At 52.1% G+C, this 57,126-nt stretch overlaps 3 protein-coding genes across 17 annotated transcripts in view; 2 read left to right on the plus strand and 1 right to left on the minus strand.

Annotated features, from left to right (window-relative positions):
• Positions 1–275: 275 nt before the first annotated feature.
• On the plus strand, positions 276–13,126 carry PI16 (peptidase inhibitor 16). 3 transcript variants are annotated; one of them, XM_084966288.1, is made up of 7 exons: positions 276–2,393; positions 3,629–5,867; positions 7,775–7,884; positions 8,160–8,248; positions 9,105–9,776; positions 9,974–10,113; positions 12,436–13,126. In XM_084966288.1, the coding sequence occupies exons 2-6, from the start codon at positions 5,781–5,783 to the stop codon at positions 10,093–10,095; spliced, it is 1,080 nt and encodes a 359-aa protein (XP_084822414.1). In that variant the 5' UTR covers positions 276–2,393; positions 3,629–5,780; the 3' UTR covers positions 10,096–10,113; positions 12,436–13,126.
• A 3,658-nt stretch (positions 13,127–16,784) lies between these two features.
• Positions 16,785–34,952, minus strand: MTCH1 (mitochondrial carrier 1). Of its 2 annotated transcripts, none has more exon segments than NM_001244167.2 (12): positions 16,785–17,642; positions 19,071–19,146; positions 19,419–19,486; positions 19,662–19,709; positions 21,870–21,963; positions 24,366–24,425; positions 25,857–25,908; positions 26,200–26,257; positions 26,606–26,683; positions 27,021–27,127; positions 30,074–30,158; positions 34,590–34,952. In NM_001244167.2, coding segments are annotated over 12 exon segments (1,119 nt in total). In that variant the 5' UTR covers positions 34,911–34,952; the 3' UTR covers positions 16,785–17,570.
• Positions 34,953–48,352: 13,400 nt separating this feature from the next.
• Positions 48,353–57,126, plus strand: part of FGD2 (FYVE, RhoGEF and PH domain containing 2) — a 26,262-nt gene continuing 17,488 nt past the window's right edge. For 5 of the 12 annotated variants that reach the window (XR_014809973.1, XM_003128369.7, XM_084967898.1 and 2 more), the window contains exons 1-4: positions 48,353–48,595; positions 52,335–52,566; positions 54,854–54,934; positions 55,902–56,050. Coding sequence is in view for 2 of the 12 variants with exons in the window: in XM_003128369.7 (XP_003128417.2) it covers positions 48,528–48,595; positions 52,335–52,566; positions 54,854–54,934; positions 55,902–56,050 (530 nt within the window). In the remaining 10 variants the exon portion in view is untranslated. The remainder of the gene's footprint in view (positions 48,596–52,334; positions 52,567–54,853; positions 54,935–55,901; positions 56,051–57,126) is intronic. The other 7 variants (XM_084967893.1, XM_084967900.1, XM_084967897.1 and 4 more) reach the window with 3 other exon arrangements.

A 57,126-nucleotide genomic window follows, 5' to 3' on the forward strand; every position in this document is an offset into this window, starting at 1 on the left:
CCGGAGGACCTGTCCGCAGCTCGGGGGGGACTGCAGAACTCACACAGCCCTTGGCCAGAGCCCCTGTTACCGAGAGAGGAAGGTTTGGCCGAGGACTCTGAGGGGGGATAATGCTGGGAGTGGACTCCACTCTGGTTGGGACCCAAGCACCCAGCCCTCCCCGAGACATTGTGTAGCCGGGCCAGGCCTCCAGACACAGCCCCTCCCGCCTGCCCCGGCCAGGGTGGTGCTTCTGTGGGAAGGACTTTAAATCCAGCTGCCAGACTCCTGAACGGGAGAGCCAGAGAGGACTGGCCACCATGCTCGGCTCCCGCAGCCTCCAGGCGCTTCTGCTGCCGCCACTGCTTCTGCTGGCGGCTGCCACTGGCCCTGCCGGAGCCCTCAGTGACAATGAGAAACATGTGATGGTGGAGCTGCACAACTTCTACCGAGCCCAGGTCACCCCGCCGGCCGCCAACATGCTGCAAATGGTGAGTGTGCCCAGGGTGGGGGTGGTGAGGGGCAGTTACGACCTCACTGCCACTCGCCCCCGAGTGGAAGCTACCTCAGGGTCATCTCTCCTGCAGCAACAGGGTCCCTGGTGTTGTGTAGTTCACAGGCCTCCCTAAACAGCCTCATTAGACAGATGAGGAAACTGAGGCTCCGAGGGACTTGCTGGTCCCTCAGGGGTGTGCCTGTCACACAGCTCGTGGAGCCAGGCCTGGAAGCCTTGTTTTCTGGCACTTCTGAAAATGCCTGTGCCCCTGTGAGAGAGAACACAGGAAGTTCCTATTATCTTGATGGAAACCATCTTGCAAATGCCTTCCAAGGAAAGAGAAGGAAAAACAGGGCAGAAGAATGGGTCCCAGCACCCATGGCAGGAGGGACAGACAGAGGAGGTAGGGTGAGAACAGGAACCAGAAGCAGAGAGAGCTCCGGATCCCACAGGCCAAATTCTGTCTGGGCCACCACAAGCCCCCTGCTTTGGGGTGAGTCCCTTCACCTAGGAAGGACCCTCAGTTTTCTCATCTATGAAATGGCATCAAAATTAGGGCTACATACATATCAACATGGACCCCGGAGTTCCTGCCATGATGCAGTGGGCTAAGAATTCAACTACAGTGGCCCAGGTCAACTGTGGAAGCTCAGGTTCGATCCCTGGTCTGGTGCAGTGGGTTAACAGATCCAGTGTTGCCTGCAGCTATGGCACAGATTCAATCCTTGTCCCAGGAATGACCATATGCCATGGGGTGAGGCCATAAAAAAGAAAACCACACATACACACACAAAAAAAAACATGGACTGAATCTCACAGATATAATGTTGAGTAGGGGAAAAACGAAATCCCTATCTATCTATCAAAGGGTATATTTACATGAGGTTTGAAAACATGCAAAATACTATTGCATATACTGGCGGAAGGCACATGGAGATGGACCTGCCTACAGACGACAGAAGCCAGACCCGGGCTAGTGGTTACCTGTCAGAGGTGGGAGTTATTTGATGGAAGGGTTGGGGCAGGAAGTTTATGCTCAGTATTAAAAGAGATAAAGTGAGAAATTCACCCCCTGCCTGCTTTCCCTGGGGGCTAGACTGGCCCATCCCCTCCAATCACCCTGAGGTGATGGGCAGTGTCCAGGGACCCTCCAGCTGTTGCCCAAGAGCAGGATCGTACCCAGGGGACACAGCAGCTGGTCTGGGGGATCCAAGACCAGTGCTCTAACAGCCCTGTCCAATCTGGTGAAGTGGCCCTGGGTGGACCCTTTACCTTCAAAGCCCTCCATTTCCTGATCACATGGCGCTGGGTGATCCCTGCCCTGAGGGTCAGACAGGATGGTGTGTGAGAAAGACGTGGGAAGGGCTCCAGAGACGCACACAGCACTGCCCACGCCCAGCCCTTTCAGCCTTGGCAACCAGGAACTGTACACACCAAACTAGAATCCTCCGATGCTGGTACCAGCTCTGCCAACAGTTCCCCGATTGAGGCCTGGACCACGCTGCTGGGCCTGTTTCCCCATCTCTAGGTCCCTGATGCCCTCTGATCTTGCTGGCTGAGGCTGGGGGCTGCAAGGTCTAGCAACTACTTTTCGGACAGAGGTGGACCTCAGGAGTGGGGCAACATTCTATGAAGCAGTTCCGATGTTGATGGGATATGCTGTTGCCTGGGAGAAAGTGATCTAAGGAGAGGAGATAAGGCTGGACTGGGACATCAGGATAAATTTGGGACAAGGCTTAGGCTCAACTTTAGCAATGGTAAAAAGTAGAGTCTCTCAAATCTTGACTTGGCCATTTATTAGCTGTGTGACCTCAGCCAAGTTACTTAACCTCTCTGTGGCCCAGCCATAAACTGGGAATGATAACACTAAAACAACTCTCTTGTAGGGTGGATGTAAGCATGAAATGAGTGACTGTGTGTAAAGAACTTAGAACAGTGCCTGGGGAGTTCCCGTTGTGGCTCCGAGAAAACAAACGACTAGCATGCATGCGGACACAGGTTCAATCCCTGTCCTTGCTCAGTGGGTCAAGGATCCAGTGTTGCTGTGAGCTGTGCCATAGGCTGCAGATGTGGCTTGGATCCTGAGTTGCTGTGGCTGTGGTGCAGGCTGGCAGCTGTAGCCACAATTGGACCCCTAGCCTGGGAACTTCCATATGCCAAGAGTGCGGTTCTAAAAAGGGAAAACAAACAAACAAACAACAACAGAACAGTGCCTGGCACACAGTAAGTGATCAAAGAATGTTTGATAACAGAAGAGGGAATGGATCCAGGGTGAGGTAGATTGGGGGAGGGAGCCATTATCATGAACTATTCTCTCTCCCTCGGCCTCCACGTCTAATCATTACCACTTTTACTCCCAGAAGATTCACTTTTTGACTCCCACCTCCTTCTTTGCTCCACCATCTTTTTGACACAAACATGATTCAGTCTTTCATTTCTTTTCCCACGGACTTCTAGAACAGACACTACCCCTAGCCTCTGGGCTCCGCTACTGAAGTGAAGGATCCAACACACGAGCCTGGTCCTGTTGAAAATCCTTCCCTGGCTCCCACTGGCTCAGGATAAAGCTCCAGCTCCTGAGAAGCCCCTCTCTGTGTGTCTAGCCCTGCCTGCCTCTCCAGCCTCCTATCCTGCACACTCTCCTTCAATAACCTGAGCAGCTTGTATTTCCCCCACCAAAATGTTGTTCCCTACCTCCATGTCTTGTTTGTGTTTTGCCTTCTGTTCAGGATGCCTTTCCCCTTTCCGTGTGGCCAATGCCTCACTTTTTTTTTTTTTTTTTTTTTTTTTTTTTGCCACGGTGTGCAGTGGCTTAATGTGGGATCTCAGATCCAGACCAGGGATTAAACTCAAGCCACAGCGGTGAAAGCACTGAATCCTAACCACTGGACCACCAGGGAACTCCCAATGCCTCATCTTTTGTTGTTGTTGTCTTTTTAGGGCCACACCCGTGGCATATGTAGGTTCCCAGGCTAGGGGTCCAATCGGACCTATAGCCGCTGGCCTACACCACAGCCACAGCCACTCGGGATTCGAGCTGCATCTGTGACCTACACCACAGCTCACAGCAACACCAGATCCTTAACCCACTGAGTGAGGCCAAGGATCGACCCTGTGTCCTCATGGATGCTAATCAGACTCACTTCCACTGAGCCACAACGGGAACTCCCCAATGCCTCATCTTTCGCACTTAGCTTAGTGCCTCCTTCTCCACCCTCAGGTTGGCCTCTTTGTGGCCGCTAAACTACCCCACACATGTCCGTCAGTTATGATGGCTCAATTAACAGTTTATGACAATGGGGACTTGCTGATGCCCCTGGGCTGGCCTAGGGCCCAGGACTGTTGCATGAATGAATGAGTGGATGATGAATGGACTTGCTTTCCGATGGTGATCAAGAGGCCAGTATGGGTGGGTGCCGTGACTCCTGAAACTCCACAGGGGTCTCTGGATGACTGAGCAGCTTTAAGATCCACAGAAATGACTCTGGTGGGACTTCAGGCATCCAGTCGGGATGGAAATTACAACCGAGCTCTGTAAGAGAGGCTGCCTGAAGCAGGGCTATGTCTCAGTCATCAACAGGTGACCAATGTCTGTTGGGCACCTGCTCTGGGCCAGACACCCCGAAGGAGCCAACAGTCTGGTCTGGAGCCCCGAAGGTCATCCCAGATACCCTGAGCCTGGTTCCCCAGCACCCCACCCCTTTCCCATGCCCCAACCCCCACTACTATGAGTTTGAGAGAACTCAGGGCCTAGGGATGGGAAGGGATTCACCCGAAGTTAATGCAGTGGGGCTATTCCACCCCTGGCAGCTGCTCCTGAGAACCTCGTGTGGGTGGGGAGTGGGTGTGGCCACACAGCCCCCGCCTCTCAGGGTCACCCAAGCTCTTGGCTCTATGGGCTGTCTGGCTCCCACAGCTGGCTGGGCCCCCAGAGGGTGGAGCGAGAGTTGCTGCCAGGCCATCCATTTCCAGGAGAGGCCAAGGACAAAGTTTAATGGGATCCAGGCCTCCCTCCTCAATCCTTTGGTCAGATGCCTCGTTAATCCCTCTCCCCACCCACATGGGGGCCTCCCAGCCAGGGACACAGAAGCTCAGAGGTCCCCTAACCTGAAATGTCCCCTCCCACATCTCACCTGAGGTCCCCCCTGTACAACACTGCCTTTGGGACCTGACTGCTCTTTGGGTTACCAAGGCTCTGAAAAATGGGCCTCTCACAATGGTTACACAGAGATACTTAATCTTCTTGGGGGAAAAGGTTGCCAGTTGACAAGAGAGCACTTGGGAGGAAAATCCGGAGCTGGTAAAGCCATGGACGCTGGACCATCCCAAGGGGGGAGTGGGCGCTTCAAGGGGAAGGCTGGCCCCTCAAGTCAGATTTCTGGTGGGTGGGTAGAGGGAGTGGAATAAACAATCCAGCCCTGGGACATGTCGCTGGGCATCCTGTGTTCTCAGAGCAGTCCAGGCAGCCCTGGCAGGGGCATCCGCTCCCGCCTTTCACATAGAAGGCTATTAGCATCAACAACCACATGGTCACAAACATCATCTCATTTATTCTTCCCAAAGCCCTAGAAGAGTATGAAAAGGTTAAGCAATCTAAAACCATACAGCTTGTCCAATTCCTGTCCTGGCTCAGCGGGGTAAGAACCCGACTAGCATCCATGAAGATGTGGGTTCCATCCCTGGTCTCGCTCAGTGGGTTAAGCGTCCAGCATTGCCCCAAGCTGCAGTGTAGATGAAGGATTCAGCTTGAATATGGTGTTGCTGTGGCTGTGGTGTAGGCCGGCAGCTACGGCTCTGGTTCAACCCCTAGCCTGGGAACTTCCATACACTGCAGGTGTGGCCCTAAAAAACAATAAAAAATAAAATAAAATAAAACCATAGGGCTGGTGAATGGTGCAAAGCTTGGCTAACCCCAAGGCCTGGGGCTGCACCCTCCCGCCTCCTCACAGAAGCCCACCAGCAGCAGAGCTGTAGTCTAGATCATGGCCAAGTATCACCTCGCAAGGAGGGGTTTGGTCTTCAGCCCTCCAGAGGCCTCTCAGCACACCCTCGACCTTCTTTTCTGATCCCCACAGAACTGGGGGCATCCTCACCTCCCTCTCCCAACCCCCCTCTCCCGCCTCCACTGGGCCCCAGGCGCCCTCACCTTCTTCCCCAACCTGCCCCGCAGAGGTGGGATGAGGAGCTGGCCGCCTTCGCCAAAGCCTACGCACAGCAGTGCGTGTGGGGCCACAACAAGGAGCGCGGGCGGCGTGGCGAGAACCTGTTTGCCATCACGGATAAGGGCCTGGACGTGCCACTGGCCATGGAGGAGTGGTACCACGAGTGGGAGCACTACAACCTCAGCGCCGCCACCTGCGCCGCAGGCCAGATGTGCGGCCACTACACGCAGGTGCGAGGCTGGGTGGGTGGGACCCTGGGGCGATGGGCGGGGCTGCCTCTCCCTTCAAAACACTGCAGTCCCTGAGGTCCCCTTTGATCCTTCAAGAAAGTCTTTCTTCCACAGCAATTTCTGTGTTGTCCGGGTCCCTAACAAAGTCCACTTCTCAGATTGCCTAAATTATTTTCACTTGAGTCTTTGAAAACCACAATCTTTTGAAAACCCAGGCAGTCTCTCTTGTCCTCCTGGTCCCAAAGGGACCTAAAATTAGGTGTGGCAGAGCCAGTTTCCTGGATGGTAAGACACTGTGCCCGGACCCCCGATCGAGCGCTAAGCAGGACCTGTCCTCTGGACTAGGTTACGCAGGGCTGTCTGCCCAGGCAGTAAATGTCCCCCGACTTCTGTCTCCTTTCGCTGTCCCTCTTTTGTCATTTCTCGGGGTGTCTACGGTGCTGTCCCTAATCTGCCAGGAGCTGATAAAGCAAATAGACAATTGCGTTCAATTTTTCTCTTGCCTTTAAAGACTACGTGTACAATAAGAGAGAGAGAAAACTGTCACCGAGGGAGGATTTTCAGGGAGCTTTCTGAGAGCATTTCCCACCTCTTGCAGTCATTCTTTGCTACGTCAGGGTATTTTGGAAGTTTGAGTTTGCAGATAAGGGAAGAAGGGCTTGGGGGGCAGGAGTAACATTAGCGTGACTGACTGTATTCTTTTTTTCTCCTCCCAATGCTTATCTGTCGTTCAAACAATAAGATGACAAATTTTTTTTAAAAAAAGAAAAGGGAAATGAACCAACCATCTTCCCACCCATAGCCACCAATTCCATTCTCCAGTGCTTTTTTCAGTGGTATTTTTAGTCCTAATCTTTAGAGAAGGAAATCCCAACATCACCCACCCAGATCAGGAAGTCATGACGCCCCAACCCTCCCTGCCCCCTTCCCTCTGGCCCCTCTCACAGGCCCTGTACATACAGCCTCCTTCAGGGATTACTGTCAGTGCCCAGCAGGAGCGGGGCTGCCCCACCTCCAGCCCCTGCTCTCTCAGGCTGAGTGCACTCTGGGGTCATTTCTGCCTGGGAGATGCTCAACTGTGGTACCCAGGGGACCCTCGGCAGAAAGACCCCAATCCTGAGTAGTTCTGCAAGTTAACAGCCAGATCTCACAGCAAAACAAAACAAAACAACTGGCCTCAGTTTGAGGGATTCCTGGGCAGACTAGGTCTTGAAAATAGCAAAGAGAGGCTATATCGGCTGGTCTCAGCCAATGGCAGTACGCAAAGGTTGTTTTGACTTTTTAAAAAGTTATATTTAAGGAAGTTCCCATTGTGGCTCAGAGGTAATGAGCCCGACTAGCATCCATGAGGACACAGGTTCAATCCCTGGCCTTGCTCAGTAGGTTAAGGATTCAGTGTTGCTGTGAGCTGTGGTATAGGTCACAGATATGGCTCGGATCAGGCATTGCTGAGGCTGTGGAGTAGGCCAGCAGCCGTAGCTCCGATTGGACCCATAGCCTGGGAACTTTCAGGTGCCATAGGTGCCCTAAAAAGAAAAAAAATTATATTTAAGACAGAACTCCTTCCACCAGCTAGGAGACCCACACTTAGAGATTCCAGAGCGGGTCCCTGTTTATTTGTGAACTGGGGGAAGTCCTGCTTCCCGAATGGCTCCTGCTGTTCCCTTCCTTGGGTGTTGCTTGTTGCCGGTGTCTAAGATCCTCCCATTTGAGATTCGTTCCTTTGGACATATCCCTTATTTTCTCCCCCAAACCCCCTGTTCAGAGTTTTGTCTTGAAGCTGTGTGTCCTCAAGGACTAGGACGGTACAGATAAGGCTCCTCCTCTCTTGTTCCAAGAAGGCTGAGGTATAGAGTCGCTGCTAGGAGCCATCCTGCCCTGGCTAAACTGGGTTTGCCCTCCTTCAGGTGGTCTGGGCCAAGACAGAGAGGATTGGCTGTGGTGCCCATTTATGTGAGAAGCTCCAGGGCATTGAGGAGGCCAACATCCATCTGCTGGTTTGCAATTACGAGCCCCCGTGAGTGCAGAGGGAGCCCTCGAGGAGGGGGTCGGCAGAGCCAAGGGGTGGGCTGAGGTGGACACCATCCAAGGAAGAGGAAGGGGGGCGGTGCCCTGCACCCTCAGGGGAGCTGCGAGGGCATCGATGGCAGTCGGCTCTCGCTGGCCCAGCAAGTCTGAGCGCAAGTAAGACCCAGGGGGCACTTGTGGACTAGGTGGTGTATGAGGGATCAGGATAGGGGTTGGTAGGGACCCCCTCCCCCCAGCATCTCCTCATCCTCCTCACTCCTTCAGGGGGAATATGAAGGGGCAGAGGCCCTACCAGGAGGGGACTCCATGCTCCCAATGTCCTTCGGGCTACCGCTGCGAGAACTCTCTGTGTGGTGAGTCCGGGGGGGCACCTGGGGAGGAAGGTGAGGGAGGGGACTGGATGGTCTAGAGGCAGCTCCAGATCAGTGGATGGCCCAGGGGAGGAACCCTCTGCGGCCCACCCAATCCAGGTTCCCAAGCCCACTTTGTCCTCGTTGTGCAGCCACTCTGGTGCTCTGGCATTCTGAGTGACCAGCAGAAGGTGGGGGGTCTGGAGCCTCCTGGCGGGGTAGGGGGGGAGCAGATGGTTAGGGCCCAAGGTGGGTGGAACCTGTGAGTGAGCATGGTCGGAGGGACGCCAAAGGCCAGGCCCAAAACTCAGTGGGTATGTTAGGAACAGGAATCTAGCTGGCGAAGTCCCCTGATAAAGTGGAAGTGCCAGTGAGAGAGAGTAAGACTTGGACAAAGGAGGTGGGTGGAGGCAAAAATAATGTCATCCCAAGAAATTACATGTATCATCAGTGAGGGACATATTCACTGGAGAGGGTGTGTGCATGTGTGTTTTTGTGTCTTCTAGGACATTTGTTGCCTCACCTTTTTTTTTTTTTTTTTTTTTTTTTTTTTTTTTTTTTGTCTTTTTAGGGCTGCGCCCTCGGCATATAGAAATTCCCAAGCTAGGGTCAAATTGGCCACAGCCAGGAATGAGGGATCTGAGCCAAGTCTGTGACCTACACTACAGCTCACGGCAACGCCGGATCCTTAACCCACTGAGCAAGGCCAGGTATCAAACCTGCGTCCTCATGGATACTAGTCGGGCTGGTTACCGCTGAGCCACCATGGGAACTCCCTCGCTTCACCTTGACTGTGGTGGGGTGAGGGACACAGAGTCCTGCTTGCAGCACTAATGCCAGGCCTTATGTCTCTTGTCAGAACCCATCAGAGGCCCGGAAGAGTCTCAGCATTTGCCTTACTTGGTATATGAGGCCCCATCTTCCCTGACAACAGAAGCCTCAGGCTCTAGGGAAAAGGGCACCACTTCATCCCTAGCAATGGAAACTCCATCCTTGGTAAAAGAGGTCTCAGGATCCCTGGCAACAGAGGCTCTACCTGCTGTAGAAACCAAGGCCCCATCTTCCTTAGTAACAGAAGATTCCCCTTCCATGGCAACGGAGGCTCCACCTTCCCTAACAACCGAGGCCCCTTTCTTTTTGGCAACTCACAACCTGCTCTCCTTGGATGAGAGGTCAGCTACTTTCCCCAAATCGACCCAGGACCCCACCCCCAAGTCGGCAGACCAAGAGGCCAGCAGTACAAGAATGCCCTCGAGGAGCCCAGAGAGTTCTCTGCACCCCAAGACATCCTTTACAGGGACACAGGAGCCACTACACCCCTCCCAAGAGGGTGAGGCTGAGGCCGAGTCACCTCATTCCAGTGAGATCTTGGCCTCAGTTTTTCTAGCCCAGGACCAGGCAGGGGAGCCACAGGCTACCCTGGAGCACAAGGGGCACACCTCCTCCAAGCCCTTGTCCAACTCCCCCGCTGCCTCCGCTACTGCTAAGGCCACGGGCGGGCGTACCCTGGCCCTGCAGTCCTCCTTGCCAGGTAAGGCCCACGGCGTCCATCCTACCTTGCCTCCCGGCTCCAGCATAGACAGTACGGGCACGACGGGGCATGCGCCCTCCGAGTAGGAGCTTCCGCCCCGGCTGCTCAGCCCCCAGGTGCATGCCTGGTAGGATGGGTGGGAGGGAGGTCAGGGCGCACTGCCTCCAGGCTGAGGCAAAGCCTCTCCCTTCCTACAGGTGCAGAGGACCCTGAAAGGCCTGGCATCGAGTCAGGGTTGAACTCAAGCCCTAGGCACATCGGGGGCCTCTTCCTGGGACTGCTGCTACTGCCTGCCCTGGTGTTGGCTGGAATCTTCTGAAGGGGTCACCACTCAAAGGCAAGGCCTCATGCCTACTCTGGATTGTCTTTCTCCACTGAGACCAGTTTCCTGGAAGGTCCTCTCTGTGGCCCAGCAGCCCCCTTCACCCTAGCTTCTGGCCAATTGCCTTGTGCCCTCAGGAGGCCTCAACTGGGCCAACCTGTGGTCCTGGCCCAGGAGTCTCTGCCTTTGGAGAGATCCCCCCCTCGGCCAGCTGCAGATCCCTCTGAGCAGTGTTCCTGCGGCCTCACGTGCCCACACTCCAGTTGTCCTGGGGCCACAGTCCTGCTCTCCAGGGACAGAAGGTCTCGGGGCTTCCCAGGAACCCCTCGGCCCCTTCCACGCCCGTGGCCTCTTCCTCAAGTCATGGGAGTCTGGGGCTGTTCCCAGGAGGTTTCCTGCCTTCCCAGGTTGAAGAGGTCAGCTGTCCTCAACCCTCGGACAGGACCTTTCTTGGCCGAAGTCCCTCTGGAAGGGAAAGGCTGCAGGGCACGTGCCTCACTTACTCACCTTTAGGGCACGAAACCTCGCATGGCAAGTTCCGGTTTCTGCCCGCTGACTGAGCATGCGTTCCAGACCCCTCCGGCTCCTCCCACCTCAGTCCGGCGAGGGCGGGGAGGGGGCCAGGGGGTAGGGGGTGGACTTTAGCGAGGTCCCTGACTGCCTGGCCTCGGGGTGTCTGCGTGGGCAAGGTTAGGGGTTCTCCCTGAGTGTCCCCTCCCCCTACTTGCCTGCGGAGCTGGCTGCGGGTGCTGTGAGGGGCAGATGAAGGACAAGCCCCTTCTTGGTTCTACAGTGGGGCAGACAGGGCCCAAGGAAGGCCCCTGACTCTTGAATAAAAGCCTGTGTAAGAGTCTCCGCTTGCGAGGGGCTGGGTCCTGAGAGGCTCACCTGTTGCCCTACTGACCCTTCCTTCTCCTTCCTACCCACCCCTCCCCCAAACACTCCCTTTGGTTCTTCGGGGGCACTCTCCTTCCCTCCTCTCTGCTACCCAAATCTTCAGGGAGCCAGCAGGAAGGGGAAAGGGCCAAGGGGAGGCCAAGGGCGCAGGGCTCCAGGAGTCACCAGTGGAGCCTAGTTGGGTCCCAGACCCAGAATCAAGGAGTGGACACAACCTCTCTACAGAAATGCTGGTGCCCAGGCCCACCCAGGACACAGGGTCAGAAATGTGCCCCAGGCATGGCTTTGCCAACCTTGGAGGCTTGGAGGGGTCCTGAGGAAGGGCTCTGGAGCACCCCAGACACTCCCCCAGGGGAAGCACAGGATTGTCCCAAAGTGCCAAGGGGCAGGAAAGCACGAGTGTGTGTGTAGGGTTATCAGTGGTAGGTAATGGGCAGCTTGGGACCCAGTGGGGGCTGGTAGGGAGGGGAGAGCAACTGTCTCCAGGCCAAAGCTGGCCTGTGAGCAAATTAAACTGGAGCATCTAAATCAGGCCAGGGCAGTGTGCAATGTGTACACACACACACAAACACACACACACATGATATACTGCATCTCTATTAATGTCTAACTCGCAAGACATAAAATTCACCCATTTAAAGTGTACCACTCAGGGAGGTGCCGTCGTGGCTCAGTGGAAATGAATCTGACTAGTATCCATGAGGACTTGGAGTCGATCCCTGGCCTCGCTCCGTGGGTTACAGATCTGGTGTTGCCGTGAGCTGTGGTGTAGGTTGAAGACTTGGCTCAGATTCTGAGTTGCTTTGGCTGTGGTGTAGGCCAGCAGCTGCAGCTTTGATTCAACCCCTAGCCTGGGAACTTCCATATGCCAAGGGTGCAGCCCTAAAAAGATAAAAAAAGTAAAATAAAGTGTATCACTCAATGGTTTTTATTAACAGTATATTAACAGGGTTGTGCAACCATCACAATTTTAGAACATTTTTATCACCCCCAAAAGAAACCCCATACCCATCAACAGTTACTACCCACTTTCCCTCCCTCCCCTTAGCCTCGACCCTAAGCAACCACTCATCTATTGTCTCTATGGATTTGTTTATTCCGATGTTTTTTATAAGTGGAATCATACAATAGGTGGCCTTTTGTGTCTGTTTTTTTTCACTTAGCGTATGTTCAAGGTCCATCCATGCTGTAACATGACATGTACTTTATCCTTTTTTACTACCAAATTATATTCCTTCATATGGAATATATTTTATTTATCCATTCATCGATTGGTGGACACGGGTTGTTTCCATATTTTGGCTATTATAAATAGTGCTGCTATAAACATTCACATATAGGTTTTTGTGTGGACATACACTTTCACTTGTGTACATGCTTAGGACTGTTATTATACGGTAACTCTGGATTATATGGTAACTCTATGTTTAACTTTTTCAGGAACCGCCAGACTACTTTTCCAGAGTGGCTGCACCATTTTACACCAGCAATGTACAAGAGTTTCAATTTCTCCACATTTCCAACACTTGTTATAACTTTTTTGATTATAGCCATCCTACTGTGTGTGAAGTAGTAACTCATTGTGGTTTTGATTTTCATTTTCCTGATGACTAATGATGTTGAGCATCCTTCCATGTATTTGGTGCCCATCTGTATATCTTCTTTGGAGAAACGTCTACTCAAGTCTTTCACCCTTCTTTTTGTCTGCGCCTGTGGCATGCAGAAGTTCCCGGGCCAGGGACTGAACCTGCACCACAACAGCAGCCCAAGCCCCTGCAGTGACAATGCTGGATCCTTAACCCGCTGCATCACAAGAGAACTCCTTTTGTCCATTTTTAAGTTGGGGTATTTGTCTTTTTATTGAGTTTTAGGAAATTCTTTATGTATTCTAGATACTAGTCCCTTATCAGATATGTGGTTTGCAAACATTTTCTCACATTCTGTGGGTTATCTTTTTAATTTTTCTTGGTATCTTTTGAACCAAAAGTTTTTCATTTTGATGATGTCCAATTTTCCTATTTTTTTCTTTTGTTGCTTGTGTTTGTGTTATATCTAAGAAATCATTACCTAATCCAAGAAAATTTATGCCTACATTTTGAGTTTATTGTGTGAATTAAAATGTGAATGTTTATTTCTGGACTCTTAATCATATTCCATTGATGTATGTATTTATCTTGAAGCTAGTACTACACCACCCGGATTACTCTAGCTTTGTAGTAAGTTTTGAAATTGGGAAGTGCAAGTCCTCCAACTTTGTTCTTTTTCAAGATTGTTTAGCCTATTCTAGGTTCCCTAAATTTTCATAAGAATTTTAGGATCAGCCCGTCAAATTTCTGCAAAGGCAGCTGAAGTTTTGATAGGGATTATGGACTCTGCCATTTTAACTATGTTAAGGCTTCCAATCCATGAACACGGGATGTCTTTCCACTTATTTAGATCTTTTTTACTTTTGTTCAACAATGTCTCCAAGTTTTCAAAACATAAGTTTTGTAATTCTGTTAAATTTGTTCCTAAGAATTTTATTAACTTTTTATGCTATTGTAAATGAAATTGTTTCATTAACTTCATTTTCAGTTTGACTCCAAGTATACAAAACTATGATTGATTTTTGTATATCAGTTTTATATCCCATAACCTTGTTGAATTCATTTATTACTATAAGGGTATTTTAGTGGATTCCTTAGCATTTTCTATATACAAAATCATTTCATCTGCAGATAGTTTTACTTCTGCCTTTCTAACCCAGATGACTTTTATTTCATTTTCTTGCCTAACTTCCCTGGCCAGACCCTCTAGTACAATGGGAAGAGTAGACATCCTTGTCTTGTTTTTTTTTTTTTTTTTTTTTTTAAGGACCACACCTGTGGCATATGGAGGTTCCCAGGCTAGGGGTTGAATCAGAGCTGCAGCCGCCAGCCTACACCCCAGCCACAGCAACACAGGATATGAGCTGCATCTGTGACTTACACCACAGCTCACCACAACACCTGATCCTTAACCCACTGAGCGAGGCCAGGGATTGAACTCACATCCTCATGGACCCTAGTCGGGATCATAAACGCTGAGCCACGAAGGGAACTCCTCTTGTCTTGTTCTTGACCTCAGGGGGAAAACATCATTTTTCTCTACCTGGCATAATACTAATTAAGGGTTTTTTCATAGATTCCATTTGTCAGGTTGAGGAAGCTCTCTTCTCTTTTTAGGTTTTAGAATGTTTTCATCATGAAGGGATATTGAATTTTGTTAAACACTTTTTCTGTGTCTACTGAGATGATCATGTGGTTTTGTTCCTTCTATGCATAGAATGTATTACATTAATTGATTTCAGATGCTGACTCAATTTACCTTCCTGAGGTGGGCAGGGGATCCCTCCCTCCGTGGGCCTGTTTTTTCAAACTAGTTCCAAGTCGTGTGAGGTGTTCAGGGGAGGTAGCCTCTGGGCACAGCCAGATCGTGGAGGCCCAAACCTATCTTCCTCAGTTTGGAGGGATCTGCTGGCCTCCTGCAAAGCAAGAACACCTGTGGCCAGCCCTCAGGAAACCTGTCAAATGAAAAAAATCTAAGACCAGCAGTAGGGATCTCTTTAGAAAAAATTTGGGGAAATAATACAAGCCAGATTGGGGCAGGTCTGCTCTAGCATTCTGTTGCATAAGTCCCGTATCTCGGGGCACTGACACAGCTATCATAGGGCCCTGCACAGGCTGCACTGCAGGGGAGGTCCCAAAGGCCTGTCAGAGGACTTTCCAGCTTTGCCCATTGGAATGAGGTTTTCCAGGAGGGGAAGAAGGTGATTGGCCTCCCTCGCCTCCTGGAAACAAAGGGAGCAGTTAATATTTACAATACATGCGCCCAGATACCAAACTGAAAATCATTAGGGATAAAACCTGTACTTGCTTCAACTAAGAACTGAGACAGAGTATCAAAGGTGATTTTCCTGCCATTTCTGGGTGTGGAAGATAACCTGGGAAATGTAGTCAAGACCCCAAAATTTAGAAATCTCAGGGTGTTACCTGGGAACAGCATTGGCTCTCCTCAGGGTGACTCCCCAGGACCACGCAGGCTGACTCTTTATCCCAGGTGGCCTCTCCAAACACCTGGGAGAAGGTGGCTGTCAGAGCGAGAGGTTGCTCAGAACCACTGCAGCTCATACTTCTGAATCTGGGGAACCAAAGGGAGTAATCAATGCAAAAACAGGATTTGAGGGTGGAGCAACAGGGAGAAGCAGCTACCCCAGGACAGTGGTCAGTGTGGTGGGAAAACAAGCTGGGCTGGAGAAAGGTCATATGCTATGTGGCAGACATGCCTCTGAAGGCCTTTCTCTTTTTCAGAACTGATGCCACCAAGGCCTGGCCCACTTATCTTGCCAGGTACTCACCTTCCCTGCCACTTTTAACCGATTGAAGTGAGAGACCTTAGTGGCCTTCACCAATATATATATTTACAGGACACCTGCACAGACATGCTCCTGTGTTCCTGGGGACAAGGACATGTAAACCACCCTCAAGTCAACTCTTTAACTAGACCACCAGGGAAAACCAGTTCTGCCAAAGCATCCAGGACCTTTCCACGGCTCGATCCAGCCCATGCCTGTGAAGTGTGACCCAAGTCCCAAATCCCAGTCCTCCAAAGCCAGCCCCCTGGAGCAGGAGAAAAACACTTGGGAGAACCCAGCTGGCCACAACTGGTATTTAATCCCTATCAGCCAGGGAGTTCCTGTTGTGGCTCAATGGTAACGAACCTGACTAGTATCCATGAGGACACAGGTTCAATCCCTGGCCTTGCTTGGTGGGTTAAGGATCCAGCATTGCCCTAAGCTTTGGTGTAGGTTGCAGACTTGGCTTGGAGCCCGTGTTGATGTGGCTGTGGCATGGGCTGGCAGCTATAGCTCCGATTCAGCCTCTAGCCTGGGAACCTCCAAACCTACATGTGCTGCAAGTGTGGCCTTTTAAAAAAAAAAGGGGTGGGGTGGGGGGAGTTCCTGTCGTGGCACAGTGCAAAGGAATCCAACTAGTATCCATGAGGATGCGGGTTTGATCCCTGGCTTTACTCAGTGGGTCAGAGATCTGGCATTGCCATGAGCTGTGGTGTAGGTCACAGACTCGGCTCGAATCCCGCATTGCTGTGGGTGTGGCGTAGGCTGGCAGCTGTAGCTTCGATACGTATGCCAAGCTACGCTGGGAACTTCCATATGCTGCAGGTGTGGCCCCAAAAAGTAAAAAATAAATAAGTAAACCCATTAGCTGGAAGCCCACCATCTCCAGGGGCCAGCACGTTCCATGTGCAGGTTTTGGCTCTTTACAGAGCACGGCATTGCACAGAAGCGAATGAAAGGAGTCTTGCCTTTCTCAGAGAAGGCCGAGCCTGGTGCAGCAGCTGGGTCCATGTCTGCCCCTTCTGTTGTAACCATGTGACTACTATACCACCCGAGCTGGTAAGCCCCAACAATGCCAACTGCAAACGAGTCAAGATGACAGCTGGGGATCCAGGTGGAACATTTTCTGAAGCTTGGGAGGAACTAAAAGGGCTTGTCTCCCTGGGAACAGGCCTATGCACTAGCTGTTGCTCTGTGAGCTGGCATCTCAGCCTTGTCTCATTCAGAAAACTGCCCAGTGTCCCCCCTCCCCCACCAACACCACCAGGCTGACCTCCACTAAGTTCAGGCCCTTTTCATGCCCAGGCTTGGCTGGCCCCAGCCCTACTGCTTTACAGCCCTTTCCCACATGACCACAAAGGACTGAAAAAGACCCTGCAGAGAGTTAAGCTCCTAAAAATAAAAGACTCCACAAAACTCCAAATCACCACCAATACATTTATTTGGGGGAGAAAGGGTCAGATCGTACTAGGAACTTGAAACTGGGTAGGACTAGAGACACTGATCTGTCTAATGTCTGGGTGTTTACAACTGAACAGGTAACAACCAGATCCTGCACGTGAGGCATCACCATTAAACCAATGAACACTGGACAAGGGCGATACATTCTGGGTGGTCACATGATTTCCCATTCAGAAGGTGCTGCCTTCTTATCAGAAAAGTAGTGTTGAGAAAAACGAAGGCAGAACCTAGCAAGAGCTTCCTAGCATAGGCCTGGACATGATGGTGGCCTCATGAAGGGGATCGAGCTGTATTTACAAAGCAGGAGAGCGACGCTCCCAGCTGAGCTGCAGGAATGGAGCCTGGGGCTGACTTGAGGGGTGTGGCTGGGGGGTGGGACCTGACCCTGTGAGCCTTCACCCATCCAACCTGGGCCCCCACAAGCCATTCTCCGGCCCCCTGCACGGGGCAGACTCGGCAAATCCACAAAGGGAGAGGACTTTGCCCCAGTTCCCCAGCCTCACCCCATCTTCCCCAGGTGCAATGCTGAACAATCCACTGGGCGAAGCCTTATCCCCACCCAACCCCTGATTCTGGACAGACACATGGCAAATATGGAAACCAAAGCCCAGCTGTGCTAGGTGTTGCTGGGTTGGTCATCTTACAGGTGCCCGGAGATGATCAGGCCTCACGCATAGTAGCCAGGCTGAGACTGGGTGGTTGTTTTGTTTTTGTTTTTTTTTTTTTTTCTTGGTGATTCAGGTTACTCCAGGGCAAAACACGATCCTGATGACACCCGGCGGAAAAGCAGACTGGAGCCACGGAAGAGCTGGCCCTGGGTTGGAAGGAGTCAGGTCAGTGAACGGGGAGGCCGTGCTTCCCATCCATACACCCCAGAGCAAGGCCAGGGTGAGACAAGGAAGGGCCTGACAGCTCAGGGCCCCCAGGGTTGGAGGTGGAGGACCTAGGTTTTGCATTCCTAGAGACCAAGGTCAGAACCTGCTCTGTGCTGAAGCACAGGGAGCAGTTCACTTCATGCCTTGAGGTGTCCACTGTCGATGGGGCTGCTGAGTAGGAAACTCCAGAGGAGACTGGCTGCCTTTCTGGCTTCAGAGCCCACGTGGTCCAGGTCCTCCAACACCACAGATATGCTCAGATGTATGGAGAACCAATTGGAGTCGCTGGGAAGACCCACCTCTGTCTCTGGTCTCCCTGCTTCCCTCTCAGTCATCCTTTTCTCAACCTTGAGGCCAGTCAGCATGCTGGCTCCTCCTCCCCACACCACTGCCCCATTTTACTGAGAGGCCAACCAAGGCCAGGAAAAGACATAAACCTGCTCTGAGCCAACCTCCTGGATCCTTGACCTCTCAGCCCTAGAGCTCCAGCCAGTAGAAGGGTGCTTAGGCACAGAACACAGAAATCTCAAGAATGGTGCCCTGGCCAAGGCTTCCCTGGGCAGCTGGCTTCCCTGGGCAGCTGGGAAGTCCTGCAGGAGGGAAGGGCTGGCAGCTGCATTTTCAGCCTGGGTTACTCGCAGTGTAAGTTCTTGGGAAGTTCCCTTGCAGCACAGTGGTTTTAAGGATCTGGTGTTGTCACTGCAGTGGCCCAGGAACTTACACATGCAGAAGGTCAGGCCAAAAAAGAAAAAAAAAGTTCTTGGGTTTCTCCACCTACCCCCATGGGCTCCTTCATACCGGTTCCAAGAGTCTTTAAGAGTCAGGAAGACCTTGTCTGATGTGTAATTTTTTTTTTTCCATTTTAAAAACTTATTGGGAGTTCTGGTCGTGGCTCAGCCGTTAACAAACATGACTTGTATCTGTGAGGATGTGGGTTTGATCCTGGCCTTGGTCAGTGGGGTGGGTTAAGGATCCGGCGTTGCCATAAGCTGTGGTGTAGGTTGCAGACGTGGCTCGAATCTGGTGTGGCTGTGGCTGTGGCTGTGGCTGGCAGCTATACCTCCTGATTTGACCCCTGGGCTGGAACCCTCCATGTGCCGAGTGCGGCCCTGAAAAAAAAAGACAAAAAATAAAATAAAACAAAATTAAAATTAAAATTTTATTGAAGTTTAGTTGATTTACAAGTCTGCTGTGTAATTTTTAAATAAATCCAGACCCATCTACTTCAAATCCTTTCTAAAATACAGTGAAAATTTAATTGAAATACCTCAAACCAAAAGTCTACGCATTCTCCTCATCCCTCTTTTTTTCCCCTGATCAATGAGGCGGGAAAGTGGGGAAACTCTGCCCCTGGGAAGCATGCTTACCTGCACGCTCAGGTACTTCCAGCAGTGGATCCAGGACTTGAACACTGGGGAGTAAGGGGGGAGCCCGGCCTGCAGCCTGCCCGGGAAGGAGAGCAGGTTAGACCCAGAGAACAAACGGATCAGCCAAGGAAAAGGAGCCCTCGTGACAGAATGGCTTGGAGCTGCCACCACCCAGGCTGAATCACAGCTTCATCCCAAAGGGTCCGATGAATCCCAGAGGATGCCCGGGTGCCTGGTGGGCTAAGCCCACACAGAGGCTGGGCAGGAGGGGGCAGAGCATTGGATGCGCCCAGCCAGGCACCCCCCAGGAGACTCGGCAAGGTGCCCAGTGGCGGGGCGCACACATACCCGCAGTTGTTCACAGCCATGAGGTCACCAACCAGCAGGAAGGGGTAGGTCAGCATGCTCACTGCGATCTGCGGGGACACGTGTCAGGGAGCTGCCCACCGCTGCCCTGGGCTCAGGGAGCAGGGACACACTGGGCCCACACCCCATACAGAGGCCTGCCTCCAGCCACCACCAGAGCTGGCCTACTGGGTCCCCCCTCCCCAGGCCCTTGGCACAGAGGGAAAAGCAGCTGGCTTGACTTACCCCCATCACAAATTTGGTGTAGCTGCGGATGGCCAGGGCCTGGCTGAACTGGAGACAGAAAGGAAGACCGGTTTGCCCCAGTTACCTTGGGACGCAGACTTCAGACTCACAGGCTCCCGCCCGGCCATGCGGCCCAGTCTGTGGCCCCCTTCATCGACCCCACCCACTGTACGTGCTGTGCTCCGCTCCCTTTCAGGGCCTGCCAGTGGCTTCCATGGCCTTGTGATCAGAGGCAAGAGGAGAGCCGGAAGGCAGAAGTGGGATAACCAAACTGAAGGGATCTGTGACCCAGCTGGGGACAGTGAGCAATGAAGACCACACAGGTGGGACCATGGGCTGTGGCCTCTGAGCTGCAAGGGCCGGGCCTTTGTCTGCCTTGACCTGTGCCCAGAGCTTGGCCCACAGTAAGTCCTCACACCCACTCAAATATCCAGACACTGAATTCTGGGTCCTCTGGTAAAAGGTGAAGGGAGAACTCAGGGCTTACTGATGCTCCGCCCTCACCAAGCTCTTGTCCCCTTCAGCCCCCAACTCCTAAATTCAGCTTTGCCACAAAAACAGCCCTCAACGAGGAAAGGTGACTACCCCTCTCTCAGCTTCCTGTGACAAGGCCACCCTGGGTGGAGGTCTGCTCCGCCCTCTGCCCGCGTGGCAGCCTCATCTTAACTTTTAAGCCACAGGTGGAAGAGCACTTGAAAAATTCTGTCAATGAAGCACTTGCTGCTGTTGTCAGTGAGGGAAGTGCAGCAGCCCTGCTCAAACACCTGCTCACTCGGGTTAGGGGAAACCAATCAGCTGCGGGACATCCTCTCCCAGGACACCTAGCTGTCCCAGCCTTGTTCTGCATGCGACAGCAGCAGCTCATCCACTCATAACGCCCTGAGAAAGGGCAGGGCCATGGCAGTGCCGCTGTAATTGTAGGTAGGAGCTGGTCTCCATGGAGCCACCTGAATTTGCCTACACTGAAAGGCCAGAAAGACTTGCCCACCCAAGTCAAACAGCCTCGGTTTCCCTTGGAGCAGAGCTCTCAGTGGGAGCGGGCACTCCTCCCCACACAGACACCTTCCCGGAATCGCCCCCCAGAGCCGCCCTTCCGGGGCCCAGACACAGACACACGGAGACTAGGAGCCCCCTCCTCCCCCCATACCTCACAAGGTGATCCTGGCAGACAGGTCCCAGCTCCCAGGAAGCCCTGTCCATCACTGCTCCCCACCTCCTACCTGAGTTCAGGCAGAACCAGCCAAACTATCAAATTCCTAGGTACCTTTCCTCAACAAGTGCCTTTTACAGGGACCAAGGGCTCCCCAGACCTGACCCAATCTGCGGAGAGGTCAGTGCCCGCCAGGCTGTGGAGATGGCTGCTAACCACACAGTGGGGAGCGCCTGCACAGTACTCTTCCTAGCTGACTGAGAAACCTTAGGAGGAAGGCACCGCAGTCCGGCACAGGGAAAGACTGAGTCCCAGCCCAGTGCCCCTGGAGAGCCCTTCAGTCTGTGGGTCTCAATGCATCTGTAAAGCAGGATGTTATACCTGCTCTGTTCCCTTCACCACTAGGGCACTGTCGGGATCAAATGTCATAATGTTCACAAAAGGACTTTCAAGAGCCTAAAACAGAGTTCCCACTGTGCACAGTGGGTTAAGAATCCGACTGCATTGGCTCAGGTCGCTGGGGAGGTGTAGGTTTGATACCTGGCCCAGCTCAGTGGGTTAAAAGATCTGGCATTGCAGCAGCCCTGGGAACTTCCATATGCCACGGGAGAAGCCATTCCAAAAAAAAAAAAAAAAAAAAAAAAAAGCAAGCATAAATACTAAGCCAAAGTGAAAGGGTTATTAGGTTATTATTAGCCGGTCTATGTCACAATTTTCTGAGCCCTAGCTGGGTCACTGCCTCAAGCCAGCCTTGGAAAAGCTGGGGTCTATTTTATCTGAGAAGCTTCCCCGGGGATGAGTAGCTATAAACCCTGGGACATTCAGTTACCCATCTCGTCTCTCAAGGCTATTCTCTCAGAGGCCAGGTCTTCTCCTGAGCCCCCTCCCCCGAGGCCCTGTCTAGCCCCCAAGGCCTGGTGCTCAGAATCCCAGAGTCCTCAAGTCTGCCGCAGACCCTGAGCACTAGCAGTACATGGAAAGATGGACAAGTCCTTGTTCCAACCAACCTGGGAACCTGGATTCTGGTCGTTCCCCAGCCCCCCTGGGGTGTCACTCACGCTGTCATCCACCAGGTAGGCATTGATGAAGTGGGCCAGCAGGTTACAGCCCCACAAGAAAACCACATCTCCCAGGAGGTGAGGGATTAAGCCACTAAAAAACAAGGTGAGCAAAGATGAGCAGGGGCAGGAGGGAATCATTTCCTGGGGGCCTCCATCCCAGGAAGCAGGCAGGGATGTTCCAAGCTCAGAACTTCAGCATTATCAACAGGCATCACATCAGGAAGGAGCCTACACAGGCCATGTGGCCAGCAGCCATTCATACCAGGAAAGCAGCGTTCCTTTCTCCATGGGAGTGTGGGGACGGGAGGGGGTGTGTGTGTGTTTGATATGCCATATCTGACACCACAAGTTTAGCTTATGCTCTCGCAAGCATAAGCTTTCAAATCACAGAAGCTGGCCTTAAGATGTGAATGATGCAAAATCTTGGATTTTCAAATGCAGATGAAAGAGTACCTTAGCAGTTTCCCCCTGGTTTCTCTACCTAATCAACTCTCACAAGACACTTGGCTCAATGCATCTGTGCCTTCACCCCTGGAATGTTGCACTAAAGATATTCCATATAAGCTTTTGCAAGGAGGGCTGACTTTTAAAGCCTTCGGAGTTCCCAATGTGGCACAGAAACAAATCCGACTGGTATCCATGAGGATGCGGATTTGATCCCTGGCCTCGCTCAGTGGGTCAGGGATCCAGCGTTGCTGTGAGCTGTGGTATAGGTCACACACGTGGCTCAGATCCCGCGTTGCAGTGGCCGTGGTGTAGACCAGTGGCTACAGCTTCAATTCGACCCCTAGCCTGGGAAACTCCATATGCCACAGGTGCAGCCCTAAAAAGCTAATAAATTTAAAAATAAATAAATAAATAAAGTGACAGCCTTTAGCATAAGCAGTCCTACCATTTGGAAGCTTCCCTAAGATACACTGCTGAGGCCAAAGAGCCAGACCTATGATCAGTGGGTCCTGTGTGCCACTTATTTTTTAAATGTTTATTTGCTTGTTTAGGTATAAAATGACTTGGAGCAACTCCATGAGAATGGCTGTCTCTTCAAGAGGTGATGCATCATTGATTTTTGAATTTTTAAAAATCTTATTTCAAAATTTCTGAAAAGTTCACAAGACTTATCAATATCCCTCATACCAGGACATATGTATGATAGGGGAGATAGTGATAAAATGAATCTTCCTGAATGCAATTTCCAATCCTGTTGCCTTCACCTGTGTTCAGACCGACTTTTCACACATGTAGTCAGTGCTGAGTACATGTATCACCTGTTTTACAAACACATGAAGAGAAAAAGAACCCAATGGGTGAGAATCTGGTGTGTGGGAATCCTATTCACACACCAGAACAGAACATAGACGATGAGTGTGAAAAAGGCCTGGGGTGGGGTTTTAGAGTCTGAAATACCAGTCATATAGGCAAGTATTATTTTACACGTGTGTGTGTACATCTATACATAAATGTGTGTGTGTAAATCAGGGTTTGTCAACCTTGGAACCATCAACATTTAGGGCTGAGTAATTCTTGCTGAAGGGCTGACCTCTGCCTTGCAGGATCTTTAGCAGCATCCTGGCTTCTACCCACTAGATCCCAGCTGCGACAACCATAAGATGTCTCCCATTACAATGTCCCCTGGGGCGAAATCACCTCCTAATGGGAACAATGTACACACACACCCACACATACGCCTACATGTGGGACACCTCGTGACTAGGAAACTATGACATGAGTTAACAGAGTCCCTTGTCTAGTATACTGTGTACACAATGGCATGTACGTCACTGGCCAGACCTGGCCTCTGGTTCTGTTTGCAGTTCAGTCTTTTTGGGCTGAGCTTCCTTTATAGGGGAAGGAAGGTGGGTGTGAGACACACGGAGGGCAGGGGGCCCAGGGCCTTCAGGAGGTCAAGGGCCCCGCCGATGGCTGCTTTGCAGAAATACACGCCTACCAGTGGGACCAGGCCTTGACTTTTCAAGAGAAGCCAGAAAGAAAGATTGTTAAAGGAAGTACCCTGAATGTTGACTATGAGGAACTAATCTGTCAGAAATGCTGTGTCCATCAGCTGGAGTCAGCCTGGGAGCTGCCAGGGCTCGACCTCAGTCCCAGTCACAGACTTCCCGTTATTTTTTGGCAGTGAAGCCAAGGGCGATGGAAGACCTAAAGACCTCCTGAGACCAGCCCCAGAGCAACCGGATGGGAGGGGCAGTGAGGTTGGGAGGGTGGGGGAAGTGAGTCCACCCCCTCCCCGCCCAGCGTGCTGGACAGACAGTACCATTTCTGCGTGAGCCGTGATCTGGAAAGAGCTGTGCAGCTTTGTCCCGACGATCACAGAACACACATGCTGTGGAGCTCTACGGGCTGAGGTGCGGCTACTCAGGCGGGGACAGAGCCCTGTGGTTAGTCTGAGGCCGGCAGCTGCGGCCTGGGAGGTTGAGAAGGTGCCTGTTAGTAGAGCCGTGCCCTGTGGCCAGTTCTGGAGCGTATAAACTCACGTACACAAAGAATCCCAGCAGCCCCTCTTCTTTGAAAATCTTCCCAATGGAGCTCAACACGCCGCTGTGGAGAACACAGGAATACGAGGTCACCCCGTCACCCTGGAGAAGCCCAGGCCTGTGCAGAGCGGAGCCTACCACTCCTGCTCACGGCCATCTGGTCCTGACCAGGACAGGGACGGGAAGTTCCTGTTACCAGGCAGAACCCATGTGGAGAAGCTCAGAGCTCTTGTTTAGGGGCGAGGGGTGTCCACACCATCCATGGAGACTGGAAACCCAACCACCCAGGGACAGCGCCCTGGTTCTCTACTGCTGCTTCTGTGGATCTGGAATGTGGGAATGACCCTTCCAGCCTGCGCCGCTGCAGAGGCGACGGCCGTCTCCTGTCTGGCCCTAGTGCTTATCTCTGGCTGACCACCTTCTGGCAGAGAAGCCTGTGTGCCCGACAGAGAGAGGAGGCGGGTGGCGAGGGCAGAGAAGGAACAGATCAGACCGTCCAGACACAGCCTGGGAAAAGGTGCCTGGCCCTCCCTAGCAGGGAGCCCGTGAGGCTCTAATGCGGCCACAGCACCAGTCAGAGATCAGGGCACAGGCTGGGGGTTCTTAGGTTTGACACACAAAGTAGGCTCAAGAGTCACCTCTGTGACCCGTGAAGTGCCAAATGGCCTATCCGGCATGGAGACTCTGCAAAGCTGAGGGGCTGAGGGGGGCGGCCAGGAGAAAGACAGGGGTAGCTGGAGCCCTGCCAGGCCTCATTACCCTTCTTCTCAGGCCCATGGTTCAGCCCACTGGGCTCTGAGCCAGATCATCCCCTCCTGGTCCCGCCTGCCAACGCTGAGTTTCAGTCTGGGGGGAATGGGCCAATTTCCCATGAGTGAACCCAAAATGAGGCACCACGGCAGCCAGGCTTCCCGGGACAGTGGCCTCAAGGACAGCTGCAGAAAACAGCTGAACCCAGGAAACAAGAATCCGAGAGAGGAAGGGGAGCAGATGTAGCCTCCTGCCACACGCCTCCAGGATCCATCTCCTGTCCTGCCCTGAGCCTCAGAGGAGCAGGGAGGGCACAAGTGCCCCAGGAAGGACTGTGTCAACACACCTAGGCTGCCAAAGCGCCCAGCTCAGTGCCAGGTACAGCAGGTGCTGGCTAAGTATTTGGTAAACAATGCCACAGGGTGGCCAGCACTTGGCTGAGGATGAAAGGAGCTTTTAACCAGCTTCTGTGACAGCTGGAGAAATGGCTAGGGCATAGCCTGGGAGTCAAGGAGGGAGCCCCACCAGGACTCCCAGTCTTAGCAGACTCCGGTCCCACCCGCCCTCCGCAGGACATCTAGGCTCATTCAGGGCAGCTCTGGACGAGAGAGGGACTACAGAAGCTACCATCCCATTCCTCTGAAGCTAGCACGTTAGAACTGGGGCAGAAAAGGGGCAGCAGCTGACCCCAGCAGGGCCTGTACTGGCAGGCTCTGAATAGCCAATTTGGAGAAGAATCACCCACCTGTACTTGGCCTCCCGTCCCACAAACTGGACCATGCAGCGCATTGAGATGACTGAGGAGAAAGAAAACACACACAAGTGACATGGTGGCCAAAGCCCATGACTTCCCAGCTCTGGAGTGGCCAGCACGGTGGCCCCTGCACAATAGAGCCTGCATCAGGGCACAGGAGCAGAGGAGGGCCTCTGGGGTTCCCCGTCACACCCCGTGACCACAGCATCCATTCCTTCTGCCAGGACTCCTGGCCAATCCCGGTACCATTTCCCTGGAGTCCTACCGCTGCCCAGCTACAGTCCTCAAGGGGTCACCCCAAGGTGGAGACGCAGCCTCCTAGGGGGCGGCTCACCATGCAGGGGGTGGGCCAGCATGCGGGACACGCACTGCATCATCATCTCATAGGAGGTCTGCAAGAAAGCAGAAGGCAGGCACTCAGTCCAGCCTCTCTCTGGAACTGGCACTCATGGGGAGCTGTGAGCACTTACGGGGGGAAACCAGGACCCCGCAGTGGAGTCGGTCTACCTCAGATGACCCCCGTCACTGGCACACAACTCCCTCTATCCGGGAGTGCTGCTGGGTCCCAGGCCAGGCCCCACAGCAGCTGAGAGGCATTTCCGGCATCGTCCACACTGGGGCTGCTTCCACATCCCACCCCGCCATGCACACGGGAGGACGCACTCTGTGACGCTCCAGTGACCTGCCCAGCTTGAAGATGAGAAACACTCAGACTCCCCTCTCCAACTCCAGATACCCACCTCCTTCACCACCTTCTTCAGAGAAGTCTTCATGTCATCCTTGTTGGACACCTGCTCGATCTCATCGGGAGGGAAAACCTAAGATGCAAAGAATGAAGTTCAAAAGCAAAGCACAGCCATGCCTCTTGGATACAACTTTGAAGGGAGGGAGAGGACAGGAAGCAGCTCCTATGATTTTCTTGGCAGCGTCCACCAGCAGGGCCTGCCTCAGGGGAAAAGCTCCTGCCTGGGGTCGCAGCTGTGAGAAGGCGGGTGGATTTGCCAGCTGCTCAGACCCAGCGCCAGACCACCAAGGTCTGGAGTCTGGCCTTGGTGCTGGGGTGGAGCCCGGCTCTGTCTGGAAGCAGAGAAGCAGGACTGGTGCACACAGCTGCCTCCGGGGGTGGCAGGGAGCTCTGGAGAACCTGGGGCTCACCTTCTTCATGCTGCCCCGGGTAACGGTGGAGAGGGCGTTGGACATCAGCCGGGGGCTCAGGCCTCGGAACAGCCCTATTTTCCCATCCACTTGCACAATGTACTTGGCTATGAGAAAGCAGAGGTGGCAGCGTCACGCCCAGTCCAGACGCACCCACTCCTGGGTCACATTCACACCCAGACGGGATGCAGCCTGTCGCCCTCAGCACACGCTGACCTCAGTCACAGAAGGGAGCGTTGTCCAGGACCCCAGAAATAACCAGCCCCACCCCCCAAATGTCTCCTCCAGCCCTTTTTCTTCCTAAAACCTTCAAAACATATTTTTTGACAAGTCCACACATTTTCTCTTTTGTAGCTTTGACAAATCTACTTGGCAAGCTTAGCCAGTTTTTCAACTCAGCAACTTAAGTGCTGCAACTTAGGAGCCAGGTCTGTTGCTTATGAAAGACATTTTTCTCCAGGAAAGAAAAAAACTGCCCACAGGCAACGATGGAAGTTTGCAACCAGTGTCCCCCGAGCACCCACAAGGAGGGTTGCCCCCAACTTGTCACTGTGCTGCATCCAGGATCCCATCTGGCACCTATTGGCATTTATTAATCACATAATAATGGGGGGAAACAGGTGAAGTAACTAAATCAGAGGTACTGATGAACTATTCTACAGAAAAACTGAAGTGGTCGGGGACGCTGGACACTCCCTGTCTGAGTCAATGTTCTTTCATTAGGGTCTTGAAAAGGATACTTTCTTAATGTTTTGTTGTTTTATTCCATATCAGCTTTTAAACGACGTTCAAAAAGGAGAGGCCTTTTCATAAACCTGTGCACTTGGAAGCTAACAGAACATTCCCTCAGACAATGTGCTCCCCTCAGACCTGCGACTCTGGCTCTCCAGCACCACACAGTGGCAGGAACCAGGAACCCCAACTCAGCAACTAAAGCACCTTTCTCTCCTCTGCCACTTGTCGGCCAACCCGCAATTCCATGCGGCAGCTGGCAAGGGCTTTCCCTGGGCTGAGAGTACCTGCTACCTGTGTGCCTGGCTTCCTGAGGTGGGGGTGGGGCTGGAAAGAGAGGAGCAGGAGGAGAGAGGACGCCTGGTGACATGGCAAGGATGCACCCAGATTTGCAGAGAGAACAGGCAGAAAGTTTGTTCTGGGAAGGGGAGCTCCAGCCAGCAGAAGGAAGCTGGTGCGGATAAAGCCTGAGTGTGATCTCCAGCAGGACACTTAAGCTCTATCTGATTTGCACACCAGAAAAAAAAAAAAAAAAAAAAAAGAAATAAAGAACCCTATTTCTCCCCATCTCAGAGCTGAATTATGAACAAGTGAGAGCAGAGAACGGTGTGCAGCAAGGCCCAGAGAGGCCTTGTGGGACCAGATGGCCCCTGGTTGGCCACGGGCTCCATCATCCCATGGTTTCTCTGCAGGCCTCCGAAACCTCTCCAGGAAGTCCTCTCCGAGGAGAACATCAAAGAATGTTACGGCAGCTGTGGCGCTTTTCACAGTGATGGGGAGTAGATTCTGTTCAGACAATCTCTGGGCAGCCAGACAGCGGAGCCCCCACCCCACTTCAAAAGCAGGGGTGGTATCGGAAAGGCCCACAGGGCACCTGCTTACAACGTCTGGACTGAAACAGCATTTATGTAAATAGGGAGGGAGTGCACCTCAGAAGTCTGCTCATCTTTGCTAGACACAATAAAATGACTGTCAAGACCCCTCCACCCTGAGTCCTTTTGGGAATGACTATGCGACATGGGCAGAGCCTGTCTGGATTCCAGCCTCTCTGTGGGTCAAGCAAGTATAGCCGTGTACAGAGGACCCACACGGAGGGGCTGGCGGCCCATCACCCCCGCCTTCCACAAATCCAGCGTTCATTCTATATACTGGCTTCGTTGTACTGGGGGGCGGGGATTCTTGAATCTGAGTCGTCCTCCTCCCCTACACTGACAATTTTTAAAAGAAACAAATATGAACAGATTTGCCCACAAAGCAACATGTTCTGCCTGACCCCACACTGGACTCAACAACCAGGCGGCAAAACTGGAAGAGAAACATGACATCAGATTTGGCCATCAGTGTGTGAAGTGAAAAAAATGGTGACTGGAGGCGAGGCCCCAAGTTATTTGCAGAAAGAAAGGCTTTCAGAGAACATTCTGACCAGATGGATAAGATGCGCAGAGGTGGAGGAAGCATAAGAGGATCAGCCTGGCTGTAAAAGCAGAGAGCAAGGGTCCATTTAGAGAAGGCGGTGCGGGTGGGGACTGGGAGGGGACAGGGATGGGAGATTTGAAATGGCCTTGGCCAGCTGTGGGCCAGGGGGTGGGCAGCACTGGCAGCCATGTGGGCTTTGTGGGCATCAGGCCAGCCCCACCATGGTGGGCTTCTTGATGGAGAGACCTCTGGCAGGCGGAGCCGTGGGCGGCCGAGAGCAGGGTGCTTGTGTGAAGGGCTGGGTGTGAAGAAGCTGGCAAGTCTGGGGCCAGGGTAGCTGGCGGCCCGCCTGAGCCCAGGCAGCTGATCAGGGCACTTCAGAGGTGAAGCACCTGTACTGTTCCGTCGTCGGGGAAAGGAAGTACCCAAGTGAGCAGGCACCACTGCCTGGAGAACTCACGGGAACAGGACAAAGGAAAAGAATCCAGGAGGCCCCAACAGGTCTCCTGCTGGAGCAGCAGGAAGGCAGAAGAACGGCTAACAGGGACAGGGCAGCTGGTCTGCTCAGAAGGTGAAAGGCAAACTACCCGCACCCCCGCTTCCAGGCACAGCCTGGGGTGGCCAGGATGAGAGGGACCATCGTCCTGGACTGCCCTCCTCCCAGGTGCCTTCCTGCCGCCTGGGCTGACGGCTGGCAGCTCAGGCAGAGGAGCTGGACCAAAGCTGTGTTGGTTACCGGCTCCCACCCCGACACCCCACTGCCTCTGACCTCTCTTCCATGCTGGCTCCCACTTTGGGTGCCCTGTGCTGCCTGGCATGTTCCCTGGGGCCACCTGGGCCTGCTCCCTGTGTGACGCTTCTTTTTCGTCTCAGTGTAGGCCTTCCTGCCTGGGAAGCACACTCACCGTAGGTGAAGAAGCTCGGCAGGTAGAGGACCTTCCTCCCCAACACATTGGTCCCAATGGTGGGGGGCATCGGCTCATGACCCACCTTCAGAATCAACAAAAACAAAGGTAAAGTCAGATTCTGCTATGGATGCAGTCTCACTGCTTCTCATCTTTCCCAGGCCTCTAACGCTTTTCCCACAAAGTCTAAAGCAGCTCTGGTTGATGTTCTCCCCATGAAAGTGTACCTAAAATTTTATTTGGTCTTTGTAGGGCCCCCACCCACAGCATATGGACGTTCCCAGGCTAGGGGTCAAATCAGAGCCACATTTCCCAGCCTACACCACAGCAATGCCAGATCCAAGCTACAGCTGAGATCTGCACTGCAGTCTATAGCAACGCCGGATCTTTAATCCACCGAGTGAGGCCAGAGATTGAAGCCACATCCTCATGGATATCAGTCAGGTTCTTAACCCGATGAGCTACAATAGGAACTTAATGTACCTGAAATTTCATCCTAACCAAGACAGTGTCCATAACTATCAGCATCACATCATCTCCCCAACGCACAGAAAGGGCCAGGCCCAGACACCACCCTTACCGCAAACTGTCACCCCACCCTCAACATTCTTACCTTCCAATTCCAGATATTTCCAGTGCAGAAAACCCCCACGTTTATGTACTTAAAACCCCATGTTCATCCCAGAAAAAAATCTCAGTTAATTCTCATCTCCAGGTTAAAAACTCCAGGCAAGTCTCGATCCAAAGTGTGCCCACACCAAAACACATCGCATCCAAATCTTAGCCCTAAACTTCAGATCGCTCACTCACCCTGCACTCAGATTTCCTACTGCACCCACCGTGAGTGTCAACTCATCTGTCCCTCTCACCCCTGGGCAGAGCAAACTGTCACCTCAAATGTCAGCTGCTCCTTAAACTCCTCAACTGTGATCTAACCCTGACCACCCTCTTTCCCTACTTTCCTGTAACAGAATGACTTCCTCACTTCCTTTGATTTTTCTTTTCTTTCTTGGCCAACCCACTGCATGTGGAGTCCCCAGGCCAGGGATCAGATCTGAGCTGCAGTTACGACCTATGCCATAGTTGTGGCAACGCCAGATCCTTAACCCACTGTGCTTGGCCAGGGGTTGAACTTGGGTCCTAGTGCTCTGGAGATGCTGCCAATCCTGTTGTGCCACAGTGGGAACCCTGACCTCCTCATTTCTGTGGGGTTATCATAATTCCTATCTGCCAAACTCACAGTTGGGTGAAGGACCAAGCCACCCAAACCCATGTGAGGAGGAGAGTTCTCTCCTGAGGGGTGAGGCCATGTGGTATGCTGCCGTTTAACGAGAAGGTTCTCTGCTGCCAGGCGAGAAGCAAGGATCAGCACCTTACTGGGGTGTGAGAAGGCTGTTCCCTGGCAGGAGGCCAGGCCACCAGCCCCTGCCCTCAGAGCAGGCCAGACGAACCCGTGGACCAGAGGAGCCCCTCTTAGATGTGGAAGAGGGTAGAAACAGCAGAGGTGGGAGGCTCTGCCTTATAGGTGGAACCAGGTATGTTTCTAGTGTTTTCTGGGCTCCATTTCCTTTCCTCTTCACCTTCGTCAAGTATTTCTGAAAGTTCAGGCTGTCCCTTGTGAATGGGATTCTGAGCTACGTGACAGGTTACCGATTATAAATTAAACACTCTCCAAGAGTGTCTCCATGGAGACCTTCCTCTAAAAAAAAAAAAAAAAAAAAATTCTAACCCAGGGGAATTGCAGGAAAGGGATGAGCCAGCTGACCCAAGCAGTTAGCCCTCCCCTTCCAGATCTTTCCCCTTCTGGATTAAACGCTTAAAGTTTCTGGAGTTAGTTTTGATTTTGTTCTCTCATACGGGAGTATTCCCTTTATACCCTCAACTCTCAGTCTGAGCCAGTGTTGTTTTGCTGCCTTACCCAGTCTAGTCACCACAACCGGGGAGCCCCCTCTATTCCAATTCCACCCTTAAACTTGCTGAGTCCCTTTACTCCGTATTCCCATAGCTCCCACCCAGGTTATCAAAGGCACACTGGCTGTATCTCACCCCTATTTCCCTCACTGAGTTTTCATTAAGTGTTCCCAAGTCTATTCACCCAACTTGATCCCCAAACCTGTTAACTTTGACCTAACCAGAGCCCAAGCTGCGGCTCTATAAAAGATACTGGCAGACCCAGTCCCTCAAATTTCCAAGTCTTCAAACCTAACACCGACGATCCTTTTCTTAGGCGCTGCATTCTTACTCATTTAATGCAGACCACCGCCAAATCTGCCACTCCATCCTGCCACCCAAACTGGGATCTGCTTTTTTGCAAAATGTTATCTCTGATTCCCAAGCTATTCCTGTAAGATTTCACCCTCAGGAAGTTCTCTTGTGGCATCCAGCGTTGTCACTGCAGTGGTTAGGGTCGCTGCTGTGGTATGGGTTCCATCCCTGGCCTAGGAGCTTCCACATGCCACAGGAGCAGCCAAAAAAAAATTTCACCCTCAAATATGTTACACTCCGCACCAGCTGCGTCCAAACGGATAGAGCACCTCAGTCACCACAACTGGGCTTACCTATCCTTACTCACCCACCAGGCAGTTCTTCTCACCCTCTGGACTCCCTCATTCCTCAATCCCCAATTCCCCATTCTCTCTCATTCCTCAACTGCCTTTCCAAATGACCCTTATTTCAATTTTCTTTTTAGACTCGTAAACCAAATCTACTAAGGTCCAAACAATGAAGCCATTTTCTAGTTTCCTTCACAGGGAGGCCCCCCCCCCCCAGTTCCTTGTACTCCAGCATCCTCTACTCTGCAGACACTCCTACTGGCCACCCTAAAGTCCCAGCCCTCACCCAGTCTCGCTCTATCATCCTTACTTCTCATCTCAGGTACCACCAGTTCCAAAAGCCTCAATTTCTCTCTCAAATCTGTAATCTCTGTTGCTTTAAATCCAAATTTTGTAAGAAGCTCTCACTCCCAAGTCAGGACCAATGTCAGTTTTGACCTTCCTCTGTTGGCCGTTTCCAAATCTCAGTTGCAATTAGATTCTAGTCAGGTGACCCAACGTCTCTGACTGAATATCCTCATTCCTTGTCATACTCGTCACATTCCAAAATCCAGTGCCCCCATTCCTGACCCCAGATTTCAATTACTTCTATTATCAAGTTCCTCTCATTTCAGTTGTATCTCTCACTTTTCAGCCATCATCAGAGCAGTAAATCCAATCCCCATTTGCCCCATCTTGAATTAATTCTCAAGTTTTGGTTAGCTCTTCATCTCAATTTTTACCTCCTCCCCTCACCTTAACTGAAAATTCTAAGCTAAATCTTCAGATATCAGTCTCCAGGCCGGAACCATCCTCTACAGGGTGCCCATCTCAGTCACACCCACCGAATTCTGCCAAATGCACTTCCTCCATCCCAGACCCACCCCCTTCCAGCTCCATCTCTCCCTTTCTTAAGCAACCCAATTCATCTGTCAGGCACTGCTGGTCCCCCCAAACATGCCAACCGCCCCTGCATGCCTCCATTCCAGAGACATCCTACCTTGGTCTCATTTTCTGCCAGCCCCTGCACATCCTGCCACCTTGTGCTTAAAATGCCCCTTCTGCCCAATTCCAATTTGCCTGTAACCCTTCAGCCCATACCCCTCCCCAACCATGACTTCAATTTTCTCCTCCAAATGCGTCATCCTTTCCCCCCAAAAGCCTCCTCCTAGCTCCCCTTTCCAGACAAACCTCCACTACCCCTCCCCCGCCCCCGTGTCGCCCTATCTGTTCCCCTCCCCCAAGGCACGTCATCACCGTCCCCTCCTCCCATCAAATCTGCCGTCGCCATCAAGTCCAGAGCCCCCATCTCCTTAAAACGATAGCTCTCCGGTGTTAAATCCTTTGCCTCCGCCCTTTCGCACCAAATTCTGTCACCGTTAAATTTAATGCTCCCGTCCCCTCCTCCCCGGAGTCTGATGCCCCTTTTTCTTTCTTAAACGTTTGGACCTGACTCTCTAGTCCTTTGTTTCCTCCAAACCACTGTAAGTCCATCTCTATTAAATCCAGAGTTCTTGCTTCCCTTCACCTTAAATGTGCCCATCTTCTGAATACTCTGCCTTGGCCCCCAAACCTCCTCCTCAGCCATTTGCCAAAACTTCCCGCCCCCCCCCATCGTTGCTTCTTTCCTCACCCCCAAATGCTGCCCCTTCCCTCCTAGTGCAAGTTCATCGCCTCCATTCTTTCATTTCCCAAACCTGTCATCCGTTCCATCGTCCCCTCCCCCTGCACCTCGTTCCTTCCTCTCTCCCAAATCTGACGCTGACCTTTTGCCCCTTCTCTTGCACCCCCAAACCCATGCCCCTTGCATCCTCAAATCACTTGCCGCTTTCCTCCTCTCCCACTCCTACCGCGCATCAACCCGCCGTCCCCGCCCCTCTCCTCAATACACCGCCATTGCCTCCCCCGCCCCCATCCTTCTCCAGACCCTGGCCTGTCACCTTCACATCGGCCCCCGCCTCCCTAAGACGCCCCTGGCTCCACACCTGGATGAGCAGCTTCACGTAGAGCAGCGGGTGACTGAGAGCCGTCACTCCTGCACCCAGCGCCACGAAAAGAGCCTCGGTGGTCGGGGCGTTGTCCCCGGAGCCCAGGCCCCCGGACGCGCCGTCCATCCTGCGGGCGGAGGGTTGCGCCGCAGGCCGAGGGTGGCGCGGGTGCGCGCGGTGTGCGGGCGGCGGGTCGCGAGCCCGGGCCTCGACCCCCGCCGCCGCTCCGCCGCGAGCTCCTGCTCCTGCTCCGGCTCCCGCCATTCCCGCGGCACCGCCGCGAGCCCAGGGCGCCACTTCCGGGTCCGAAGCCCCCATGGCGCCGGGCGGCGAGGTCACTCCCCCGTCACGTGACGGGCGGGCGCACCGCCCCTAAGCGCGTCGGGGGTGGGGCCGGGCCTCACCACTCGCGGCCGCGGGGGTGTGCGGCATCGTGGGACGGCTGGCGGTAAGCGCCAGTTGTGGGCCCCGGGTCGGGGTTGGGGCCTGGCTCTGCACTGGGCTGTGGCCCGGGGGTCAGTGGTTGCGGGCGACCCAGACTGTAGGCTCAGAGACCGTGAAGGCCGCCGCCAGCGCGGGAGCTCCCCCGGGGGGCCAGGAGAGCGGCGGGGGCGGTGCTCGGATGCTCCGCAAACGCCCTCAATTTGGTCTGAGGCGCTTGCAAGCCCCTTCCCTGGCTCGGAGTGTTGTCCGCAGTTCTGGACCCGACTCTTTGCGGCCCGGATCCCAGTCCTGCGGCCTCCTGCTGCTGGCCGAACCCCTCCGCGTTCTCCAGCCTCGGCATACTCCCTTTCCCTCCCCCCCAGGCCAAATCCGGCTGCCCCCTCGGCAGTTGTGGTCATTCTGCTTTGCAGTTGAGCCTCCGCCAACCTCCCTCACAGCTGCTGGTTAGAAAATACGTTTGCTCAAAAGTACTTGCGTATCTACTTCACTAGATGGAAAGGTTTTAACCAGTTTAAGCTTGCGTATCTCCTTCACTAGATGTGAAGGTTTTAACTAGTCAGCATGAGCACACGCAGGCATTGTGTTAGGCTCTGATAGTCTAATCTTTAGTTAATAAAAATGAATAATAATTGGCTCTTAAATTGCATTTACTACGTCCAGACGTTTTTAAAAGTGCTTTGCAACATGTCAACTCGAGTATGATCCTCACAACAGCCCTGTGAAGAAGTTGCCTATTCCAGCAAGTGCCCTGTTCATGTTTGTAAGCGTGCCCTCCCCCTGCAACAACACCTAAAACCTGCTAGTTAGTTGTGGATATGCAAAAGAAAAGTAGCTGTTTAAATGGAAAGAAATCCAGTACCCTAGAGTTGGGAGGGACACAGCCATGGGGGAGCTGATCCCTTTGTCTGTACTCATCCTGTGTTCATTGTGGGAAGGTTCTTCAGAATAGACATCTACCTTCTGACGGCTTAGTCCAGGTTTCCTGAAGTCTGCCCTTCTTGCCGCCTAAAAGCCCCCCCCCCCATTACTCCTGACAACAAATACTCTGTATACTTTCCACATTCAAATCCTGTCAGTCTACCTGTCCCCTTGGTCTCGCCCCTACCCTGGCTTCCCTAACCCAAGTTTGTTCTGGTCTGGAACACTGTAAAGCATCCTAGCTCTTTCAGGTGTTACCCTTTCAAATACACCTTTCATCAAACCTACCTCCCACCCCTAGGAGCACTTTTTTTGTGTGTGTGGCCCGGCCTACAGCAGGTTGAAGTCTGAGCCAGGGATTGAACCTGCACTACAGCAGTGACCTGGGCTGCTGCAATGACAATGCCAGATCCTTAACCTGCTGAGCCACCAGGGAACTCCAGGAGTGCTTTTTTTTTTTTTTTTTTTTTTTTTAAGGGCCACAGGTGTGACATATATAAGTTCCCAGGCCAGGGGTCAAATTGGAGCTGTAGCTGCCAGCCTACACCAAAGCCACAGCAACTCCAAGTCTAAGCAGCACCTATGACCTACACCGCAGCTTGCCACAATGCCAGACCCTTAACCCACCGAGCAAGGCCAGGGATTGAACCCATATCCTCATGGATACTTGTTAGGTTCTTACTGTGCTGAGCTACAAGGGGAACTCCAGGAGCACTTTAATGACTTCCTTGCTTAGCATTAGCTCCACTGAGCAGCCTGGGTGTATGTACTTAGAGCTGTAAAGCAGTTAGCTCTGGGCTGGTTAGTGGACCCTATGGTTCTGTTGTCTTCTGTGATTGCTGCCTCTTAGGGCTTACCATGCTACACTGTGGTTGCCAGCTTCCCTGTCAGTCACCCCTGTTAGATTGTAAAGAACTACCCTATTCATGGTTGGCATAGTGCCTGGCACATGGTAGGAACCCACTAAATATTTACTGGAAAACGCATGAATGAGCAAAAATACTTTTAACATTTGCACAAAGTTATTTATGTAGCACCACTTACAGAATGAAAACTTTAGAAAGGCTCATATGCCCCTAAGTAGTATCAAACAGGAAAAAATTAACAAGAAATAATACTCTTGTAGACCTTGCGAATTGCCAGGTAAATAGATCAGCAATCTCTGGGCTCCTGTGGGTAACTACTGTTACAATGAAAAGAGAGAATACAAAATAGTAAGTACCCACTATTGAAACTAAGTTGATATCACACTAATCAGATCAGGAAGGAACTTGAGGTGATGCCAAGGCCAGATGAGAGTTCCGCTCTCACCTGGGAAGGGGTGAGGTGCACCAGGTGTCAGAGTTTATCCTGACGTAAAGAAGATGGGTTTTGGAGTTCCCCTTGTGGCCCAGGGGGAACGAATCTGAATATTATCCATGAGGACGCAGGTTTGATCCCTGGCCTTGCTCTGTGGGTCAGGGATCTGGTGGTGTGAACTGTGGTGTAGGTTGCAGATGTGGCTTGGATCCCATGTTGTTGTGGCTGTGGCGTAGGCTGGCAGCTACAGCTCCTATTCAACCCCTAGCCAGGGGACTTCCATGTGCCGTGGGTTCTGCCCTAAAAAAAGCAAAAAAAAAAAAGAGTTTGGCGTTCCCATTGTGGCTCAGCAGGTTAAGAACCTGGGCATAGTGTCTGTGAGGATGTGGGTTTGATCCTCAGCCTCACTCAGTGGGTGAAGGAGCCAACATTGCTGCAAGCTGAGGTGTAGGCCAGCTGCTGCAGCTCTAATTCAGCCCCTAGCCCAGGAACTTCTTTATGCCACAGGTACGGCCCTAAAAAGAAGAAAAAAAAAAAAAAAAAAGGAGAAGATGGGTTTGTTTGGATAGAGTCTCCCTGTTTATTCATTCTGGGTGAGAACATTCCGGCTGCTCCCTCACATGGTTGCCTGGGGCAGGTGTGAGGAACACTGGCCTTCCTTTTGTCCTGAACCCCTGGGGCCCCATAACCACCTTAAATCAGGAAACACCTCGTGTCCTAATTAGGCTAAAAGAAGGTACATTATAACAGTCATCATTTCAGGAATTCTGGAATGTCATGCAGGTCACCAGATGTAGGTGTGTGAGATCACTAAGGCTTCTGGGAGAGATGTGGAAGACAGCTACAGAACTAATAGGTACCAAGGCCTTGGGATGAAACCTACAAGAGTGAAGAAGGGAAATGGGGCCTCTCCACTCTGGGGAGATGTGGCATGTCACTCACCCCAGGGTCAGAAAGGATCAGATGCCTAGTTGGTATTCTGCTCTGTCACCCTCCTCTCGGTGAGAAAGGTAAGTCCTTCTAAATCTCTTGTGCCCAGTGTCTGTCCTGAGAGGTGGGAAGAAATTTTCTTCTCCTGTTAAATCAAACATTAATGGCTCTTGCCCAGCGTCTGGGTGAGTTTGGGGATTAAGATAGTATCAGTTGGAGGGGGAGGGATAAATTAAGGGATTGACATATATACACTACTGTATATAAAATAGATAGGTAACAAGGACCTAGAGTACAGCACAGAGGAATCTACTCAATATTGTGTAATAACCTATATGAGAAAAGAACCTGAATAGGAATGATATATATGTATAACTGATTTACTTTATTGTACATTGAAACTACCACAATTTTCTGAGTCAACTATACTTCAGAAGAATTTATTTAAAAAAAAAAAGATGGTATTAGGACTATCCAATGGAAGAATATTCAGCCCTGAAAAGAGATGAACTATTGATGAGTGACATGGATGAGTCTGAAAAACATTATTCTAGGGAGTTCCCTGATGGCCTAGTGGTTAAGGATTCGGCATTGTCACTGCTGTGGTACAAGATCGATTCCTGACCCGGGAACTTACACATGCCACAGGCGTAACCAAAACAAACAGCAAACCGTTATTCTAAGTGAAATAATCCAGACACAAAAGAGCACATATTGTATGATTCCATTTATATGAAGTTCTAAAATAGGCAATATTAATCTGTGAGGCTAAAAATCAGAACAGTGATTGCTTATGGACAGATGACTGGAAGGAGGCAGAAGGAATTTTCTGGGGGGAATGAAAGCATCCTTCATCTGGATTGGGGTGGCGGTTAGGTGGGTGAGTACACACTAGTAAAACTTTATTTGTTTGTTTGCTTTTTTTTTTAGAGCCACAGCTGCAGCATATGGAGTTTCCCAGGCTAGGGGTCTAATCGGAGCTGTAGCCTCCGGCCTACACCACAACCATAGCAACTCGGGATCCGAGCCACTTTTGGGACCTACACCACAGCTCATGGCAACACTGGATCCTTACCCCACTGAACAGGGCCAGGCATTGAACCCACATAGTCATGGATACTAGTCAGGTTTGCTACCACTGAGCCGCAGAGGGAACTCCAAACTTTAAGTACCATTCCTTAATTAAGGAGGAAATATTTCAGAAGTAAGAGTCATATTGTTTCCTTTGAGAGGGTATCTAGGGGTTTTAAAAGGAAAGTGCCGTCAAAATGTCTACTGCATACATTTGTGTGATTTCTTACATAACTAGAAAAATAGAACCACTCCCTTCTCCACGGCTTCCCTACCAGCCCATGGCAGAGTGATGTATAGCGGTGTGCTGCTAAATGCTTACTAACCGGCTCTCTAGGAAAAGAAAAGTTCTGACTCATAGCACTTGCTGATTCATGTGGTGTAAATACTCTCACCATGGCTGATTTCATGCCTCTAGTGCAATGTCACTGAGCATAGAATTGGGAGGAAATGGGCCCAGTTGATTTTCATGAGCCAGTGGGAGCCAGCTCCAGCACACCCCTGTGACAAGCCTTTATTGCAAAGCTTCAGGGGAGTCTGGGCGGAACTGAGGGAGCAGTTATTCTAAGTGAAATAATCCAGACACAAAAGAGCACATGTTGTATGATTCCGTTTATATGAAGTTCTAAAACACGCAAAATTAACCTGTGGGGCTAAAAATCAGAACAGTGATTGCTTATGGAAGGATGAGGCACTAGGGTGAGCAACCTTTTTCTATTAGCTCAAACATGAAGGATGTGGATGTGGGGAGGGAGGAAGGGACTCTGCTCTAAAGCGGTCACATGACATATGACCCCTTTGTAAGAGGGGTCGGTCTTGCAAGATGTGGCAGTTTGGTAACTGGGAAACCTGAATTAGCGATCTGTTGATAGCATCAGGATTTTTAGATGAAAATATGGGCTATTTTATTTACAATTCTTGAATCTAGAAGTTCCCACTGTGGCACAGTGGGTTAATGATCTGGCTCGTCTCTGTGGCAGCGCCTGTTCAATCCCCAGCCCCATGCAGTGGGTTAAAAATCTGGCGTTGCTGCAGCTATGGCATAGGTCGCAGCTGTGGCTTGAATTTGATCCCTGGCCCAGGAACTTTCATATGCCATGAGGGCAGCCAAAAAAGAAAATATTAAAATTAAAAAAAATAAGTCAATAACATAAAATTCCTGAATTCTAGTTTCTCTTGGGTGGGGGAGGTACAAAGACCTGGGGCCTGCATTCTCCCTGACAAGAACAGGCCATAGCAGGCTAAAAGCTGCTCTGTGAAAGGGCATGTGTTCTCCACCCATCTCTACATCTCAACAACACACTTGCTGCAACCAGTGTCACCTGCATGGCTCTAGCTGGCATCTGAGTTTGTAAATCCTGGTTTAGACTGTGCCATCTTTGAGAGTTAGCTTGGTTTCTGATAGAACAGTGTGTGTGTAGAGTTACCTGCTGGGTGAGCTGAAGAATGTCCACGCACAGTCACAATTCTCCTAGTTGGAGGAACCATACTTGGTATCTTAGGGTACCCATACTCACACTGGGTACTCTTGGGACACAAGGGGGCAATAGAACCTGGCCAGGGCATTGCCTGGACTCCTGATTCCCCATTCTGGCTGAACGTTAGAATCACTGAGTGATTTAAAAAAAAAAAAATGCTCAGGCCTTAGCCCAGACAGAAAGTTGACAAAGAATCCCTGGGGATAGAGTCTGGAAATTAAAATGTTTTAGAGAAACTCTAAAGATGATCCCAATACTTTTATTTTTTTAAAGGAAGGGAACATTTACTGTGCTTTTTCATCCAGCTTAAGTTCTCTTTCCTCCCCAGGTTGTGGTTCACCTTCCTGCCTCTAAGAAGGGGCAGGGCAGTAAGGGAGGTATGGCCTGCTCACCCCCACCACTGCTGGGAACCGGGTAGAGGCTGCATCCTTTACTTTTCTTCCTTCCTTCCTTCCTTCCTTCCTTCCTTCCTTCCTTCCTTCCTTCCTTCCTACCTTCTTTCCTTCCTCTCTCTCTCTCTCAATCTTTTTTTCTTTGTCTTTTTAGGGCCGTACCCACAGCATATGGAGGTTCCCAGGCTAGGGGTCAAATCAGAGCTGCAGCCACCAGCCTACACCACAGCCACAGCAACTTGGGATCCGAGCCGTGTCTGCAACCTACACCACAGCTCACGGCAACGCCAGATCCTTAACCCACTGAGCTTGGCCAGGAATCAAACCCATGTCCTCACAGATACTAGTCAGGTTTGTTATGGCTGAGCCATGATGAGAACTCCAAGGCTGCATCTTGTCCTGAAGACTAGAGCCTGGGTTCCAGCAGGGAACAGCAAAGCTGAATGTCCTGGGAGAGTTCGGAAAGACAGAAAGTAAAAAATGTCCTTTAAGGGAGTTCCTGTCGTGGCGCAGTGGTTAACGAATCCGACTAGGAACCATGAGGTTGCGGGTTCGGTCCCTGCCCTTGCTCAGTGGGTTAACGATCCGGCGTTGCCGTGAGCTGTGGTGTAGGTTGCAGACGCGGCTCGGATCCCGTGTTGCTGTGGCTCTGATGTAGGCCGGTGGCTACAGCTCCGATTCAACCCCTGGCCTGGGAACCTCCATATGCCGTGGGAGCGGCCCAAGAAATAGCAACAACAACAACAACAAAAAAAGACAAAAGACAAAAGACAAAAAAAAAAAAAAAAAAAGTCCTTTAAGGCCTTCAACCCGTATTTTCTGAGCACCTGCATGTGCCAAGCATTGTTGCAGAAGCTGAGGGTAGAGCAGTAAGCAAAACAGACAAAAATGCCTGCCTTCATAGAGCTGGCGTTCTGGTTGGGGAGACAGACAATAAACATGATAGAGAAATCAGTAAATCAGAAATCAATACCTGAGAAAAATGAAGCAGGAGAAGGTGGAGGGGAACCAGGCATCTGTTGTGGTGTTGCAGTTGAGGGGGTATGTTTCGAGGGGTCGAAAGGCCTTGGTAAGAAGATGACACAGAAGCAAAAATTATTTTTTTTTCTTTTGTCATTTTAGGGCCGTGCCTGTGGCATATAGAGGTTCCCAGGCGAGGGGTCGAACTGGAGCTACAGCCACCAGCTTACACCACAGCCATAGCAATGCGGGATCCAAGTTGCATCTGCTGTCTACACCACAGCTCATGGTAATGCCAGATCCCCAACCCACTGAGCGAGGTCAGAGATCTAACCTGCATCCTCATGAATGCTAGTCAGGTTCGTTAACCACTGAGCCATGACCTTTGCTGAGGAACTCTGAAGCAAAGATTCTGAGGAGTCGAGCCATGCAAGTACATGGCAGAAGGGAGTTCTCGATAGGAGGAATGGCCTGTGCAAAGGCCCTGAGGTGGGAGTTTGTCTGGCATGGGGGAAGGCAGAGAGGGGGTCAAGTGCCCAGAGCAGAGGGAGGGGAGGGAGAGGGGTAGAAATGAGGTCAGGGAGGTGGGCCATGTAGGTCATCGGCTCTGGACTAGGCTATGACACCCAATGGGACATATACTAGATATATCCCTAATGCAGACCAGAGGAAAGTGGCTTTTTTTTTTCTCTTTCTTTTTTTAGGGCCACACTGAAGCATATGGAGGTTCCCAGGCTAGGGGTCTAATCAGAGCTGTAGCCGCTGGCCTACGCCACAGCCACAGCAACACGGGATCCGAGTTGTGTCTGTGACCTACACCACAGCTCATGGCAACGCTGGATCCTTAACCCACTGAGTGAGGCCAGAGATTGAACCCTCAACCTTGTGGTTCCTAGTCGGATTCGTTAACCACTGAGCCACAAGGGGAACTTCCTGCCCGCATTCTTTTTGACCTGCCCTGTAGGGGACTGGGACTGTGATGGGAGAGAGGAGTGGCTCACTCACCCTGGGCACTGAGTCCAGAGATGGGTGGGAAACCATAGGGTGCATGTCTGTGTAAACCCTGAGGGGCCAGAGCCTAGGGGAGGAGGCAGGACATGGGTGGGGTGCTTGCTGGCACCTGGTCAAGGTAGAAGACAGAAGATGGAGGAAGGACAAGCCAATACTCTCCCACAGCCCCTTCCTATTTGCTCAGAGTGTCCTGCCCCCAATTTGGGAAAGATTTGTGGAGGGCCTACTGTGTGGCAGACACTGTGCTAACTTCTGGGGACCCAGAGACCCATAAGTAAAGGTCCTATCCCCTCAGGGTCTTGCCAGGACTAAGGCCTCTGGCCAGATTTAAGAGGGTCATTGGTCGCATGTCCCAAGTTCCTAGCACTGGGCCTTTTTGTTGAAAGGAAAGAAGGAAGAGAGAATTTTAGTGGAAGGAAAGAAGGAATCATGCAGTTCTTTGATGGGAGAAATGGATTTTAGCGGTTGATTCTGTAACAACTCTCCCAGAAATATGTTAAAGAGGAGCTTAGTGGAGTTGCCTTGCGGCACAGTGGGTTAAGGATCTGGCATTTTCACTGCAGCATCTCAGGTTGCTGCTGTGGCCCCGGTTCCATCCCTGGCCCTCGAACTCCACATGCCCTGGGCATGGCCAAAAACAAAGAAAGAAAGGAAAAAAGGAGCTTTGTGCCAGAGAAGGGCATTAATGGTGAGTCTCAGGCCGAAAATAACTCCTCCTGGTGTGGGAGGATGGGCCGAGGTAGCGCAGGCTGGGAAGTGGTCATGGAGGGAGGTCACTGGGTGAGCAGGGCAGCTGGCTGTGAGGGAACAGTTTGTTCTTTCTCCACTGGGAAACCTGTCCATTCTCTCCAAGCTGCTCCTGTTTCTCCACGAGTGGCCTTGGAGGACCCAGCAGGCCTCAAGAAAAGGCCACAGCTGTTTGGAGATAAAGAGAGCCTGACCTGGATGGGAGGCCCCACCTGCTGGCCCAGTGCCCACCCGCTGGGCGCCACAGAAAGCGCCGCCTGGCAGTGTTCCTGGGCTCTGGCCTTGCCTTACTAACTCCCATCTGGCGCCTCCCTGCCCAGACCCGGCCAGGCCCCTGCAAGGGTGTGTCTCCTCCCCCAGCAACATGATCCCTCCTTCTGCCCCTTCCTGGCCCCCCTCCCAGGGGTAGGGGGCCTGTCTCAGCCTCGAGCACATTCCCTATGAGACCAGCCCTGTTGCTGTTTCACTCTGCCTTCCCTCCTCACTGCCACTTTCCCAAGACTCCTCCCTGGGCCCCACCTGAGGCCTCTGGTGACCTTGAGGGCTTCTTGAATAGCGGGGTGGGGCCAGGGCCTGGCACAAGCCTTGCCCAATGCCCGAGAATGCCAGCTTTGAAACCAGATCTTTCACATGCCCGAAGAAGAAAGAGCCATTTATGTTCCTGGCTGACATCCCCTGGCCACCCACGTCAGGACTGACACGCTTGCCGGCTTGCCTTTCAGGCCCCGGCACCCTCCCTGGCTCAGGTGGAGGGAGGTTGATTTTGCCTCCCTGCCTTCCTAATGAGCTGCTCATCGGCTCTGAATAGTCGGTATTGCAGACTGACAGCACTGGTTAGGAGCACCCAGAGCTCAGAGGGGCAGGACACACAGACACTCCATGGGCAGGTGGACTCAGGAACCAGACTGGCTGTGAGCCTGGCACCAAGGCCCACTGACAGCCTGGGGGCAGCATCAGGAAGATAGGAAGATAAGAGGCCTCGGCAAAGGGTGGGACCATCAGTGGGAAATTCCGGCTCTCTGGAGGAGGGGACCAAAGGAGGCTAGCTTTTTTCAGTCCTCCTCCTCCAAGCTGGCAAGGAGGGCCCACCCTTCCCACTGGCACCAGTGGTGTGGCCTCTGCCCATCATGTGACTATCCAGACAGCCCAGCCAGGGCCTCCCCAAGCCTAGTAGGGGGGCAGCAGCCTGAGGGGGAAGGGGAGGCTGTGCGAGGAGGAGTGGCAAGGGCTGCACCAGCCCAGGAGCGGGTTTCAGCTGGCTGCCTGCATCTCCCTCAGCCACTGTCATCCCTCACTCACAGGCCTCTGTCACAGGCCATCAAGCTTTCGGCAGCTGCTGTGTTTGGCTGAGGCTGGGGGCCAGGTTAGGGGCAAGGGGTCCCTGGGAACATGCCAGCCTGTCCTCTCTGGGCCTTGGCTCGCTGGGGATAAAGGCTCCTCTGAGGAGTCCTCACTATCCCCTGGAAGGCCACGACCTCACAAACCCCTGGAGGTTACACACATACATTCTCTCTCACAACCAGGACCCAAATGCTCATACTCCTACCTGGCAGCCCCCAGATGCCCTCTAATGTCCCAGGGCACCAGCAAGAGGCCCTTTGGGGGCCCCTAGTCTGCACACAAAGCCTGCTTTGCATCCTAGGGCAGAGCTTTCTTGCCCGCCAGCCTGCCTGCCTACCATGTGACTGCTCAGCCTTGCAGCTCCTTCCCTCCCTCCCTCGCTTCATCTCCCCGCCCCCCCCCCCCCCGCCCACCCCACCCCCCCACCCCGCACCCGGTCTGGGCTGCAGGAAACTGAGCTCTTCCATCCTCCTTAAGGCTTGAAAGCAGAGAAGAGGAAGCATGCGGCTTATCCATGCCAAGGACCCCAAGAACCTGGAAACAGAGACACCCCACTCAGAGGGAGTGTTCACGACCGACCATTGAATCAGAGCCTCCATTACATAAAGAAAATTCTGTACCCACTTCCCTTCATGCAAAAGCCTCTCAGCTCAGCAGACAAAGCCAATCAGGGGCCCCCTCAGCCCATGTCTTGCCATTCCCAAGCCCCTGGACACCCCAGTGTGCTGGACCCCCTACTCTTATTCCTGGTCTCACCCTTGTCCTCAAGCCCACATTGCTTCCTTCTGCTTTGAATGCCTTTTCTTACCTTGTCAACCTGGGGATTTAACTCGTCCTTCATCCTTCTGGCTGCCTCTGCTAGGAAGTCTTCCTAGATAGCACCCTCTGCTCTCTGCAGACTTCAGTGCCCCTCCTTTGGGTATTCACAGCTCCCCTGTTCAAAGCATTTCCCACATTGTACTTTAGTGGTTAACAGGCCATCTTCCTCATTAGACTATGAGCTAAAGGACAGGGGACAGTGTTTAATCCATAACCTCTACCACATGGCTGACACGTAGTCGATTGAACCTGCGTCATAACAGTGACCTGAATCACAGCAGTGACAACCCCAGATCCTTAACCTACTGCGCCCCAAGGAAACTGCCTTATTTAATTATATCTCTTGGAGTATGATGATGGTAAAAGTGTTTCATGTACATACATAAATGTATATAACATATATAAAAGTGTATATGTGTGCATCCATGTATAGAATAATATTGCCATTGTACGTATTGTACTGAATATATATATTTCCTTATTTTTTTTTTTTTTTTTTTTTTTTTTTTTTTTTTGTCTTTTTTGTTGTTGCTATTTCTTGGGCCGCTCCCGCGGCATATGGAGGTTCCCAGGCTAGGGGTTGAATTGGAGCTGCAGCCACCGGCCTACGCCAGAGCCACAGCAACGCAGGATCCGAGCCGCGTCTGCGACCTACACCACAGCTCACGGCAACGCCGGATCGTTAACCCACTGAGCAAGGGCAGGGACCGAACCCGCAACCTCATGGTTCCTAGTCGGATTCGTTAACCACTGCGCCACGACGGGAACGCCCCTATTTCCTTATTTTTAAGATACACACTGAAATATTTGTGGATGAATTCATCTGATTTGTTTCAAAATGGTATGGGCAGAGGGAGTGAATGTGTCTGTAGCCAGAGCAGGGCTGACCCTGAGTTGATGGTTGTTGGGTCTGGTTCATGGGGGTACGTTATATTATTCTGTCTATTTTGCCTGTGTCCTAAATTGTCCATAACAAAAAGTGAAAACAAAAAGCAAGGCAGATTAGTGAGATTTAAGGTTGAGGAGAGAAGCCAGGCATCTGCTAGAGGAAATGACTCGGGTGAAGCTCTAAGACAGTGAGGATGTGGGCCTGTGAGGCCCAGTGTTTCATGGGCACTGGAGTGTGCAGCTCTGCTAGGCGCTTAGGGTACCAGGATGACTGAGGCTCAGTCCCTACCCGCCAGGACAAAGGCCAGTCTCCACAGAGGCCCTGGCTCAGGGCAAGCGAGACCAGAACCCAGTGAGAGAGCCCTGAAGGGCCTGTGGGCCTTGAACAAGGGGGACAGAATCAGTGGCCCTTGTTCTGGAAGCGCTGGGAGGCCACGTGGTAAAGGAGTTGTCAGGCAGAGATCACCCTGTGTGCCAGGAACCTTTGCCACAGCAGCAACAGCTGCAGTAGTGACAATGCTGGATCAGTGAGCCACCAGGGAGCTCCTCTTTTTGTGTTCTTACTGGGTGACTTTGGGCAAGTTACTTAACCTCTCTGATACTGTTTTTTTTTTCATCGATAGAATGGGGATGGTAATAGGGCCCACCTCATAAGGCTGTTGTGAAATTAAATGAGAAAATATTTGTAAAGCACTAAAAAGAGAGGGTGGCAGCTATTATTATCATCAGAGTTTCAGGGAGGAACCTGCCCTCCCCTGGGGCAAGAAGGTGGAAAAAGCAGCCATTAAAATGAGGGAATTCCAGTGGGGAGGGGGGAACCCTGCTGTACTCCTCCCCGCAAGCCCCTAATAGGTTTGTGATTTTCAAAAAAATTTATTTATTTTTTTTGTTTTGTCTTTTTGCCTTTTTAAGGGCCACTCTCACGGCATATGGAGGTTCCCAGGCTAGGGGTCTCATCAGAGCTATAGCGGCTGGCCTACGCCAGAGCCACAGCAACGCAGGATCCAAGCCGCATCTGCGACCTATATCACTGCTCACGGCAACACCAGATCCTTAACCCACTGAGCAAGGCCAGGGATGGAACCGGCAACCTCATGGTTCCTAGTCAGATTCGTAAACCACTGAGCCACCACGGGAACTCCAAAAAAGGGTTTTTTTTTTAAAAGGTGTTTTCTTATAGCCGTTAGCAGAGTCAGATGCAGAAAATAAGTTGTGGAGAAAGGACCAAATAAAATCCACTGGACTTTGCAGGGGAGAAAATGTGGTTGACCAGTGAGGAGCATCCCAGGCCAAGAGCCCCATTCCAGAATCTACCTGTAGGCCCTATTGCCCTCTTGGGAGGGCTTCTGGAACTGGGAGTCTATAGGAATGAAAGTCAGCCCCATGGGGGAGGGGTGGGGCCCAAGCAGGCTCCTCCCTCTTCGGGGAGCACAGGCCTTTCCCCTTCAGGGCTGTGGCTCTGGGACCACTTCCTCTTTGCTCACTGAGGAGCAGGGAGCAGGCCTGCTGAGCCCTGGGGAGGGACTCCAGGATGCCTTAGCCCATCTGTGACTGCAGGTGGGGTGGCTGAGTGTGCTGGTTGGAGACTCCCCTCCCTGCTTCAGGCACCACTGAGGGCCTCCCTGGAGCCCTGCAGGATGGAGGGGGCAAGTAAGGAGAAGCTGGCATCTGTGTCCAGTCTGGTGACTGTGTTTGAGAACAGCAGGTACGGGGTAGTGGAGGTGGGAAGGGTCACCACGCCCAACTGGCAGTCTCCCTCCGGCTCCTCTGCCCACCCCTTGGGCAGTGCAGGCCCCCCAGTCGTCAGGCTCAGGAGCAGGGCCGGGGCCACCCTGGGCCTCACAGGGAGCAGTTCTCTCTCTGGGCCCTGTCCTGGTCACCTCCTCCTGTCTGGGCAGTGCCCATGTCCCTCAGTCATGGGTTCCTCAGGACATGGGAGAGTGCTGTTGGGCCACCGGGAACTGGGCAGGTGAGTGTGTGGGTTTTGATGTATTGAGCAGGGCCCAGATGTTTTGTGTAATTACGAGTGAGCGTGGGTGGACCAAAGGCCATGTTTGGGGTGCAGAACTCCACCCATTGTCCCTCCAGCAGAAATAATAGCTAATACTTATGAAGCCCTTACTCCTTATGCGTAGGATAACCATGCCATTTATCATTCAAACTGGGACACAATTGAAACTGAAAATGGATGCTGTCAAATTTTTTTGGTGGGAAGGAAGGGACAGTAGGAGAAAGACTGAGACTGTCTTGGGCAAACCAGAATGTCTGATCAGTCTACCTCTGGAGCACTGTTCTCAATGTGTTTGCTACTTATTTCATTTAATCATCTAACAGCCTACTGGGGGTAGGTTCCACCTCCAGCCCCATCTTACAGATGTGAAAGAGGAGGTGCAGAGAGGTGGAGAGGCCTTAAGTGCTTTAAGTTCATTGGCAGGGAGCAGTGCAGCGGCTTCCATTTGAAGGGGAAAGGCTGGACCAGGTGTGTGGAGGTCATTGTGTGTCTGTGTGTGACATGAATCCACTCTGCAGGCTTTTCTCGAGCCCAGGACTGTGTTAGGGACTGTGACTCTCATAGGTAGTATTCTCTGGAAATGGAGACTCTGGGTGGAGATTTGCTGGAGAGGGTTTGGGGATAACACCTGAGGGGACGAGGGAGGCAGCATGGGGCACAGGGAGAAGTTGAACTGCCACAGAGGCCACAGCCTGTCCCAGAGACTTCTGGAGCTGGGGTGCACCTCAGGCTGTTCCAGTTGAGGCAAAGGGCTAGGTCCTTGTACCCCCACATGACTTGTCGTTGGTCGTAGACTTGACTTTAGATGAGGGTGCTCTCTTCCAGGGAGGGCTCTTCCCAGCAAGGGACCCAGTCAGTCACCCTTCAGCCATCGTTCCACCAGCAGCCAGGGGGAGAGCACCTCAGTCCTGAGAGGGTAGGGGTGGCACCGCACGGCGTCAAATGGGAACCGCATTGGATGCAGGAACCCAAAGAATGGTCTTTGCCCAAAGGATTTCTATCTCTGATGCCAAGCTCATGAATGACCGTGATGCCAGGTCATGGACAATAGATAGCCTGCGAGGGGCCTAGATGCTCTGAGGACACTCAGAGCAGACAAAGTCTCCTGTGGGCTTCATGGTGGAGGTGGCATAGATGTGGACCTAGAAGGGAAGTTCAGCTTCCCGAGTAGGTGACCTGCCTTTCTTTTTTTTTTTTTTTTCTTTTTTTTCTTTTTTTGTCTTTCTGCTTTTCTAGAGCCACTCCCACGGCATATGGAGGTTCCCAGGCTAGGGGTCTAATCGGAGCTACAGCCGCCGGCCTACACCAGAGCCACAGCAACGCGGGATCCAAGCTGCGTCTGCAACCTACACCACAGCTCACGGCAATGCTGGATCTTTAACTCACTGAGCAAGGCCAGGGATTGAACCTGCAACTCAGGGTTCCTAGTCAGATTCGTTAACCACTGCGCCACGACGGGAACTCCTGACCTGCCTTTCTTAGGGGCCCTTGCCAGGCAGGTTTCTGTTCAGCACCAAGGACAGCTCTAGGTGCCACCTTCCCGGATCACCCCCGCCCCAGGTGTGGGAGATGGTACCATACCCCCAGCATGCTAGCCATGCCCAGTGGGGAGACCCTAAGCCCATGTGCTCTGCCTAGACAACACCACCAGCAGGAGGAAGCAGCCCTCAGAGCAGAATGGGGCCAGAGGAGGCCTTGTCAGGAGGGTGAGAGTCACCCCTCACCGTGTGAGATGCCCTCATGCCAGCTGCCTTGGCCTAGGCTTTCTTGTGAGGTCTTAGCTGATCACCATAGGTCTTGTGAGCACCTTAGCTGATCTGAAACTGAGGGGTGAAGAGGAAACAGAAGCTGGCCTGGGGCACTTGGAGAAAAATGCAGAAGCTGAAACCAAATGTAGAACAGAAAGCTTGAGAATCAGCTAATTCCATGAGCAAAGATCCGTGGACTGAGAAAACTGGCATTGGGGCATCAGAGGGGGTGGAAAGGCCAAAGGGGATCCATGGCAGACTGGGTCCCAATCCTCTCTCTGCCATCAACCTGTGTGTTGTTGTGGGGCAGGTCACATTGACTCTCTGCACCTGTTTCTCCTTGGCTCACATGGGGAGGGGCAGTTTAGGGTACAGGCTCAAGAGCCAGTCTGCAGGATCTGAACCTCACCTCTGCCACCCCCTTGCTGCCAGTTACTTATCCTCTCTGTACCTAACTGCAAAATGGGGTAATGAAAAACTTCCTCACACAGCTTTGAAGGTTTTGTACTTTTCTGGTCCTCCACTTCCTAGCCAGCTTTCAGAAAGGTGCCCAGTCTTTGTGCTGTCATTTCAAACTTTTCCACACCAAAGGGAAAGAGGTACAGCCCAAGATGTTGGATAAATTCAGTGACAGTGGCCTCTGTTATCTAAAGAATTTAACTGGCCTGCAGGAGTTCCCTTTGTGGCTCAGCGATAATGAACCCGACTTGTATCCATGAGGATGTGGGTTCAATTCCTGGCCCCGCTCAGTGAGTTAAAGGTCCTGCATTGCCGCAAGCTGTGATGTAGGTCACAGATGCAGTTCTGATTCAACCCCTGGCCTGAGAACCTCCATATGCTACAGGTATGGCCTAGAAAAAAAAATTTTTTAACTGGGCTGCAGACCAGTAGGTGGTGTAACAAAACTACACTGTGAAAGCCCACCCCTGGGGGAATAGGAAGCTCATCCCGGGCTGGCTTTTCCCACCACTAGAGATATGGAGGGCATAGCTCCCACTGAAAAGCTCCAGCTTTATCAGCTCTGCCCTCCCTTTACAGTGTTCCATAGCTCCCACCTTCCCGTGATGCATCGGTTACTAAGGTTCTAGGGGCTTTCCTGCTACAGAGACTAAGAACAGAAGTGAGGTCCACAGATGCAGGGATCTGGGAGGGGGACTTAAAATCTGCTATGTGCAGAAGTTCCTGGTGTGGCTTAGCGGTAACAAACCTGACTAGTATCCATGAGTACGCAAGTTCAATCCTTGGCCTCCCTCAGTGGGTTAAGGATTTGGCATTGCTGTGGCTGTGGTGTAGGACAGCAGCCATAGCTCTGATTGGACCCCTTGCCTGGAAATTTACATATGCTGCGAGTGCGGCCCTAAAAAAGCAAAAACAAAAACAAAAACAAAAACACAAAAAACAAAAAACCCCTCCTATGTGCTGAAGAAAGGGTTCCTGGCTGCATTTTGAACAGGGAAGTGTGCAGTTCCCCAGAGAACAAACACAGCCTCCGCTGACTCATTTTGAAGACTTGAGTTCCCCCCAAAAAAGGTATTGGGGAAGGAAGCAGCAGTCTCAGTAGACTCTGCCTGCAAACCGGGCAGGGATTTGCATGATTTGCCCCCAAATCCCCCCTCCTGGGGAGGTGCTAGTCTCCTCCCTGCTGTACAGACCGGAAACTCTCAGGTCTGCTCTCTTCTCCTCAGGACCTCAGGAGCAGCACCCAGAGTACACAGGCAGGAGGCCCAGCATCACCGCCCTGGGTGCAGGCCTCCCTCTCCTGCAGAATCGTGGGAGAGGCCCACCGTGGGGGAGGCCCTGGAGTCTGAGCCCAGGACAGTCAGCAGGAGGTACCTGAACTCCCTGAAGAACAAGCTGTCCAGTGGGGCCTGGAGAAAATCTTGCCAGCCTGGGACCTGCCCCAGCCCAGGGACTCAGGTGCCAGAGGGCTGGGGTAGAAGCGGGGAGTTGGGAGGTGCCTCCATTCACCACACATCCTCTCCCTGCCAGAGCCAGCACTCCCCCGGGTGGTGCTCTTATGTGACCAGAGATCACCTGAAAACTAGGTTCACCCCCCACCTTTTGATTAAGCGTCTACTATGCTCCCCACTGCTGGCATTTCCCATACCCCTCACTGTAGGAGGAGCCTTTTAGGCAAAGACATTGAAACTCTGGAGTTCCCTCCCGTTGTGGCTCAGCAGGTTAAGAACCTGACTAGTAACCATTACTGTGCAGATTCAGTCCCTGACCTCGCTCAGTGGGTTAAGGGTCTGGCGTTGCCGAAAGCTGTGGTGTAGGTTGCAGACATGCTTGGATCTGGTGTTGCAGTGGCTGTGACGTAGTCTGGCAGCTTTAGCTCTGATTCAGCCCCTAACCCAGGAATTCCCATTTGCTGCAGCTGTGGCCCTAAAAAGACAAAAAAAAAAAAAAAAGAAGGAAGGGAGGGAGGAAAGAAAGAAAAGGAAATAGTAAGTCTGACAGTTTAGGAAACTTGTCCAAGGCCACACAGCCTGCAACCTGATGTGACCAGTGGTGGCCCAACTTTACCCACTGAAGAAGGCAACAGCTCCAACCTGAAACAGAGGTTGCAGCCAACTCCTGCCCTTAGACAGACCCTGGGCAGGTTGCCTCCCTTCTCTGGGTTTTAGTTTTCCTGTCTGTGAACTTTAAGGTTATGCGTTCTGGAGCCAGAATACCAGGGTTCGTGTCCCAGCTCCTCTGCTTTCTGTGTGACTTTGGGCAAGTTTGCTTTAACCCCTTTGTGCTTGTCTCCTCATTTATAAAATGGGGATGGTGATCATAACAGTACCTACTGTGTATACTGGTTATCAATTGCTACATAATAAACTACCCTGCAATGGGAGTTCCCATTGTAGCTCAGTGGGTTAAGAACCCACAACTATCCATGAGGACGCAGGTTTGATCCCTGTCCTCACTCAGTGGGTTAAGGATCCGGTGCTGCTGTGGCTGTGACGGAGGCCAGCAGCTACAGCTCCAATTCAACCCCTAGCCTGGGAACATCCATATGCCACTAGTGCGACCCTGAAAAGAAAAGAAAAAAAACGACCTCACAATGTAGTGGCCAAAAGTTTATTATTTCTGACAGTTTGGGGGTCGACTGGAATGCTATTGGGTGGTTTTTCTGTGGGTCTCGCTTGAAGTTTGTCTTAGTTGGCTCTGGCTGCCATAACAAAGCACCACAGACTAGGTGACTTAAACAACAGAAGTGCATTTTCTCACAGCTCTAGAAACTGGAAGTCCAAGACTGAGTGGCGGGGGTGGTTTCTGGCAAGGCTCCCTTCCTGGCTTGTAGAAGGCCACCTGCTCACCGTGTCTTCACATAACCTTTTCTCTGTACACCTGCTCGCCTGGGATACTTTCCTCTTCTTATAAGGACACCAGCCGTCATGGATTAGACCCTATCTAAAGTTAACCCTAACTTTAAAGGCCCTATCTCCAAATATAGTCGCATTGGAGGTTAGGGCTTCAACGTATTAATTTGGGACCACGATTCAGTCTATAACTGGGGTCTCTCAGGTGGCTACAGTCAGATGTTGGCTGGGGTGGAAAAGCCCAAGATAGTTCCTCTATCAGGGCTGGTGACTGGGCAGGTGGGATGCAGGCATGGCTGGGCCCTGGCTCGCTCTCTCTACATAGTCCCAGGGCCTTTCCTCCCCGTGTGGCCTCTCCTTCAGGGAAGCCAGACCTCCAGATGTGGTAGTTCATGGCTCCCAAGAGCATCAGTGGAAGCTTCCAGTCCTTTTTTTTTTCTTTTTTGGTTTTTAGTGCCACACTTGAAGCATATGGAAGTTCCCAGGCTAGGGACTGAATTGGAGCCTCAGCTGCCGGCCCTCACCACAGACACAGCCATGCCAGAACGGAACCAAGTCTGTGACCTACACCACGGCTCATGGCAACGCTGGATCCTTAACCCACTGAGCGAGGCCAGGGATCGAACCCACATCTTCATGGATACTAGTTTGGGTTTGTTACCGCTGAGCCACAACAGGAACTGCATCCAGCCCTCTTAAGTCTTAGGCCAGAACTGGCACAGCCTCACTCTGCCCCGTTGTCTCAGTCAAACCCATTCCAGCACCAGCCCAGGTGCATGGCAGGAGGGCGTGAAGCCCAGGACATACGTTTCACGGGGCATCTTTGGAGACTGCTCCCATCAAAGGAGACCAAAGTGACCCTCTCCTTCTTTCTCCCCGCAACTCCCCTGCAGGAGCCTGAGGAGAAGAGAATTGTCCAGGAGCTGCTGGAGACTGAGCAGGCCTATGTGGCCCGCCTCCACCTGCTAGACCAGGCCAGTGGCCAGGACACCTCTCCTGAGCCCCAGCACCTGGGTGTCCTCACCCCGCCCCCGCTCCCCCTTCTGACCCAGCTGCAGGGAGAGAGTTAGGAGCTCAGAATTTGTCTCTAGGAAGCTTTAGTCCTTTAACCTCATTGGCTAGAGTTTGGGACTTGGCTTATTAGCATCACTCCTGATTCCATTCCCGGCGCCTGGGCTGGAGTCACGTAGGAGGGTACATGGCAGGCATTCTTCCCGGGCCCCACACAGCATCCTCCTCTATCATCCCAGCAGCCAACATCCTCACCATTGTTAGTCCTTCACACTTTTTTTTTTTTTTTTTTTTTTTTTTGCTTTTCAGGGCTGTACCTGTGCCATATGGAGGTTTCCAGGCTGGGAGTTGAATCATAACTGTAGCTGCGGGCCTACACCACAGCCACAGCAACGCCAGATCTGAGCTGTGTCTGCGACCTACACCACAGCTCATGGCAACGTGGATCCTTAACTCACTGAGCGAGGCCAGGAGTGAATCTGAGTCCTCCTGTATCCTAGTCAGATTCATTTCTGCTGAGCCACGACGGGAACTCAGTAGCCCTTCACACGTTATTAAGGAAGCTTAAGGTGAGGGGGTTAAGTCACTGAGCATCAGCAGTGGGTTCTTGAGTCTGGTGAAGTCCAAGACCTTGACAGATACAAAATGGGCCCATTTCTGATGTTCCTCAGTAGCCAGCCTTTGGACAAGTCCCTATGTCTCCAGGCCTTGGTTTGTCCATCTGTAAAGTGGCCAGAATACAATCTTCCCTGCCTGTCTCTTCCTAGAGTTGTTTTGAGGGTGATGGGAGATTAAGGAGGTGGAGGCATTCAGCAAGCTGGAGAGGGGTCCCAAAGCCCCCGGGACTGTGCTTGTCTCCCCCTGGGCTGGTATTAGGGGTGGGGGAGCTCCCTCCCTGCTGCAAGCCCAGTGACCCAGCGGCGGCTGTAGGTGTTCTTCCAGGAGCTGCTGAAGGAGGCCCGCAGCAGCAAGGCCTTCCCTGAGGATGTGGTCAGGCTCATCTTCTCCAACATCTCCTCCATCTACCAGTTCCATGCGCAGTTCTTCCTCCCAGAGCTGCAGCGGAGGCTGGATGACTGGTAAGTCCAGCAGGAGCCCCAGAGGCTGCCTGGCCTGATTGGGGTGCAGCCCCCAGGGCACTAGGCTTGGCCTATTAGGGCCCTGCCCTCACTGTGGGGCTAGACTCTCCTCCTCTGGGCTTGGTCTGGCTGCACAACAAGGGGCTTGGACGAGGCCTTGTGTGTATGTGTGTGTCCTGGAGAAGCAGGCAGATCAGGTCCTCACTAGGCTGAGTGACTTAGGAGGCAGTAGAGATAAGCAGCACTGAGGGCTTCCACCATGTCCTGCCTTGGGGTTTACTCCTGTTAACTTCAGATCAGTCCACTGTGTGATGATGGTATCATGGCTATTCGAGAAACCCTCTCTATTTTCAGTGATGACCACTAATGTATCTAGTGGTGAAATTAGTATCTTGTCAAAGAAATGGGATGTCCTTTAAAATTCTTTGGCAGGAGTTTCCGCTGTGGTTCAGCGGAAACGAATCTGACTAGCATCCATGAGGACGCAGGTTCTATCCCTGGCCTTGCTCATTGGGTTAAGAATCTGGCATTGCCCGTGAGCTGTGGTATAGGTCGCAGATACTGCTCAGATCCCACATTGCTATGGCTGTGGCATAGGCCAGAGGCTACAGCTCCAATTCAACCCCTAGCCTAGGAACGTCCATAATGCCATGGGTACAGCTCTAAAAAAAGACGAAAACAGGAGTTCCTGTTGTGGCCCAGTGGTTAACGAATCCGACTAGGAACCATGAGGTTGCAGGTTCAATCCCTGGCCTTGCTCAGTGGGTTAAGGATCCAGCGTTGTCGTGAGCTGTGGTGTAGGTCGCAGACGCTGCTTGGATCCCGTGTTGCTGTGGCTCTGGCGTAGGCTGGTGGCTACGGCTCTGATTAGATCCCTAGCCTGGGAACCTCCATAAGCCGAGGGAGTGGCCCTAGAAATGGCCAAAAGACAAAAAAAAAATTCTTTGGCAAAGAAGAATGTTAGTAATTGTTAAATCCCGTGATGGATATATAGGGGTTCATTATTATATTCTTTTTGCTGTATGATTGCTTAAAATTTTTTGCAATAAATTTTATTTTGAAAAGGCAACCCTTGG

The sequence above is a fragment of the Sus scrofa genome, chromosome 7, assembly GCF_054392235.1.
Source record: "Sus scrofa isolate SSC_HxYL_T2T_F1_AM1 chromosome 7, Sscrofa_HxYL_maternal_Yorkshire_Landrace_v2.0, whole genome shotgun sequence".
Classification (NCBI taxonomy): Eukaryota; Metazoa; Chordata; class Mammalia; order Artiodactyla; family Suidae; genus Sus; species Sus scrofa.

Coding starts and splice junctions, on each gene's coding strand:
- PI16 (XM_084966288.1), top strand. CDS start 5,781: ATGGAGGAGTGGTACCACGAGTGGGAGCACTACAACCTCAGCGCCGCC. Junction 5,868..7,774: donor TGTGCGGCCACTACACGCAG/GTGCGAGGCTGG, acceptor GCCCTCCTTCAG/GTGGTCTGGGCCAAGACAGA. Junction 8,249..9,104: donor CTGCGAGAACTCTCTGTGTG/GTGAGTCCGGGG, acceptor GTCTCTTGTCAG/AACCCATCAGAGGCCCGGAA.